Here is a 68,385-nt window from a genome sequence, read left to right as displayed (position 1 = left end):
TATTGTATAATATGTTTGTGAGATCATTATTTCATTAGCCCTGTTGCAGATAGGAAAGGCTGTATGAGTCATAAGACAAGAAGGGTGTCTTCTTGAGATGGAGAAAGATAAATAGAATATTGTATGCAGAGTCACAGAATGGAGAATTTGACAAAATCCTCAACAGGAGGCATATCAGTGATAGTTCCTGTGTCTTTCTGAACTAATTCTGGATCCTGTTTAGGTCCTAAAAATGGGGCAAAGGGAAGCAATCTCAGTGTTAATTGTCTCCGTTCTGGAGTTGCTTCATGAAAAGTTAAACTCTTTAGACTACCTCCTCCCTCTCTACCCCCTCCTCCACCCCCTTACCCCCAGATTATACACTTCGTTGCCCGGTAATTAAGTAGTAATGTACAGTGAAATGGCTATCACCAGGACTCATTCATGAAAATGAACCATTTTTATATTTATCTTGATACATTGAGGGAAAAAAAACCAGAAATATTTTTAAAGGACTTTCTAAGTGAAGAGGAATTGGTCTCTAAACAGTTGTAGATTTTATGACTCATCAAATCTGCCAGTATTCAATCACCATCATTCACATACCTCTTTTCATATGTGCTTAGAAAGTCTATATGTCCATTATGTTCAATTCATTTATTTTAATCACACAACTGAACTAATTCCACATGAAGATTTCCTCCTCTCTCCTCCGCTCCCCCTTTACCTTCCATCAACCATTGCCACACTTTATGTGGGTACCAGATAAAAAGCCTCCTGCTGCCTTTCCTTGGCTTCCCTTTCCCAAATTTAATTAGCCTTTCAATGATAGACAAGGGGCCCGGGCTGCTGTGTTTTCTCCAGCTCTATAAATGCCAGCAGCAATGTAGGCATGCTCTATCAAAAGGAAACACATTCCACGGACCACATGTTGTTTTCATGGCTGTGAACTTCAGCAAGAGTTTTTTCAGGCAAACTCTCCCTAGATTGGAGAAAATTAGCAATGAAGAGGTAACCAGGTCAACTATCCTGGGTTAGTGTCTTTGACTAGGAGGATTTGTAAACAAATAAGAATCAGAATGTCACCCTTATGCTTCCTTTTCACGGAGGGAAAAGCTAAGTTTAGGCTTCCAGAGATGGAGCAAACGAGTTCATTATGGTAGACACTGCAGAAATCACTTAGCCTTGTTTGCTTTGTATTTCTTTAAGGCCAAAATAATTGTTTGAAAATGGGGGGGAAGAAGAATAATAGAGAGAAGGGCAGATTGGGAAAGGGGGTAATCAGAAGCAAACACTTCTGAGGAGGGACAGGGTCAAAAGAAAGAATAGAATAAATGGGGGGCAGAGTAGGATTAAGGGAAATATACTTAGTTTTTCACAACATGACTACTATGGAAGTGTTTTGCGTAACTGTACGTGTATAGCCTATTGAGTTGCTTGCCTTTTCAATGAGGGTGAGTGGGGAGGGAGGAAGGGAGAAAATTTGGAACCCAAAGTTTTAAAAACACATATGTAAAAAAATGTTTTCACATGCAGCTGGGAAATAAGAAATACAGGAAATGGGGTACAGAAATCTATCCTGCCCTACAGGAAAGTAGAAGGAGAAGGGGATAAGAGAAGGGGAGGAGACATAGAAGGGAGGGCAGACTAGGGGAAGGGCTATTCAGAATGCATGCCATCTTGGGGTGGGGGGAGGGGTGAGATGAGGTGAAAATTTGGAACTCAAAATCTTGTGGAAGTAAATGTTGAAAACTAAAAATAAATTAAAAAAAAAACATTGGCTGATATAAACTGATTTTCAATGATAAGGAATCCACTAGCTGTGGAGACAGCCCATCCCACCTTTAGCTCTAATTGTTAGAATGTTTTTTTTTTCTTACATCGAATATAAATTGACTTATCTGCACCTTCCACCCATTTCTTCTAGTTCTCTCTGGGGCTAAGCAGAATAAAGTGAATCCCTCTTAACGTGGCAGCCTTTCTAATATTTGAAGATAGCTGTCATATCCTCCAAAATTTTCTTTTCTTTAGACTAAACATCTTCAATTCCTTCAATCCATCCTCAGATACTTATATGGAACATTGTGTATTGTTAATAAATGGTTGTGAATGGATTTGAGTTGCATATGGTATCTAGTTTTCTCTCCATCATGGTCTCACAGTGATTTAGAGACCTGGGGTTTTTTTTTTTGAAAAATGCTTTAAAACTCCCGAATAAGTAAATAGTAAATAAGTAAAATAAGTAAATAGTAAATAAGTAAAAAGTCTCATTATTACAGCATATTTCAAGCATTTGCAATGTTGGTTTTTTAAAATCCTCGGGTTTGTAAGGCTAATTAATGACTGTCATTAACATTCAGGTGTCATCCTTTAGTGAAACTGTCCTCACTTCTACAGAAAAGGTGAACTATATTCATTAATCATAAAAATGGGTACTTAAGAGATTTACTTGGAGTTGGAAAAGATAAAATCTTAACTTTTTTGTCATTTATTTTTATGTACTTTATTTCCATTTTGTGGGAATTATATTCTGTGTCATGCTAGATACCACATATTCCTTCAATAAATAGATTGCCAAAAATATTTTTTTCTAGACGTATCTCTTTTTGTTAAGTCCTTCATAAAATTTAGGGAGAAAGTGGCCAGTTGCTCATTAGTTGGTCTGATTTTCAGCCTGATTCATAGACAATGAATGCACCTCCCAGGCCTAGACTTGGTAACTCATTGGCATAGTCTTCACAATGCCAGTTTTTGCTGTCCTGGATTTAGTTTGGGCGTGCAAACCCTGACTGGATATAGCAAAAGTAATAGCTGATGTCTCCTTAGTTTTATTTGACCTAGAGTTTTTCCTTGTTATATCTGATTTGTGTTATGCTCAACTTGTACCACATATCTGTCTCAATGATGACAGGAGCCCTCTTATTCACATGGCGATGCAGAGCTTCTCCCAGGCACATCTCATTTTGAATTGCCCTGAATGTGTTCTCCCCCTCCTGCCCGGCCCCCATGACTCAACCCTAGGCATCTGCTGTATGTCACAGATTTTGTCCAAAGATTTATCAGCATTCTTGAGTAGGCTCTGAGACTCCCCTGTGGGGCTTTTTTTTTTCTTGGATACCCCAAGATTTGTTTATTCTTGTTTCTCCACCTTTTCAAAGCTCAGAGAAAAATGTAATAAGATTGTCATTCCCAGTGACAGCTGGTTGTGAAAAAAAGTCCTGAGGTCTGTCCAAAATGGCAGCAGTTCCTGCTGCAGCCAGATTCCAGCTGTGGCTAGTGCCTAATAAGATGCTTTAAATATCAGGCCCAAAGAGGAAGGACTTTCCCACAAGCTTCTTTCCCTCTTTTGGAGTCTATAATCACAGAATCCAGCCTTTTCCCATGGAGTCCCTGAGAACAAATTTTCTTTCCAGTCCCATCCTTACCTACTTTGCTAATCATGAGATCATAGATCCAGAGCTGAAAGGGCCCTTAGAGGCCATCTGGACATTTCCCCCCATTATACAGATGATGAAACTAAGGCCTAGAGAGGTTAGTTGCATTTTTCAAGGTTGTACAGGTAGTTACTGTAAGTAGCAGAGCTGGGATTTTAATCTGGGTCCTTTGACTTCAGATCTAGAGCCCTTGTTACCTCATCAACTTCTATCTAGACCATCCTTTAGCCCTTGGAAGCCTCTGTGTTGACTTCTGGAGGAGTTTTGCTTACTGCTAGGACTCTTCCAACTCAGGGCCCAGGAGATTTGCTCCAAATCTCCGGAGTCAGTAGTAGCAAAGACAGGACTAAGAAATCAGACTCTCTTACTTTACACAGTCAATATGCTTCTGAAAGTTGTGTGCAGGCACTATTTTTGTAAATACAATCCTATTTTAAATGCACTAGGGGAGCTCTTTGTTTAAAGGAATTCTATACTCAATCCTTTTTCAAAGTGAAGGATCCTTTTGTAAACAGAATAATTTATCTGTTTTGTAAATATGGATTTTCCTAGATTGGGCTTGTTTGCAGGAAGGGACACCTATATTGACTTAGATACAATCTAGGAGCAAAAGGCTGTCTGTAGTTTGGGGGTCTGGTGACCTTTGAAAGACACACACTCATACACACAGATACACAAACACACATACACACACAGACATTTTAATAGAAGGCATTTCCTAGCTATTGGGTTGGGTTTCAGTGCCTGGGAGACTGAGATTAAAAGACTGGCAGGAAAACGGAGTGAAGTTTGAATTGAGGCCCCCGGGGTGACAGAGAACCACCAGCCATGCACACATATTTATGGTGTCCCTAAGGACCACGTTCCACTGCAAAAGATTAACATCCCTACTGCACAAATTAAAAATGCTCCATGATTTGCAGCATGGAGCAGGCTCACTGAAGAGCAGCATCTTTCCTTTGAACAACATAACTGAATGTCTCTCAGTCTGAAACACTCGCTGTATCGATTTGAATTAATTATTTGTACATTTGTAATCTTTGTGCTTTCTGAAGGCCTGGCGTGCCCCAAACCGCAATGCTGCTAATCCTTTTCCCATCGAGTAGACAGCCTCCTTCCCAGTGCTCCTTCTGAACCCTCCCCCCACCCCTACGCAGAGTCCTGGACCATTTGACAGCTTCTGAGGACAATCCATCAAACCCAGCAGACCAGTTTTTGTTGATGAAGGAGAGGTTTTCTTTTTAAAAACTGACTGAAAATTCTACTTAGAATGAATTAACAGTTTCGAAACATGAAGTTACTTCAGCTTGTCTTAGTTAAAAGCATCAATTCATTAGAACTTGGAGGAAAAGACAAACCTTAAAACTGATGGGATTAAAGCCTGTAAAATATAAGGAGAAATTGAATAGCAAGAAACTGGAATTCCTGAAGTTTGGGGAGCCATTATTCCACTTAGGTTTTCTGAATGAGCTGGGAATTAAATATGTATAGTAGATAGGGGAGTCTGGGGGTTCTAGAAAGGTGAGTAGTCTGTGGTGTAGATATAATACATACATTACCCTAAAGGAAAGGAGAAATTCGGAAATTTTATTTATACAAAGTGAACTATAAAACATCAGCCCTTTCAGGGGAAAAGAATAAACAGAACTCAAGATGTCTGCCATCTAATATAACCTATTTGCAATACTTTCCTTTCGTCTTAAGTAGGGTATGTGATATAGAGAAATCCATGTGAACTGGAATGCCCGGGGAATGATTGTTTTGGTTAATTGTAGATTCTAGTTAACCTCTAAGCTCTATTTCATGGATCACTTTTTGAGCATTTTATCTAAAATGTTGCTTTTCTGATCCCATAAGTTCAGTCCTAAAGTCTCATAGCTCCAGGATGGCTTGCAGATTTGGGTGCAAACCTTTTTGACTCTAAGTCTGGCTTTTTATATATCCTACATATCTGGCCCTAAATAACCTCAGTTGATCCTCTAAGACTGCATGTTGCAGAGTAAATACATATTTGCCTTGAAAGGTATATTATCATTAGGAATTTCCTGTACCCATGAAATCACAGGTCCGGTCTCTCTCCCACTTCTCCACTGCTCCCCCCAATGTTAAGGCTGTTGATGATGATGGAATCTGTATTTGTTGATAAAGGATCTCACAGAGCAGCCTTAGGTAGTTATTCTAAACATCAGCTAGATATGGAAAAGGTATGGAAAATTGAGCTGGATATGACACGGATCTAAGGTGTCCCTTGGAAGATTGTTTGAGTTTGTGTATGTGTGTGTTTTTAAGCTTTTATTTTACTGAATCTTCTATATGAACTTTTTTTTTCTTATTTGCCTCCTTCCTAAAGGTAAAGTATAAAACAAAAATCTAGGGTCCTAGTGGATAGAGAGTTGGCCTCAGAGTCAGGAAGAGCTGGATTTAGGTCCTTCCTTTAACACATCCTAGCTTTGTGGTCCTGGACAACTCACCTAGCCTCTCAGTGCTGTAGACAGTTTCTATGATATAGTTTGATTTGATTTTTACCCTGCTGAATACCTTTCTAAGACTTTAAATTGCAGAGAAGTGCTGACCTGCACTTTTTTTTTTGGTAGAGGAAGTTTTCTCCCCTGAGCATTCCCTAGGCCAGTGAAATCGTGGATCCCATCTCTACTTCCTATCCCCACTAGTTGAGTTCTATATAAATATTGGTAAAATATACATTGGATTTATATTGCCTTTGCAGGTTTTGGGTGTAATGTAGCTCCCTAAGAAAGTTCTTTATTTTCCCCATTCATTTCAGGCAGTTAGAAATTTGACCAAAGACTTGCAGGGTCAAGGCTGCAGTGCTGCTACAAGGAGCCTCATCCTTGTTCCCCTGAAGGATGAAATACTTTTGTTTTTCTTAAGCTACAAAGGCAGAGGGACAGCTTCACCAAAAACTATGGGGAGACCAGGACATTAGGCAGGCTCAGGCTCTCAATAAGGCTTATATCCCTGGATGGAAAGCAAAATCTGTCTAATAGAGAAATAAAAAGGTCCTTCCTGTGGTGCTCTGCATCCACATGGTGCCATAGCCTTCCTTTTGGAGCTAGAGGACTCTGTACCAGAAGTTTCAGACCCTTGCCTTCCAAACTCCTCTCCTATTATCATAATCAAAATTTTGCCAACTCTACTGTCTCCAGAATATGCCTTGTTCAGTCCTACTATTCATGCTATAATCAAAGAATTTCAAAGCTGGAACAGACCCAGAGGTCATCTATTCTAACATGAGCAGCATTCCCATCACTAATATCCCTAAGGACTAGTCATCTAATCTCTGCTTGAAGATTCTATTGAGGGAGAACTCACTACCTCATAAAGCAGCCTGTTCCATGTTAGGATAACTCTTATTGTTAGGGAGTTTTTCCACGTATTGAGCCGAACTCTGCTTATGTAATTTCAGCCTCTTGTTCCTAATTCTTCCCACTGGCGACAAGCAAAACAAATCTAATCTCTTTTCTATGACAGTTTTTCAAATAGTCAAGGCAGAAATTATGTCTTTCTAAAGTCTCTAGACTAAATATTATATTCATAATTCATCAAAGAGCATCATTGGATATTTACTTTTGCTAGTTTTAACATCAGTGCCTCATCTGTCCAACACTGAACAATTAACCAGATCCTCATCTACAAGCAACATTTTTCATATGCAGAAATAAACTGTCAACCCTACATCTTTGCTTCTCTAAGTTCTGTTCATCCTTTAAGGCCCAACAACTCCAGTCCAACACTATGCCTTTCCTAATCATTCCAGACCATGCTACTGTCTTCCTCTTCTGTATCTGTATGGTCTATATTTTGACATCTACTCACATACTACCTTATTTGTTATTTTGTGTATTTGTGTACTGACTTGTCAACTAGATTGTAAGGCTCCCAGTGACACAGACACTGTCGTTGTGTAGGGCTTGACACATAGTAGGCATTCAGGAAAGATCTGTTGAATTTAATTGAAAACAGTTTTTGTAGCATAAATACACCTTTCCACATACCCCTTCCACTCTCACTCTAAAACTATAGGAAACATTCCAAAGGAAAGGCAGTTTCCATAGCTCATTTAATTCTCCATGGATCTGAGAGTTGTGGGCAATTTGTCCTTTGTGAATTTGGATCAGTCTTAAGTTTTGTGCGGTTCCCTCAGTTTTTTGCATTTTTGAAAAGAGGGACCATGAAGAGAACAGAGTCAGGTCTTCATCTGTCTTTGCATATGGAAATGAAAAGAAGACAAACTTCATTTCTCCTGAAGGTTCCGATATGACTCAGCAGGTCTCCAGATATAACAGGTGTGATGGACATGATTCCATATGTTCCCAGGGTATTCTGGACAAATGATTTCAATACAAACCAGCAGTCTAGCCATTAGCATAAGGTATCTCCTTATATTAATCCACTTTTTCTCATTTGGCCACTATGTCTGCATCCCTGGAACAGAAGGCAGGCTATGGAGTTCCTTAACTTTAGGACCTTGCTCCTGAAAGTTGCTCATACTTCCCTTCTACAAAGGAGTTTGAGAAAGATGGTTAGTCTCCTGGGATAAGGCTCAGCTGGTTTATTTCTGTGTCTTGTGCACAGGACTGCCACTTGTGACTAATCACTGTGCAAAGTTGGAAATCTGCCTTGGCCCAAACTGTAAGCATGAAAACTCTTCCAGACCAGCCCACCACTGTCGCTTCTGCTTTTCTCTCCAGCTAACCAAACTCAGACATCCTTGGTATTTGCACTTTGCCAGCATTTCTGAGGGGAAAGAGGCCAAACTACTGCTGTTGTAATGAAGAGCCTGGCATTGATCGTAATGGAAAAATTGCATTACTGTTCTTGGGTTTTCGACTTTTGTTGTACATGGTGTATAGAGTGTCTATATTTAACTCAGCACCTGTACTCTTCCTTACTCTTTTCAAGCACAGTGGGCAGCTGTTTAACATGACAGTGCCCTACTGCAGTATCAAGTTAACTATAAAAAGATCCTTCTGGACAGATTCACTTTATCAACAAGACAAGATGATTAAATTTATAGCTGGGCTGTTACTGATCAATATGGATGAAATGTGAAATAACTTAATCTATTAACCAGAAATGGGGAGCCCTGTTTACGGGCACCTTACTTCATCAGTAGCTTGTGGATATTTCTGGTTTACTTAAAATCCTGCTGGCTCATTTTTGCATTCCCTTTCCCTTCCCAGTTACTGCAATTTGGGTGTATCTTTGTTTACATAATAGAAGCTATACAAATATCTAAAATCTAAATGTATCAGGAGATTTAGATTTTTAAAGGAATCCACAGTAGATCCTTTGGTAATCTGAATAATAATTGACTTCCTGATATATGATTTCCAATTTTTCAGATTTTCTTAAAGGGAAAAATCTTATACTCCTAAAATCTATTCATTTCAAGGATTTTGGAAATTTCAAAGTTTTTCATTTCCAGATCCATAGATAATACAGGTATAGAATCAGCCGGACCATCTTTTCAAATTGCTTCTCTGAGTCAAGAGGAAAGCAAGCAGAATCTGTGAATCAAGCTTGACAAAGAATATCTAAGTGGGGCTAAAAATCAGTTTGTTTAACTATAGCAGGGAGGAGCTTGTTCTTAATTTTCATTAGTCTTCTCAGGAGTCCCATTTTCTTCAGACCCATGATTTTGTGCTCATTTTCACTCCCTTTTCGTAGGAAGACACTCGGCTAAAAGACCCAGGATAGACAACCTCCAGGAGGCCCTTTTTAAAGGCAAGTGGTGACTACTGGTTTCACCTGGCTCCTGGCCTGAGTCCTGTGCTCACAGCTTCCAGGAGAGCAGGCATCTCCATGTAGAGTCCAGGTGATATGGGAATTCTGACCTGCAGAGGCGAAGAGCTTTGAAAATGCATACATTGCTGTAGAAATGTTATTTCAAAGTCTTTTTTTATTCAACTGTTATTCAGCAATATACAATACAGTTTATAAACAAATGTCTTACCTTGTTTCCAATCTTTATTTAAAAATAAATATTATTGACAGTGAATATTAATTATGATAAGATGTGCCTTTTTTTAATCAAAATGTCTCCAAAGAAATAATTTACTTGAATCCAAAAAGAAAAATCTTAACAGAAAGGGGAAGTAAAAAAAACCAAACCCAAAACAAAACAAAAAAACAACAAAAAACAAACCCAGAACAAAACACAGTTGTCTACTAAAAATAGTCCCCTTCATCCGAAAGGCTTGGACCCCACATTTTTACATATTGTCATAAAGATAACTGCTCAACAGTTCGTGCAAAATGAAGAATCGGAGGAAGAGTTTAGAAAAGAAAGTGACATTGAAGTAGAGAAATCATTGAAGCCGTGCATAGAGCAGGCTTGCACATCATCTTATTTGGAAACTAGATGTATTTATTTTAGGTGGTCTACTTTGTGTAACTTCCCCAAAAATATGATTTTTTTTCCATGTAGAATTTTTCATGCTTCTCTCAGTCTTTCTTTTTCTGTCTGTGGGACATATGAGTTCTTACCAAGGACTGAAATAGGTTCATTTTGTGTTTGGCTGAGGAGTGTTGGATACTGAGGTCCATCAGTGGTTTACTAACAAGTGTATAAGCTTATGCAGTGCTAACAGGAACATGTACAGGAATGGGTCTGTAGCATAAATAGGTCCCGTACCTGCAAAAGAGAGAAATGAGCAAAGTTAATGCCTTATTCCAGAAGTAAGCTACTCACCCAGGGCCGATGCGGAAACAAAAGTAGGTTAAAGGGGTTTTATGCTATCAGGAACAAATCTGTCTTCCTTGATAGTACTAATAATAAGGGTTTAGCTTGAGTAAGGGTATAGAGCATGAGGTCACAAGCTTAATTTTATTTTGTTTTTAAATATAAAACATTATCGATAACAAAAACTTCGTTTTTACATTTCAATCAGTCAATAAATATTTATTAAGTACCTACTATGTGCCAGGCATTGTGCTAAGTGCTGAAGCACAAAAGGAGGCAAATTCCTGCCCTCAAGGAGCTCACATATCCCTCCTCCTTGTCCTCCTTCTGAACCAGCCCTTATAAGTAATGAGAATAAAAAAAAAGGAGCAAAACATGTGCAGCACAACTAAACACCCTATCTACCAACACAGATACTATGTCACATTCATTGTCTTCCACCTCTGCCAAGAGAGATGGGGGCACAAGCTTGATCTAGTAACTAGTATCATGGCACTTCTAGGAATTTGGTGGTGAAATTATTAATACTAGTGTTTTATAGGGTGGTGGAAAGAGCACTGGATCTAGAGTCTGAGGACCTGGGTTCAAATCCCAGGTCTTTCCCTTGCTACCTGGATGACTTTTGGGAAGTCCCTTCTTCTCATTGGTTTTCTCATCAATAAAGTGATAGAGGTTGAACAGCATAGCCTCCAAGTCCCCTCCAGCTTTCAATCTATGATCCTATGAATGGGGGTTTAGAGAGATTAAGTAATTTGCCTAAATTCCACAGCTAGTAAGTCTAGAAATCAGTCAGTCAGTCAGTCAATAAGCATTTATTCAGCTCTATGTACCAAGTACTGTGCTATGCACTTGGGGATACAAAGAAAAGCAAAAATAAAACAACAAAAACAACCCCCAAAAGTTCTCTGGTCTTGTGCATAAATGGGGAATATAACACATAAATATCTTTTGTTGTCATTTCAGTCGAGTATGACTCTTTGTGACCCCATTTGGGGCTTTCTTGGCAGAGATACTGGAGTGGTTTGCCATTTCCTTCTCCAGCTCATTTTACAGATGAGGAAACTGGGGCAAATGGAGTTAAATGACTCGCCCACCCTCACACAGATAGTAGGGATCTGATATCGGATTTGAACTCAGGTCCTCCTGACTTTGGGGCTGGCACTTTGTCCACTGAACCACTTAGCTTCCCCTAAGAACATAAATAAGTACATAAAGTACATCAAATATCTAGGTATATACAGTATGTAGAGGGTGCCACTAGGTAGTACAGTGTATAGATTGGCAGACCTGGAGTCATAAAGATTCATCTTTCAGAGTTCAAATCTAGCCTCAGACACTTACTAGCTGTGTGACCCTAGACAAATCATTTAATCATATATATATATACTTCCAGTAAACAATCTCTCACATTTTTCTGGCTCTCACTTTTCAAAGCTCTTTTATATCTGTCATCTCATTTGATCCTCAGGTAGGCAGGGCAGGGATTATGTGACCCATTTTGTAAATGAGAGAGGTATTGGTTAGGGTGTACTGTGCGATGTCATTGGCAGTTATTGGCAGATGTGGGATGAGCACCCAGGACTCCGGAGTCCTTGGTTAGTGTTCTTTCTTACTAGGATACTTCACTATTTCAATTTAGGGGGTGGTAGAAAAGCAAAGTTTCGGTTTTTCTTTTTCCATGCAAGGGTCATTGTAACAGGGTTACTAGAAGACAATCTGGAAGGGGATGGGAGAGCTAGGGGTAGGATAATGCTAATTAATAAAAATGTAGCTAGCACTGATATAGTGCTTTAAGGTTTGTAAAGATATTTATATATATATATATATTATATATATATATATATACATATATATATATATATATATATATATATATAAAATCTCTTTTGATCCTCAAAACTCTGAGAAGTAGGTGTTATTATCTCCATTTTACAGAAAAGGAAGCTGAGGCAGATTGAGGTTAAGTGACCTTCCCACAGTCACACAGGTAGTGAATGTCTGAGATCAGATCTGGACTTCAGTCTTCCGATTCCATGTCCAGCAGTCTATCCGCTATACCTTCCAGTGGCTCCCACTAATTTAATAATAGCTGGTATTTATAATATGCTTTAAGTTTTGTGAAACACTTTACATTTGTTATTTCACTTGCTCCTCACGACAGCCTGTGAAGAAGGTGCTATTATCCTTATTTTACAGGTGAGGAAACTGAGCTAAAGTGACTTGCCTAGAGAAAATGTCTGAGGTGGGATTTGAATTCAGGTCTTCTTGATTGCAAGTCCAGAGCTACCTACAGTGGAGCTGTCGACATCCTTCCACGGATGCTTTTGGGGAAACGACAGTCATAACTTGGCTTCTCCATCAGAAGAAGGGCCTTCTATGGCTGGCTATTTCCAGACCAGTGGCCTCCAGCTAAGCCAACAGAAATAGGCCTTTATTAGGAAAACAGAATAAATCCAAACTTGCAAAGTTGATAAACTAAGGGAGTTGTTATTCACTTTTGGTGCCTCTCTCCAAGTCAACTGGCCCACCTAGATCACCTAATTATCTTACTTGACATTCCTTTCACTGTCATACTGTAGCCTACCCCGGACTACTTGCATAAACTGACCATTCCTTAATCCCATCTGGTCACCTACTTGATAGTCCTTTCACTGCTGCAGCTGGTCCACCCCTGGACTCCCATTCAGATCCCTTCACTGTCTCCCTCTCTCTCTTTTTTTTTTTTTAGGCAATTGGGGTTAAGTGACTTGCCCAAGGTCACACAGCTAGTAAGTGTCAAGTGTTTGGTTTGAGGCCAGATTTATTTGAACGGAGGTCCTCCTGACTTCAGGGCTGGTGCTTTATCCACTGCTCCACCTAGCTGCCCCCACTGTCTCTTTTGTATATAAGCATCAGTGTCATTCACATTTAAGTTGCAGATTCACTAGGAATCTCCCTGCTCCTATTGGCAACAATAAACCTTGCTACTTTGACTGAAAGAAGGCTCTAGTGCTTGAATTCTTTCCAGGCTGATTCTCCCCTGTACCCTTATATTTTGGGGTTCCCAGAAACCTTAAACCACATTGTTGGGGTTCCCAGCACCCCAAACTGCAATACCTTTAAGGTTTCTTGTAGTATGCCATGTGGTAGCTGAAAGAGCATTGAGCCCCTAGTTCAAGACCCAGCTTTGCTTCCACTTTACCATGTGATCTATGCCTCAGTTTCCCCATCTGAGGATAAAACCTCCTGCCTCACTGAACCCCCAAAGTTTTTGGGGCTGAGGGGATGAAATGAGATGCTCTGTGTGAAAAAGCTTTGTCAAATTTAAAGCCAAAGAAACACAGAACATTATCATTATTTGTTTGCAGTTTCCCTGGTGCATTTTAAATTCGATTTGATTTATACCAATTCACTTTGCATGCAAGTTCTCAGGAACACAGTCTTACTGCATAGTTCTGTGTAGCTGTGTGGTTTGGGGGGATTCTTTCTCAGCCCACACTTAGTTGGAGGCCCAAAGCCACTAGGAGAGAGGGGCTCCCATCAACATCTCAGAACCAGATGGAAAAGATGGAAATGAGCTACCTAGTGCATCCTGCTGTCAGTACAGGGCTGTTCTTTCTAGTGGAGCTCCTAATGCTTGGCTGAGTCTATTTTTAAATGCTTCAATCAATGTGGATTCACCATTTCCCTTAAAAGACTGAGGCTGAAGCTAAGCCTGACACAAGCTCAAATTGCATTCAGTTCAGTGATGCAGTGGGGAAAAAATAAAGCAACTCCCCCCTACTCCCAACCAAAACAAACAGAGTGATATTTAATTGTAATGACCAGCTTGGCCCCAGAGAAGAGAGGAGAAAATGTGCCTCTCCTTGTCTTTGCAAAGGCAGAGTGACTAGGAATGTAGAACATTGAAGACTCTTGATTGGAGCACTGATTAGTTTTGCTGAACTCACCTTCAAAATAGGGTACTCTTTTTATTTATTTATTTTTTTATTCTTTGTCACAAGGAGTGTCTTTTTGGGTAGGGAAATATTCAGAAATGCAGAGGATCTAAAACCAAAACAGAATATCGATTGGACCTATGATTTAATTGGTATAGGGAACTATTTGACCTGGAGGAGCAAGTCACTTAACCTCTCATTTCACTAATTAGTCTTAAACTAAAGTTTCTAAGACTAAGTTGAGGAGAATGTGCTGGCCTTCATTGATAGAGGGAGTTTTTTCTGTTGGGAGTTCCTTACACTAAAGAAAACCAAAAGATATTGCTAAATTTTTAAAGAGCATTCTGCTCAGAGTCAGATGACCTGGATTTGAATACAGGGCTTGTTTGACCCTGGGCAAATCATTTACTTCAGTGTTCTTACTTAAGCAGACCTCTAAGACTGAGAGCTTCAAAGGGAAGGTGCTGACTTAAATATATGTACAGCATTTTTGCAAATCTTAAAGCACTATGTAAATACTAGCTATCATTATTATTAAAATAATAATTTAGTGGAAAGAATTTCCTCACCTGGGAGTTCCTTATAATAATGAAATTTCTCTCTCTCTCTCTCTCTCTCTCTCTCTCTCTCTCTCTCTCTCTCTCTCTCTCTCTCTCTCTCTCTCTGTCTTTCTGTCTGTCTCTGTCACTGGGTTTGGTGTCAGATGACCAGGGTTTTAATACTGGGTTTGTGTGACCCTGAACATATTATGTGACCTTTTTGGGTCTCAGCCTCCTCCTTTGTAAAATGAAGGTGTTCGATTCTACAATCACTAGGGTTCCCTTTAGCTCTAGAGTCTTATGCTCCCATGTGCCACACTGAGTCATAAATGAGCAGGTTTTGCTCTCTGCTCCTGCTATGACCTCTACGCTCAGCATTGGCTTCACAGTAACTGTGAAAAATTGCCTTTCTTTCCATGTAAGTTTCAATTTTTGACTCTGACAGGGATATCTCTCCTTATCACTGGCCTCTTTTTCACTAAGAATCAGAGAGCTCCATCTTACTGTTTGTATGCCTCAGGTGCCTATCACTTCTGACTCTGGGGGTAGCAGTGTGGGTATAAAATCTGACCCCTTCTACCAGGCTCTCACTCCTTGCATGACTTGGATTTTGTCTCATCCACTGCAGTGTGTGCTCAGCAAATATTTGATGACTAGTAAGTATAAGGAACTTGGATAAGTCTTCTTGTCCATCCTTTTGCCTTCATGCAGGAACATTCAAGAGTCATGTGTTTATCTTCTTTGTAAAGGCTGGCAGAGAAAGCAATTGCCTTTTCCCACCTATTGTTTTTGTTCAGTCATTTCAGTCATGTGTGACTCTTTGTGACCTTGGGGTTTTCTTGGCAAAGGTACTCGAGTGGTTTGCCATTTCACTTCTCCAGCTCATTTTACAGATGAGGAAATTGAGGCAAACAGGGCTAAGTGACTTGTCCAGGGTCACACATCTAGTAGGTGTCTGAGGCCATATTTGAACTCATGAAGATGAGTCTTTCTGACTCCAGGTTTGGAACTCTATCCACTGTGCCACTTTTTTTACTTAAGCCCTCAGGATTCTTCATATCTAACCCAAAAGAATCACAGAATTATAGAATCTCTGAAGTGAAAGGGGCCTCACAGGCCATCTAATCCAACTTATACCTGAACAAGAATCCCCTCCACCATATTCTTAACAAGTGGTCCTTTGGCCTTTACTTGAAGACTTAGAATGATGCGGGACCTACTACGTTCTACTTTTAGAGAACTTCATCAAATCTAGAAACACTTGTTGATACCTTCAACCTACTGCTGCTTGTTTTGCTCAGAGGTGGGGGTGGGGCAGGCAGAGCAAGTCTCCCCTTTTATACCTAACAGCAATTCCAGTACTTGAAGACAGCTACTTTATTTTAGTCATTCCACCAAGGGAGACTCATGGGGCAGGAGCTCAGAGGCCTGTCACCAGCTAGTAGAGGCTCTCCAGATCATCAGTGTCCTTCCCAAAGTGTGGCCCCAGGTAACTGAGTACAATTCACTCGGGTCTATTCCTCAGCCTCTGGGATAATTCAGTTCAATTCAGCATTCATTAAGTGCCTACTATGTGAGAGGCAACCTATTGTAGTGGATAGAGGGGCCAGCCTTTGAGGAAGAAAGACTTGGGTTCAGCTCTAGCCTTTGACCCATACTAACTGCCTAATCTCAAGCAAGTTACTTAGCCTCTCAGTACCCCAGGCAACTAACACTCTAAGTTACAGATGAGTTGCCTGTCTCACTCTTGGAGAAAGTTTCCAAATAGCAATTCCTTACATCAATAAATTCACAGATCCAAACAAAACACAGGAGATAAATAAAAAGAAGATTTTCAAGGCACTATGGTAGGTACTGGGGATACAAAGACATCAACCAAACAGTCCCTGTCCTCAAGGAACTTCTACTGTATTGAACTTGATGCCATAATTAAACTGCAACCTCAATTTCCCCTACAGGCTAAACCATTCCCTTTCTTATAGAATATCTCTTCTGGGTTTATTGTCTCATCCCTAAGCATTCCAGCTCTGCCATTAACTAGCTATAGGACCTTGGGCAAGACTACTTCTCAGAGGCTCAATTTCCCATCTTTAAAATAAAGCCCTTAGACTAGCTATTTCTTCTTTTTTGTCTAGGCAATAGGGTTAAGTGACTTGCCCAGGGTCACACAGCTAGTAAGTCATGTGTCTGAGGCCGGATTTGAACTCAGGGTCTCCTGAATCTACAGCCAATGCTCTATCCACTGCGCCACCTAGCTGCCCCAATTAGCTGCTTCTTTAACTAACTCTAAGTAATATGAAGACATTGGTCTCTAAGGGCCCTTCCTCAGTGTAAAATAACAGGGAATTGTGTCTAAGGAGCCGCAGTCCCATCCAGGTCTGATAGTCTATGATTCGGTGTGATCCCATCCTTCCTAAGGCAATGTTTGTGTCTATACAGTGACAAAGCACTTCAATGAGAAGGGGGAAAAATTAGCCACTTTCCCATATGTTTTGTCCTCTTTTGGATGTTTTTAGGCCTGTTCACAAAGCAGATGGCAAGGACAAGACAAATCCAAATATGTGCACTTTCCTCTTAAGATATTAATTTTTATTTTTAGACAGTCATTATTCTTGAGCCTTCTTCTGATTTGGCTGTCCTTACTAGTCTTCCAACTGCTTCCAGGAGTGTGTCATTGTGGACTATTGTTATTTCAAAGGCCTTTTGATAATACTAGACTGAATTTCGATAGCACTTTATAATTCACTAACAACCCCAGAAGGTGGAAGAGTTGGACTTTCTAAAGACTGCCCACAGTCCTTGGGAGAGAGGTGGTGGTTGGCCAGGCCCTCAGGACACAGAGTTCTTTGTGCACCTGGGATGAAGATACTGTCTTTAAGGGAGGGGTCCAGTCAGAAATAAGCCAAGACTTGTTACCCCTCCCAGTATCTTTTTGAAGTCTCTAAGCCATAGCATTGTAGATCTAGACCTAGAAGGCATCTCCAAGACCATTTACTCCAACCTTCATTTTACAGATTAGGAAACTGAGGCCCAGGGAAGTTAAATGACTGGTCCAAGGACACCTTGGTAATAAGCACCAGAGACTGGATTTGAACCAAGGCCCTTTGGATCTGGAGCCTGCATTCTTTCTCTCGGGTCATGCTATATACTTTTCTATTCGAGTAGTGAGAACAGAAAGATTCTGTGACCAGAATTGAGAGGCAAATATATTCACATTCAGGATAACAGCATTCCCCAGCAGTGCACAGCATATTTTTATTTAAGCTCCGGTGACAAATGAAAAATGGCCCCTCTAGATGAGAAGGCAATCTGTCCTGTGGCTGAAAGAGCTGAAGGCCATATCTGCTGGGAGAACCTTCGCTTGGGCCTTTAAGCACTGTTTGCAGACGACTTGAATCGTACCTGCCTCAGTGATTCCAGATTTTTAAAAAATGTTCAAAGACTTCCAAAAGACCCGGTATAAATAGCCAACAAACACAGCAGTCTACTCAGGTCAGGAATGAAAGGCATTAAAAAGCTGTCACCTTGTAGGAGATAAGAGGCCAGGGCATGTGATACCTCAGAGGATGAAATGCAGGGTGAAGAGCAGGTATTTTCTGCTTGGGATTTGGGATCAGCAAAGCTAAGGATGACAACACCTTAACTCTGATCAACCATCCACAGCACTAAGCTTGTGACTATTTACATTCATATTAATTATTTTCAATGCTTACTAGATCAGAGAAATCAAAATGTCACTAAACTTTCAGTTCCTCCATCTAAGTCCTTATGAGAATTCATTGTCCATTCTTATTTACAGTGGGGTGGCACAGGAAGACAAAATCTGAGTTCAAATAGTGAATAGGCACTTACTACCTATGTGACCCCGGCCGAGTCAATTAACCCTCAGTTTCCATATCTGTAAAGTAGGAATAATAATAACATGTACCTCCAAGGGCTATCACAGAGATCAAATGAGATAACATTTGGAAGGCACTTTGCAGATCTTAAAGCATTATACAAATGTTAACTATGATTATTATTATCATTTAAGTTTATGTGAATAGCTCATTCTTGTTTCAGTTGTGCTGACCCTTCATGACCCCGTTTGGGGTTTTCTTGGCAAAGATACTGGAGTGGTTTGCTGTTTCCTTCTCCAGCTCATTTTACAGATGAGGAAACTGAGGCAAATAGGGTTGAGTGACTTGCTCAGGATCACACAGGTTGTAAGTGTTTGAGGCCAGATTTGAACTCAGGAAGATGAGCTCATTCTTTACCTAGTAAAATTTTATGTAGAGAATAGAATACTTAGTACAGTAGAAAAAACTGGGCTGATATTCAGGAGACTATGAGAGTTAAGTTCTGTGTTGTAGAACTGACCAGTTGTGTGACTTTTGGTAAATTAATAAATCTTTCTGGGTCTCTGATTCCTTGTTTATAAAATGAGAATAATAATTATACTCCTCCTTCAGGGCTGTTGTTAGGATCAAATGAGGTAAGGTATGTGAAAGAGCTTTCCATAGTTGGTGCTTAGAAAATGTTGAATTTGAAATATATACAGTATGATACAGATATAATGTATATACACAATTTTCATCTATACATTGTGTACACATATGCATTGTGATTCATATATTATACGCATACACATATATATTTCATAGGATTATGGATTTAGAGCTAGAAGGGACCTTAGACTCCAACTCCCTCTTTTACAAAGACAGATACATGAAAGTTAAGTAACTTGCCCAGGGTCATGTATCTGATAAATATCTGAGGTTCACATCCCCAAGTGTTACTGACTCCAAGGCCATCTGCCTCTGACTCTGTAACTACCTCCCTCCCACCCCTAGATCCCAATCTCTCCTTTCCTCCTTTCCCGAAAAATAATTTATTTTCTGGGTGTTTGTCTCCCAAGACAAACATTTTCAAGGTAGAACGGTTAGAGAAAATAGGGTGCTTTCTGCCTTAAAAACATTTCCCTACAGGTAAACCCCACAGGTCTCAGGCAAATGGAAGGAAGCTGCAGCAATATCTTGCTGAGTCACCCAGCAGGAGTGTGTAGGCGCTGGACAGTTCCCCACTGATAACTTTCCTTTTGCTTCCCCAGATTCAAATAGCTAGGTGCTGGAGATTAGCCATTCCAAGGAAATCTGAATTCTAACACTGCAGCAATTCAGAATCGCCAGAGGTCATAGCATCCTAGGATTACAGAGTTAAGAGTCTTCCTGATTCTGTATCCTATCCACTCCTCCATAATGCCTCTTTGCCAATCAATGAATTAATCAATGAACAAGCCCTTATTAAGCAATTCCTCTGTGCCAGGTGATATGCAAAGCACTGGAGATAAATATACAAAGAGTAACAATAATCCCTGCTCTCAAAGAGCTTACATTCTAATGGAACTGGAGGCTCTAGACTCTAGATTCCTAATGGATCTAAGCCTCTGAGCATTGTGCAGACTACATTCGCAGAATATTTTCAGTCTCTGTGTATTTATTTATGTAGATGCCTAAATCAATATCTGTTCCTTGAGGGGATGACCTTCATTATCACAGGAGCCTTAAGATTGAAAATCCCAGTCAAAAAATACTTTCCAGTCCTATGCCTGCAAAGTCCCACTGCCTCCTTCCTTAAATCCTGGGTTTCAGAGACACTGCCTCCTTCATCACTATCTCTCATTACGCATAAGAGGATAAGACATATTCTGTTCTCCTCACTGTCACTTGCAGACTCTTCCTCTGCCATCATAGCATCATCACTACTATTCCTTTGAGGTTCACCCTACCAGTATATATCAATTGGTCTAAATCCTTCTTGTAAGCAGTTAGCTACTCCCTGTGGTTGACATCAAGTCATCTTCACCCTTTCTCAAAGTGTTCAGTACCTGACTATGTCTGTATCTCCATATAAACCTTTGCCCTCTTACCTGGTTACCTACCTGATATGCATATTGACTAAAACCCCTCTTCCAGTTCATATGTACCCTCCACTTCCATGACCTATACATAATTCTACTCCATCTCAGCCATACATAACTCTTCTACCTTCATGACCTAGACCTCTGACAATCTTCTGACTATAATTTCTTATCCTTCCATCTCTCCCTATTCTCTGTTCAGTCACTCCATCATGCCCTGCTTTCCTAGCCCATCAACCCTGCTCTGGCCTCACTGTTCTCCCTTTAAAATCATCACATTACTGTTTGTTAGTTCAGATATATATGATCTTCTACCCTTGAATCCCTTCCTTCCTTCCTTACCCTGTTACCACTTATGCCTCAGGCAAATGGAAGAACCAGGCTGTACAAATGTCTTTTTGAGTGGCCCACCCTACTATCTTCTCCCTGAGGTGTGTGTGGCAGCTGGATAGTTCCCCACAAGTACTTTTTTTGTTTGGTTTATCCCCACCAAGTTCCTCTCTGCTTTTGCTCCTGTGCTGCTGAATGATGCAGGAAGAAGTCAGTCAACTGTGCCAACTAGGTCAGCTACAAGTTTATGTTATCTAATCTCAATTGAGCTGTCACTGCACATACAACAATCTCTTTATTATCCGCTGATTGATTTGACTGCACTCCCCACAGTAGATATCTTCAAGTCTCCTACACCCAGGGGGTGTGCTGGTAAAGCTTTAACAACCGACTCCCCTCTTACCCCGTAAAATAAAAGTACCCATGACACACTTTTAAGTTTGATCTGTATTGTTAATATTTTCCCTACCATTTTCTTAAACTAGATAGTCAACAAAATAATAAGCCAAGCCACCATTTGTAGCACTTGCCAATTTTTAAGGTGTAACTGCTCATGATGAATATTTTAAAATATCTCCCAAGCTGGTAGTAGCTGGCTCCAGTACATCCCCTCAACAGAGATTGTTATTATCTGCTTTACTGAGGAAATGGAGGCCAGTTCCCTTCTCTCCCCAGTAGAACCCTGGAATACTCCTCCCACTCCCATTTTCTCTCCTTTGCTTCAGATTCTTTAGAATAGATAATTCTTCTTTCTACTAAGGAAAAGCATTCCTTCTCTCAAATTGTCAATCTCTCCTCATACACTGGCTTCCTTCCTTTTGCCTACGAATATGCCGAAATCTCTCTATCCTTAGAAAACCAAAACCAAAACTTCACTTAACCTCGCTATCCCCTCAAGCTAGCATCCTGTTGTCTCTTCTTCCTTCTGCATCCAAACTCCTCGAAATAGCTCCTGCTGTCTTCTGAACCACATTAATAGGCTGAAATGACTCCCTCCAATGATTGTTGTATTGCTAAATCTGATGGCCATTTTCCAGACTTTATACTTCTTAACCTCCATGCTACTTCTGACATGGTTAACTTTATGACCCCCTCATCCTGGGTACTCTCTCCTCCTTTGCTTTGTGAGACTGCTGTCTCTTGGTTCTCTCTATACCTGTTTGATAGTTCCTTCTTAGTCTTCTTTGTTTGCTCACCCTCCAAGACTTGCCTTTTAACTTTCAATGTTCCCTGAGGCTCCATCCTGAGCCTTCTCCTCTCTTCTCTCTATGCCTCTCAATAATCTTGTCAGTACCTTTGGGTTCAATTATCATTTCTGTGTATATAATTCGCAAATCAATATTTTCAGCCCTAATCTATGAGCTCTAGCCCTTCTCCACTACCTGCCAATTATACATTTACCACTGGATTTGAGATCTCATAGACATCTCAAATTCAACATTTACATGACAAAATTCATTATCTTTCTTCCTAAATCCACCTCTTTTCCTAATTTCCCTATCTCTATTGACAGTAACACCATCCTTTCAGTCACTCATGTTCACAACCTTGGAGTAATGCTCTACTCCTTCCTCCCTCTCACCATCCCACATCCAGTCAGTCATCAAGTCTTGTCAATTTTACCTCCATGATATCACTCCAATCCCTTCCCTTCTTTCCAATCACATGGCCATTACCCTACTTTTGCCATCTTCACTTCTCTGGATGCTTGCAGTAGCCATGTAACTGGATGACCCCCTACCTAAAATCTTTCCCTTAGCAATCCATCTTCTGCACAGCCGCAGTGATATATTGAAAGCATAGGTTTAACCATGCCATTCCCTGATGCTTCTAGGATAAAAACATAAGCTCATTTTCTTGTCATTTAAAGCTCTTCACAATTGGGCTGCAGTTCATCTTTCCAGATTCATTATATATTCTTTCCCTTCATGTGGTTCAGCCAAATTGGCCTACTTGTTCCTCACGTATGACACTGCTTCTCCTGTCTTTGCCCAGACTTTCCCCTATGCTTGGGATGCACTCTCTTTTCACTTCTACCTCACAGAAACTCTTGCTTTAGCTTCTAATCCCCTAATTCCCAAATTACTCTATCTTTACTTTGTATATATTTTCTACTTATTTGTGTGTGTGTGTGTGTGTGTGTGTGTGTGTGTGTGTGTGTATGGGTAGTTTCTCCCAATAAATGTAAGTTCTCTGAGGGCAGGGAGTGTTTCATTTTTGTCTTTGTATCCATAGTGCCTAGTACAGTGCTAGACCCAGAGCAGCACTTCATAAATATTTGTTGATTGCTTTGCCTAAACCCACTTTTTCCAAACTTCTCTATTTCTATTGATGGTAACACCATTTCTCAAGGGGGAGGGGAGGACCTCCTGTCATCCTGATCTATATCTGGCCACTGGACCCAGATGGCCCTGGAGGAGAAAGTGAGGCTGGCAACTTTGCACAGCCCTTCCTCACTTAAATCCAATTCACTTGCAAGTCATGGCATCACCTCCCTGATGTTATGGTCCTCTTTGAGAACAAAGGACAAACAGTAATACCAATACCACCACCAACAACACCATTCTTCTAGTCATCCAGATTTGCCACCTTGTATTCACCCATTTCTCTTCATTCTCCCTCCCCTCCCTCCCCCATATCTAATCCTTTGCTAAGTCTACCACTATAATATCATTCACATCCATCCCTTTTTCTCAACTCACCCGGTCACCATCGTAGTTCAGATCCTCATCATTTCTACCTTGACCTATTACAATTGACTCTTAACTTGTCAGTGGGCTTCTAGTCCCTTCTGGTCCGAGTTCATCTTCCACACAGCTGCCAAAATAATGTTCTTAAGCATGGGGCTGACCTGTCTTCCCCAGCTACTGACACTCAAGATGCCATAATCATTAATACCATGCTCATGCCATTTACTGAAGCTAACCTGAATGTCAGTTATGGATATCTTGAGTTCCCTTAGGTCTTTATTACCCATGATTTTCTATGGTGGCTTTTCTAGGCAGCCAGGTAGTACAAGTGGGTAGAATGTTGGACTTAGATTCAGGAAGACCTGAGTTCGAATACTGGCTTATCCAACTACACAACTCTAGGTAAGTCACGTAAATGCTCTCAGCCTCAGTTTTCTCATCTGTAAAATGGGGATAATAATAGCACTTAACACTGGGTTGTTGGGAGGCTCAGATGAAAATAACATATGTAAAATGCTTTGCAAACCATAAAATGTAAATGCTAATTATTATTAAGTGATTTTGCCTCTTAACAAACAAGAAGAAAGAGGAGGAAAAAGGAAAGGAGGAGAGGGAGAAGAAGGGAGAGAAAAGAGGGTGTAGGGTGAGGGGAGCTGGCTGGAAAAGCTTGACTTTTCCAATTTCAGGGATGAACAGTGAAGTCTCACTACTCAGCTTTTCTTAGAACCGGGCACAGAGACATTTTGTACTTCCTAGAGCATCAAACATGGCAGAATGGTTGAGACAGGTGCTGTCGTATGAACATGTTCACTTAAAATGCTTTCACTGGACTTTATTTGTTGTTGAAACTATTTCATCTTTCCTTCAGTGGGTCTTGGATGCCACTGGAGTGTGCAGGAGGTTTATTTGTCATTATTAAGCTGGAAAATTAGACTGTGAATAGTGAGGGCCAGTCTTCTGAAGGCTCATTATCTGATTAATTTTATTATATTAAACAAGTACTACGATTTCACTAATGATTGTTAAAGAAATCAAAGCCTCCTCTGTTCAAATCGTATTAATTTTATCACTTACTCTCCAAGATGATAAAACACAGACTGAAACATAGAAGCTTTTGCAAGTTGAAACAGCTCCCAAAGGGCGAAAAGTGGGGCAGCCACAGCCCTGACCTGGGGTCCACAAAAATATAACACTTGAAGCAGCCTCTGCCTGGGAGCTTCCTTTTGAAAGCTGCCCAGCAACAGCTAAATTCAAATAGCTCTATCAGGAAGTCTTCTAAGAGTGATAACTTCTCTTGATGAACATAAAATGGAACTTATATTCCTGGTCAGCATTGACCCACAGACAGGAGAATAAGCACTTTTGAATTATTGTTTTCAGTGGTGTAGTTGGATTTGTGCTGGGCCAGTCATCCAAACTCCCTCACTCACTATCCCAAGAAATCAAGGGCATGCATTTGAAATATTCCTGGCTGCGTTGGGGGCCTAGTTTATAGCCAAGAAACAGAGTTAAAGGTAGCTCAGCCTCATTATCATCATGCTGTAATTAACAGTTGCCTAGGTGGTCTCCTTTATAAGGTAGATGCTCCCTTCTTACCTCCACTGCTTCGTATCCCCACCATCTCTCAAAGCTCAGCTGAGGGTGACATATTCTGCATGAAAACCTTTCTTGATCCCCACACTCAGGAGTTCTCTCTCTCTCCTTTTCCTCTGTCTCCTTTTTCTCTCTTTCTGTCTCTTTTTTCTCTGTCTCTGTCTGACTCCTCTTTGTCTCTGTCTCTCCCTCTCTGTTGTTTTGTATGTATTTTGTACTCATCTATATGCACACTGGGTAGCTAGGTAATGCGGTAGATACAGCATTGGGCCTGGAGTTGGGAAGACCTGAGTAAAATCTTGCTTCAGACATTTACTAGCTGTGTGACCCTGGGCAAGTGACTTAACCCTGGTTGCCTCAGTTTCCTCATCTGCAAAATAAGCTGGAGAAGGAAATGGCAAACCACTACAGTATCTTTGCCAAGAAAACCCCAAATGGGGTCATGGAGAGTTGGACACAACTAAACAACAACACCACACACACACACACACACACACACACACACACACACTCTGCATTTTCCTAGTGTATTGTAAGTATGTTGAGGGTAGGGAGTAGTAGTGTTAAGAGAGGACAAGGCCTAGATTAAGTGATCTCCCTGCTTTATCCAAGCACCAAGAATGATGATTTTAACTGAAGCACATCTAATGATGAATGGTTTTATTTCTGGAGAGGATCAGAGGCATAACTTATTCAAAATGGCAGATAATCCAAGCATAATGATATTATCTTTAAGAATATGAGTATTTTTTAAATTTTAAAATGTGAGGACTGTAATGTACCTCCAACAAAACAAGGGAGCTAACTTAGAAGATCTGAGAAAGAGCTTGGTATCCTTCTTTTTTGGATACTTTAGTATCCAAAGGTATATCCTTTGGAATAATTTTGTTCTGTAGTCCACTCCTATCCAGGAATAGAAAGCATTACTTCTCTGATTGATATGAAGCACCAAGGTGAGCAGAGCTGAAGCCTCTCAAACGTCCCATAGGGTAGGAGACATTTGTTACCTATTTGAGATTCAAAGGGCTTTTCTGGTGGGCTATAGGCTTTAGGTAGAGTGAGATAAAAAGTGGAAATTCTAGTGACTGTAACAAATAACAAAGGCCAAGGTGAAGAAATTTGAAAGCAACATTTTTTTTCAAAGTTCAATTTGGATAAGTCCTTATAGATTATGAAATGTCAACTATATACAATGGAAATAAAGTACAAAGTAAAGCTTTTAGTTAAGTTATTTGACAAAGTCTCCCATGTTATACTTGTGGACAAAATAAAGAGCTATGGACTGGTAGAGAGGAAGTTAGGTGAACTCAGAATTGAGCCCAAGAGTAGTCATAAGTAGATTGATGTTGACCATCCCTTTTGATGTTGACATTCCCACAGAAAGTAGCCCCAGGGATCTGTCCTGGACCGTGTGCTCAATATGTTTTATCAGTGACTTGGGTGAAAGCACACACTGCATGCCCTGTCAGATTTGCAGATGGAACACGTGGGAGGGATGGCTAACCCACTGGAATACAGAGTTGGGACCTAAAAAAATGCTGACAAGCAAGAATGATGAGAAAATTAGGACTAGGATTAAGCTAAATAGGGATAAATGTAAAATTTCACACTTGGGTTGAAGAAATCAGCATCACAAGGACAAGATAGAGGCATTGGTTAGACAATAGTTTGTGTGAGAAAGATCTGGAGTCTTAGCATAAAAAAAGCTCAAAATGAGTGCAACAGTGCAGCTATATAAAGGCTCATTTTATAGTAGGCCACACAAAGAAAGGCAGAGTTTCCAAATTAAGGGAGGTAATAACTCTCCTGTGGCAAAATATGGGGTCCTGTTCCAGACCACATCTGGAGTATTGTTTTTAGTTCTGGGCACCAGATTTTAAGGAGAGGGTCCAAAGGAGAGTGACCAGGATAGTAAGGGGACTAGACAGCATGCCATATAAAGACAGGTGGAATGCGTAGAGAAAGGAGGACTGGGCAAGATTGGCTGGGTGGGGGAACAGTAGATGAGAGGAGGTGAAGACAGGATAGCTATCTTTAAGCATTTGGAGTATGTCTGTTGTTTTATGGAAGAAGAACTAGACTAATTTTGCTGGGCCCAGAAGGCAGAACCAATTGTAGCAGAAAGGTAGATTTTTGACTTTACATAAAGAAAAACTTTTAATGATCAAGGCTGTCAAAAAGTGAGGTGTACTGCTTCCAAGATAGTGAGCTGCCCCTCACTGGAGATGGACGGATGCTTAGTTGTCAGCAGTGTTGTAGAAGTGATCCTATGCAGGTACAGATTGCCCTAGATGGCCTCTGAAGTCCTTTCCAATGTTGACATTCTGTGATCCAGTGACCTTTCAGAAGCCTTTAATACGACATGGATTTCCTACTGCTCAGATCCTCAGACTAGCCTGCTACATTCACTGTTTGCTGAAGGCAAAGGGAACCCTTGTTTTCTGACTCAGGGAGAGACTAGGAAAGAAAGGAGAGGGACATAGATGAGAAGAGGAGTCAGTCTAGGGGCCTGGTTATGAGTCTTTAAAACAGTAGCAATTGGGGATTTGGCAGTGGAAGGAGAGAGAGCAATGTAGGTATTTCTGCTGAGCTGAAGGAATCTCTTTCCTGTGGCTGCTTTATTCTGGAGCTGCTAAATGGCCCAGAGAGCAAAGGTGGAAAGCATATAGGAAGAAGGCCAAGTGATTAGAAACCATTCTCTTTTCAGAGTGGACAGCTTTTCGGAAGATGAGCCTAGGTGCACTTAACAAAGCAGCTCAGGACACTGGGAGGTGGGTCCAGCTGGACATTTTGTCTCTCACTAAGTCCTCAAGCCAGTCCAATGATCTTCTCTTTTTCCCTCACTCCCACTCCTTCATATACTGCCCTCCTTCATCTAGAAACTGCCCGGAAATGCAGGACCACTTAACAACTGACCAGTTGTTAAGGGGAAGAAATTGAATGGAAATGAATATTCTTACTGAAGTGCCCTAGTCCCTGAACCTTGTGTCCCAAGTTCTGACCACTTGGACCTAAGAGCCTTTCCCAGTGGGAAGGGCTACTGTCGGTGAAGGCAGCCAACTGATGCTCCCCAGGTTTAGAAGGTGGGGCCTTCCAAGGATTCTCCTTCTGTCAGCCCTTGTTGATATTTTAATTAAGGCCTTTTCTTGTGTATTTGTACAAGGGAGTTCAGGGAAGGAACAAACGAGTGCTAACAGAATTTGGGCAGAATTAATTTCCACCACAGAATTAACATATGCCATTAACTAGGGCAAAAATTAGGAGCAATTAGTGCAATGGGTTTTTAAAGGAATTAGGGAAATATTTGGGAGAAAAGTAGAGCAGGGGAGAAAAGTGGGATTTCAGAGTTGGGGCTGAGCTCTTCATCTTCCCGCTGTGCTTTCCTGTGCCTGGATACAACGTCCTTCCTGTAAGCTGGTCAATGCTGCATTTTGAAGCCTCTGTTTTTCCATCAGTCACTGTTCTTTCCCCAGGCTGGGCAGTGGCAGAGGCTTCTTGGCTCTCAGGACGCACTGTCCTTTCCTAAGTCTGTGTGACATCACCTCAGTGGGACTCGGTGCTGATGATGTACCAGTGGGCGCCCCCCCCCCCCCGGTGCTGCTGTACTGTCCCCTGGTTTCTTCACTTAGGCAGAAAAATCAAAGTCTCATTGAGCACTGGACAGGGTCACATTTCCATGAGGGAGAGGAGAAGGAAATGCTCACCATTAGACATTCCACTTGTCTTGTGGCCCACCCCTTCTCCCCATAACCACAGTCCTCATCCCTTCTAGGCTCTTGTCACCTTCTATCTGGACAAAAGCAACTGTCTTATAACAGGTCTCTCCCATGGCAATCAGTCCTGAACAAGCTACCAGATTCATTTCCCCGACAAACTAAACAAATTACTCTAATTAAGCCAGTTCCTTGCTCAAAAGTATACCGTATCTCTACTACCCAAAGAGACTGTCAAGCTGACAGGGATTCAATCCAAATTTCTCAGCCTGGCATTCAAGGCCCTCCAAAATCTGGCCCCAAGCTACCTTTTGAAATGTGTAATTCCTCCTTTTCTCTTCCCCAGTTCCCATCCTGTAATTAGAGGATCATAGATCTGGATCTGAAAGGAGTCTTAGAGGACATCCGGTTCAACCTCTTCATTTTACAGACAGAGAAGGGTAGTTAAGTGATTTTCCCAGGGTCATATAGCTAGTGTCTGTGGCAGCATTTGAAAGGAGGTCTTCCCACTATGTCATATTTCCTCTCAAAGTAGACATCTATAGCCCCTGATATTCTTAGACAATCTCCCTTCCAAGAATTACCTGGGACCTACCCTGCTAAGGCAGCTAGGTGGATAGAGTGCCAGGCCTGAAGTCAGGAAGACTCATCTTCCTGAATCCAAGTCTGGTTTCAAACACTTACTAGCTATATGACCCTGGGCAAGCCACTTAACCTTGTTTGCCTCAGTTTCCTCACCTGTAAAAAAGAGCTAGAGAAGGTAATGGCAAACTATTCCAGTATCTTTGCCAAGAAAACCCCAAACGGGGTCACGAAGAGTTGGACGTGACTGAACAACAACAAAAACAACTCTGTTTCGCTTTGGAAATTAGGGATTCTACATGTCCAGGGTGGTATGGCTGTAGTGAAAGCCCTCTGCTGGCTCAGTTGGCTTATTCGGCTTATTCATGGTCCCCTGAACATGCCATGAACATTCTCACCTCAACACTTTTGTTCATGCTATTCCATCCACCTGAAATGTCCTTCCCATTCCCCTAGGCTTATCTAAGTCCTACCCATTCTCTTTTTTTTAATTTAAAAAAAATTTGTTTTTAGGCAATTGGGGTTAAGTGACTTGCCCAGGGTCACACAGCTAGTAAGTGTCAAGTGTTTGGTCTGAGGCCACATTTGAACTCAGGTACTCCTGACTCCAGGGCTGGTGCTCTATCCACTGCGCCACCTAGCTGCCCATGGTTCCTGCCCACTCTTGAAGACCAATATGAGGCCACACTTCCTCCAGATGGCCTTTTCTGTCCACGGCAGAGCTCAGTGATCTCGTCCTCTCATCTTCTGTGACACTTGGTTTGTATTTCTTGTTTTCCCCTTAGCATACACCTTTCATTATCTCTTTATGTATAGTTTCTTTTCCGAGATACACCCTGAGCCTCTTGAGGGCCAGAGACATGTTTGCTGTTGTATCCCCAACACCCTACTCCACTCCCACTCCCAACCCAGAACAAATACCCTGCACTTGGTAGGTGCTTACTAAAAGACCTTAGATGATGAAGTTGACTGCTATAGGGCAGATGAACCAGAAATGCTAAAGGAGTTGGACCATTCTTGGGAAGAGTCATGCCTGGTTAGATCCTGAGGGCTCTTACCCCCTTCCTCACCACCCCCAAATTCTCTAGGTCAGTTTAAGGGAAAGGATATAAAAAGATTGGTGAAATTTTTAGTATTTAACTTTTACAATAGCTTTTTAATGTGGCACACTTTGCCACTAATTCTCTTCACAATCCCTATTTCTTTCTTAATGAGCTCTTGCCCCATAATGATCTCTTAATGGCCTTGCTTAATGAAAATGGTAAACAGGCTGTTTTCTCAGCCCAAGCAAGTTGATTGCATCATCATCATCACCATCATCATTATCATCATCAGCGAATATTGATTAGGTCTCCCTGGGCATTGGGCCCTGTAGAAGGGACCATGGAAATAGGAGGACCCAGTGGCAGGTGTGAACTTGTAGTTCCTAAGACTGAGGGATGCCTGTCCTATCACCTGCATAAATTCACAATTAGGAAAGAACACAGAATGTGAGAACTGGGAGGAGCCTTAGACATCACCAACCTCAACTTACTCATTTTGCAGAGGAAGAAACTGCAACCTGGAGACAAGAAGGGACTTGCACAAGGTTGTGAAGGTCAAGACCAGGACCAGAACCCAGATCTCCTGTCTGCCAGTTGGGGCTCTTCAGCCCAATTATAACCCCTCTTTGTCTTGCCCTCGGGCTCTACTCTCAGAGGGTCTCATTACCAAAGTGTTTGTATTTTATTCCAAAGGTAATAGAGAACCACTGGAGTTTATTGAGTAGTGGAGTAACTGTGCTTTAAGAAAATTGTTCTGTAGCTATGTAGAGGCTGGATTGGAGAGAAACTGGCGACAGGGAAATCAATTAGGAGGTGATTGCAGCAGTTCAGGGGAATGGCAATAGGTACCTAAATTCCTCATGTCAACTCTTCTTCAAAATCTTCAGTAACTTCACGCTGTTTACTAAATAAAGTACAGACTTCTGACCCTGGCATTCAAAGCCATCTTCAGTCTGGCTTTAGAATACTCTTCCATCCTTATCTCCTACAATTCTCCAAATTAGCCAATGAGGCCAAATTAGCCTACTCTCCGTCTCTCCTTCCCCCTTTCTTTGGACCTTTGCTTATGCCATCATCCAGGCCTGAAATGGGCTGGCCTCATCTCTTCCTGAAGTCCCTTCATTCTAAGCCACCTCAGCTCCTGTTGCCTGAATCCTTCAACCCCACCCCCACAGGGAAGTGACCTCTCCCTCCCCACATTGTCCATAACATTTTTCCTGGACCTCTCCCTAGAAGCTGTCACATTCTCTCACGGATCATTTTTTTAATGTCTATGTTTAATCCCCCCAACTCCTTTTGATTATAAAACTCCTTGAGGACAGGGCCTGTGTTATAGCTGTATCTCTAGTTCCTAGCACATGGCTAGTGCTTGATAAACATTTGTTGAATTAATAATAATAATAGCTAACATTCACATGGTGCTTACTATGTTCCAGACACCGTGCTAAGCACTTTACAATTATTAGCTCCTTTGATCCTCACAACAACCCTGGGAGGTAGGTGCTATTATTATCTCCATTTTACAGATGAGGAAACTGAGACAAACAGAGGTTAAGTGACTTGCCCAGGGTCACACAGTAGTGTCTGAGGACAGATTTGAATTTGGGTCTTCCTGATTCCAGGCCCTCTATCCACTGAGCCACCTAGCTGTTGAATTTAACTAATTATTCGTGGAGGTACCAAGTAGTTGCAGAGATGGCCTTTTATCTTAACCCAGCATCTTTTATTTGATCGTTCTCCAGGGGAATTGGCCTTAAGAGATATGGGCAAAAATAACAGAATAGCAATGCAGGGAAAGCAAAGAGAATGTGGCAGTGACCTGAATACAGTGCAAGATTTTTTTCTGTTTCTGCTGTGGCCAAAGAACTTTTGTCAGTGCTCAAATGCCAACTGGTTTCTTTTTTAAGAGAGTGGGGGAGGAGCTCAAGGAATGACTGCCTACTCTCCAGATTATCAGGGAGAGGGAAGTGTTCCTTTAAACATGGTAGAAGGGCTTCCATGCAAAGACAAAGAAGAGAAAGCCTCTTTCAGGGGAGAAGAATCATGATCTGAGCCAGGGGGTCGGAGCATGGAACCACATGATACACAGGAGGAAGGGAAAAAGAACCACTGAACCTATGGAAGGAAGTAATATATAAGAGGCTCTTTTCTAAGACGAGTGAGCCGTGCCCTAAGAGGAGAAAGCAGCTGATTGTGCTCAGAGGAATGATGGAGCATCGCCTGTGTCACCAGGTGAAAGAGACCATACATCAGGGTCAGAGGAAGAAGGGGTGAGCAGAGGTACCCTACTGAGGACTGAGATGGCTATGTGTTGACTTGACATTGACAATAGTGAGCTTTGCTGTCTTTATTGGCCATAGATCTGGGAGATGATGGAGAAATTAAGAACCTGGCTGATGTATAAAAATTAAATTTATAGTTTTAATGCTATAATGCTACCACCCACTTCTGATGATTCCCATGGGTGCAAATGATACTGCCAGAAGAAATCTAGAAAGTATTTCTAAGGCTTATGAAAGCTTGGGTAAGAAGCTGAAAAATTTTGGAGTACAGGTGGGGTTTTCATCACCACTGCAGATGGAAGGCAAAGGCTTTGACAGAGAAAAGTAGATCTGCCAAGTGAACAGCTGCTTAAGAAGATGGTGTATGAGAATGAAATTTGGCTTTGTTAACCATGCTTAAAGTAGAGGGATGAGGAGTTTTTGGCCAGGGATGGGGTACACCAAATCAGGGGTAGTAAAAATGTTTCTGCCTGGAGTCTTGCAAATTTATCAAAAGGAATTTAAACTGTAAGGGAAGAGAAAAGGTACCCATGTTTATCCACTATATTAAATAACACAGAAAGTAGCTACAGCATGGAAAACTAGTAATACAGAAATTCAGTAAATCCAGTAAAACTCACAGTCTCAGATCCACAAATATAAAAGCAAAGTGAACCAGGATCCCTAATGCAAAGAGGAAAATCTGCATTAATTGACTAACAGATATATTTGAAAAGAATTGAACTCATCTTTCCCCCCAAACCCTCCCCTCTTATTAGCTTCCCTATTACTGTCAGGGAACCCCATTTCTCCCAGTCACTAAGGCTCACAACCCAGGAGTTACCCCTGACTCCTCACTTTCACCTTCCATAGCCAATCAGTAATCAAGTCCTGTTGTTTCTCTCTTCTTAACAGCTTGGGTGCATGCCAACTTCTCTCCTCTGTCATGCCACCAGCCTGGCGCAGGCCCCCATCACCTCATGCCTGCCTTGCTGCAACAGCCTGCTGAGGGGAGAGGTCTGCCTGCCTCTCTACACTCCCCTTCATCCTCCACTCAGAGCTGTCCTTTCATCTTCTCGAAATGTGAATCTGACCATATCACATACATTCTCTTCCATTCAATAAGCTCCCTATATTACCTCCAGGATCAAATATAAAATCCTTTGTTTGGCATTCAAAGCCCTTCATAATCTGGCCCCTTCCTACCTTTCCTGTCTTCTTACACCCTACTCCTCCTACCGTGATCTAGTGACACTGGCCTTCTTGCTGTCTGTTACATGACACTCTGTCTCCCAACTCAGAGCATTTTCACTGGCTACCCCTCCTACCTGGAATGTCCTTTCTCCTCATCTCTGCTTTCTCCAAAGCTGAGCTCATCGTCTTAAAGAAGCCTTTCCCCATTCTCCTTAATTTTAGTGCCTTTCTTCTTAGATTACCCCCAATTTATCAGCTATATACATATATATACACATAAATATATATATATATATACACATGTAGATCTCATATGCATGTATGTGTATATATGTGTACACACATGTATATACTTGCATGTTGTCTTCCCATTAAACTGTGAGCTCTTTGAAAGCAGGGACTGTTTATTTATGTATTTATTTTTGGTATTACCAGTACTTAGCACAGTGCCTGGCATAGAATAGGCCCTTAGTAAATGCTAGTTGACTCACTGGCTGATGTATGAAAGTTAAATTTATAGTTTTAATGCTATAACAATCAAACTATCAAAGGGACACTTTATAGAACTCAATAAAATAATAAAAATTCATTTGGAGGAATAAAAGTTCTAGGATATTGAGAGAAATAATAAAAAAGGGTAGGAATAAAAGAGGAATAGCACTTCCATATTTCAAACTCTATTACAAAGCAGCAATTTTCCAAATCTTTTGGTATGTGTTAAAAATACAAAACTAGATCAATAGAGCAAACTAAACTAGAGAGAATCAGAAATAATGGAACTCAACCCAGATTTTGATAAACCTGAAAACATGCATTCCTTAGGAAATAACTCCCTGATAAGATAAGAAATGCTGGGAAAACTGGAAAGCAGTCTGGCAGAAATTAGGTTTATACAACATCTTATACTACATATTCCAGTACAAATTAAAAAGAGAAATGCAACCTGAATATTAAAAGTCATATAGTAACAAATAAGAAAAGCAGTTCATATTCCTTTCACTGCTGTGGGCAGGAATATAATTCTTAATCAAACAAGGAACAGAGAAAGTATTGAAGATAAAATAGATAATTTTGACTATATGGGACTGAAAAGCTTTTACATAAATAAAATTAATACATCTAGGATAAGAAGGAAAGTGGTCCAAGTGAGAAAATATCTTTGTATCACAATTCTTGGATAAGTATTTGGCATCTAAGATATATAGACATCTAACAGAAATATACAAAAGATCAAAGGCCATTCTCCAACAGATAAATGGCTGAAGGATATGAAGAAGAGTTTTCAAAGGAGTGGAAAATTGTTAACGATAATGAAAGAATGCTCCAATTCACCGATAAGAAAAAATGCAAATCAAAATAACCCTGAGGATTCATATCTTACCTAGTGAATTGGCAAAGAGGACAAAATATGGGAATAATCAATATTAGAAGGGTTGTGGAAAGATATGCACACTAATTCATTGTTGGTGGAACTGTGAATTAGTACAACTATTCTGAAAAGCAATTTGGAATTATGCAGATAGAGTGACTAAAATTTCCTTATCCTTTGCCCCAGAGATTCCACTGCTGGGTATATACTCTAAGGAAGCACTGATAAGAAGTAAGGTTCTATAGACACAAAAATATTTTGACAATATTTTTTGTGGTAGTTGGAGAACTGGAAACAAAGTAGATGCCCATCAGTTGGGAAATGGCTAAACAAATTATGATATATGAATGTGATGAAATGTTACTATGAATATTATGAATACAGAGAAACATGGGAAGATTTATATGAATTGATGCAAAATGAAGTAAGCAGAGCCAAAGAAACAAGATATGCAATGACTACAATAATGTAAATGGAAAGAAACACCACAAAATGATTGAAAATGAACATTGCAAAATTATAAAGAACAAGTTTGGCCTCAAAGAAGAGATCTAATTAGCCACCTTCCCCCCTCTCCTTTGCACTGTGAGGGGTGGGGTTTCAGGGATGTAGAGCACTACATACAGTGTTCCACATGTATTGATCAATTTTGCTGATTTTTAAAAATCTTTTCCTCTTTATTTTTTTAATTCTTTGTTATAAGGGATGGCTTTCCCAGTGGGTGGTGGGAGAGAAAACAGGGGAAATTTAGGTTATGTAAAAACAAGACACTAATAACATTTTTTAGAAAAAAAGATATGCATAAAAGAGAAGCAATTTTACATAATAGAGCACTGCACGGTTCTTATGAGAATAATGGCAGAAGCATTAAAGCTTATATAACCTGTGGTTCAGGGCCTGCAAACTCTAGACTCATATGAATGAGGTCTAATCTTGGAGATTACATATTATATTTCTTTGATTTATATTATATATATCTTTCTTCCTCCCCACCCAATCCCTTCCTGCCAAGCTTACTGCATTCACTTTCTCTGTCTAGAAGAAAGGAAAATAGGAAAGAGACACCTTTAAACCATTGCAAAAGGGAAGCTCTCCCCAAAATCTAACATCCTATAACCATGAAATCCAGTCAACTGATTTGGGGTTCAGCCTCTCATTAGTTAAACTCTTTCTCCAGAAGGCATCAAGGTGCAAGTCCATATCCTTCATACGGAGATGCAATCAAAAGTTATACACAAAGTCTTACCTCCTGGTAAGTTCAGCAAATAGATCAGAAAACTCCCTTGATCAACCTCTATATCAGAATGAGATGAAATCGGTGAGGAATACTAAGGACAACAAAAAGGAGTTTTTAAAGCTACATCAAGAAAAAGAAGAGGTTCAAAAACAAGGAAGAAAGGGTCACAGCTTGGGGAAATGGGATGATAACTTACTATGATAGAAAAACTCAAGTCTTGTTTTACTTCTTATTTCTCTGCCAAAGAAATATTTATATTGGAAAGGCAGAATGAACATGACTAATAGGAAACTGATGCTCAAGATAAGTAGGGTGATAGTAAAATAGCATTCTGCTGCCTCTGAGTTCAATTCACCAAGCTCAGAGGAACTACATCCTGGAGTAATGACCAAACTGGTGGCTACAATTGTTGAGCCACTATCAACGATCTTTGAAAGGTGGGAGAGCATAGAAGCAGTACAGAATTGGGGAGGGGCAAATGTCTTATGTTTGAAAAGAGGAAAGAGAAAAGAGTCTGCAAACTATAGGACAGTGAACTGGACTTTGACTCCAGGCAAAATCCTAGAATGTATTGTTAAAGAATAGTAAGAGAATGTCTAGAAAAGGAAGCAGTAATCAGAAAGAACCAGTATGCCTTAATCATCAGCAGATTGTGCCAGATTAACCTAATTTCCTTTACTTGCACATCTTACTTTTATCTTTTGTGTTCAAGGCGTAGTAATTCCTTATCCTCCACTTCCAGATTGAACCCTCCCTTGTGACAAAGAAAATCAATTAAGCGAAAGCATCAGATTCAGATACCATGTCTGATAACATAAACAGCATTTTGAACTCATTATCCTACGTCTCTTTGCCCTGAAGAAGGAAGGATATATCATTCATTACCTTTTCTTTGAGATGCTCATTACTTTTTCTGATTGTTACTAGACTGGTAGCTTATAGAGAATGATATTGATATTATATACATAGATTTTGGCAAAGCATTTGAGCAAAATGTAGAGATGTGGGCTACAGTTAGGGGATGAATAACTGGTTGAATGGCCAATCAAAAGCTTACTCATGAATGGTTTGATATCAAGGAAGTCACTAGTGGAGTGAACCGTGGACATCATCAGTGCTCTTCCACTGAATCTTTGTATCAATGACTTGGAGAAGGGAATAGGTGAGATGTTTATCAAATCTTCAGGTGGCATAAAAACAGGAGGGATGGCTAATACGTTGGATGATAGAATCATAAACAAAAGTATCTTTAGGGTAGTGTATGGGGTTGAATCTACTAAGATTAATTTCACCAGGATAAATGTAAAGTTCTTAAGGTTGTTTTGTCCTCTTGACAACTATAAAGTGATTAGACAACAGTCTGTCTGAAGAAGATCTGGGATTTTTAATGGACTACAAGCTCAGTATATGTAAACAGTATGATACAACAGCCAAAAACCAAATGCAATCTTAAGTTGCATAAAATGGAACATGGTGTCTAGAATAAAGGAATTAAGGGGGCTGTATAGGGAGTTTCGGGGTCAGCAAGGACTAAGAAAGACATTTTCAAATGAGGGAGGTGAGATGCCTACTGTACTCTGCTCTATCAGACCACATATTCAGCTCTGGGTACCACGTTTTAGGAATCATACTCATAATTTGGGGAGCTTCCAGAAAAAGGTGACCTCCCTTCCAGGGATGCTGTGAGGGTCAAATGAAATAGTCATTATGTTACAATGTGCTTAGCACAGAGACTGGCACATGGTAGGTGCTATATACATATTAACTAGTTAGCTAACCTAGATGGTCCTAATGCCTCTAGGATAAAACAGAAAATCCTCAGTTTAGATTTCAAAGCCTCATACAATGTGGTCCAAATCTATTGTCCCAGCCTTATTCAACATTATTTCCCTTTCTGTAATCTGTGATCCAGCCAAACTGGTCTTCTCTCTGTTCCTCAGAATGGCACTCCATTTCCCATCTCCCACCCTTTGCACAGTTGATTGCATGTTCTTGGGACACAGCTCCTTCTTTACCAACACCTTATAGAGTCCCTCTTTCATTTGAGACACAGCTGAAGTACCACTTTCTCCATAAATCTTTTTCTGATTTCCCTCCATCAACTGCTACTGCCCACTCTCCAAAACTATCTTGTATTTAGCTACATTGTAATTGTATTTTTTCATATTTATTCTGCATACAATATACTTCTATATTTACTTTATATTAGATTGGAAATTCCTTGCAAGTAGGCATTATTTCATTCCTTGTACTTGTATTCTCAGCGCCTAGCACAGTGGTACTTAATAAATACTTGTTGATTTACTGATTGATGGTGAAGGGTCATAAGGTCATTCTGTGAGAGAGGACTGAAAGAAGAGAGGACGTGGAACTGGAGGAGAAAACTAAAAGGAAACACGATAGTTTTCTTCTAGTATTTATATCATGTGGAAGAGAGAATACACTTGTTCTCTTTTTCTCCAGGGGACAGAACTGATATCACTGGATCCTAGATTTGGAATTAGAAGAGACTGCAGTGGTCATTTTTAATCCACCCTCTTCATTTTACAGATCAGACACCTGAGGCCTAGATCAGTTAAGTTAGCAAGGGGTGGAAGCTGCTGAGAGGCAGATTTAAGTGCGATGAAAAGGAAAAGAAAAGCTTCCTACCAATCAGGGCTACAGTACAGGGCTCTGAATGTTTGACAGCCAGCTTTGGCCGGGGCAGGGCAGAATGTATATGCTTTTAAAAATGTGTATACTTTTTAAACTGTACACGCTTTTAAGCTTAATCTGCATTCACATTTTTTCATTACTTCCTTAAGCCTACGCAATCAACAAAACAATAAATTAAGCCCTGATTTGCAGCATTTGGTGATTTCCAAGATGTAGATGCTCACAATAAAAATTAAGCAGTGGGCTTGCTGTTTTGAGCTGGTTCCAGCATGCTACCTAGAGCTACCTCTAAGTGTAATGGGCTGCCTCAGAAGGTAATGGGTTCTCCTTCACTAGAGATTCTGAAGCAGAAGGTAAACTTCTAGGCAGCTAGGTGTCACAGCAGATAGATGGACTGCTAGACCTGGAGTTAGGAAGATCTGAGTTCAAATCCAGCCTCAGATACTTACTAGCTGTGCCACCCTGGGCAAGTCACTTAACCTGTGTCCTCACTATAAAATGGGGATAACACTAGCACCTATCTTCCAGGGCTGTTATGAAGATCAAATGTGATAACATTTTTAAAGCACTTAGCACTAGTAATTGCTTATTTTCTTCCAGGTACAAAGTAGATTATAAAACAGATGGTAAGATTATATGGACAAGTTGGAGGTCCCCTCCAACCCTGAGATTCTGTGATTCAGGATTTAATTTCTCTATGGAATGCTAAGTATTTCATTCTACACAAGTCATTTATGCCCTCTTAGCCTTCTCTATAGTGACGAGAGATAGCATCAGTTTTTACAGACAGGGAAACAGAGATACAGTGTCTTGCCCAAGTTCTCACTGGTGAAATGAAGCCTAATGTTGGATATGAGAAGGGGGGCTAATATTTCTGATGCCTAGTAAGCAAAAACCCTGTCCTCACAAAGACAAACTGGACTAGTGGTGGGACATCTGGACCGTAGTCTTGCCCCTGATATTACTTTGCTATGTTGCTTAGAACGAGTGGTTCTCTGGACCTCAGTTTCCTTTATTGTAGTGTGAGCAGGATGGTGTAGATGATATCTAATTTCCCTTCTACCACCAAAATTTCAACTCAATGAGGCAAGCTAGAAAAAGCAAGAAAAAAAGGGATGTGCAAAACCTGCTGGGGAGGACTGTGGCTGGGCAGGTCTGAGGAGGAATTGTTGGATTAATCTGGGACCAGAGGGCCAGAAGGTGAGGCATGGAGCAAAACACAGTCGCTCTTCTTGTTACAACCTGGCTTTCTATTGCAACTACAAGTCTGTATATGTCTTTCTATCTTACACCAGAGAGTTTCCTTTAGAAACACATTTTAACTGAAAAGGTTAACACATTTTAATTGCCCAGGGACATTGCTCTGAAAATTCTATAACATGTGCTCATTAAATAAAATTAGCACTGAGGAGCTGCCCAGGATATGTCATGCATTAAAATATGACTCTGTAGAATATAATGCATTATGAATTATTGCCTTGTGTACTTTTTCGTTACATTAGTCTCTAATGCAGATACAGTTATTCATCAACTCACCTGGGGAATTGATTTTTAAAATGTTTGAAATATTATATCCACGTTAACTTTTACGTAGCCAGCAATAAACAAAATCTAGCCCTGGATGCATCAACTGGAGGGCTTGTGGCAGCCTCTGTCCCAGGCACAGAGAGGGGCAGGGTCTGTCCCAGATGTTAGTTGAGGAGCTCTGTGATAACTAGAACCTTTTGTCTGCTTTGTGAGAAGAGAGAAGAGTAATGGAGGAGGCAAGGGGACCAGAAATCAGATGCTAGAGGTACTCTTGTTTTCTTTTGAGAAAAAATACATTTGCACTAAGATCTATGGTTTTTATATAGCTGAAATTTCCTCCTGCATCCCTCCACTCTCTCCCTCCCAGAGAGTCATCTGAGATTACTGCTTTCTTTTCCCTCTTCTCCTCTTTAAATCCCCACAATCATGGCTTTACTGATTTGGTGCAGGAGGCAGAACACACAAAGGCACATTTGGGCTTCTAAGTCACACTGCTCACCCTCCCTTTGTCAAGGCCAGGTTAGCTTACCCAGACCCTGATGTTAATGCCTCACCCGTAGGGTCAGATTGCCCTCTGAGTTCCCATCTGTAAAGGTCTCCTCCTTAGCTCCCCTATTCATGCTCTTCTTCTCACTCAGAATTCTCCTTGCCTTCTCATCCACTCTCTCTCCTTGTGCCCAACCTTTGAGTCTCACCTTTTCCAGCAAGCATTTCCCAGTGCTCCACCCTAACCTTCATCTTTCCCTTCTCTGAATTTCTGTAGCATTTCCAGTCAAGATCATTCTCTTGAGCGAGTACTTAATTATGATGTCATTTGTTGTTGTTGTTGAGTCATTTTCAGTCATGTCTGACTCTTCCTGACCCTGTTTGGGATTTTCTTGGCTAATATATTGGAGTGTTTGCCATTTCCTTCTCCAGCTCATTTTTTTTTTTTACAAATGAGGAAACCAAGGCAAACAGGGTTAAGTGACTTGCCCAGGGTCACATAACTAGGAAGTATCTGAGGCTTAGGAACTTAGGAACTTAGGAACATGAGTTTTCCTAACGCCAGGCCTGGCACTCTATCCATGGTGCCACATAGCTGCTCCTATTATATCATAGGATTATAGATTAGAGCTGGAAGGAGCCTTTGAGGTCATCTAATCCAACCCTTACTCATTTTATAAATGAAGAAACTGAGGCCCAGAAAAGTGGGAGTGAATTGAACCAAGATCATACAGGTAGTAGGAAAGGCAAGGATCTGAATACAGGTCATCTGTCCCCAAATTCATTACACCATACATGTGATAGTCATATTGCCTCAGCAAGGCACGGAACTGCCCTGAGGGCTGGGAGTGTACCTTACTCCACTCCATAACAGCACTAGCACCAAGCTGAGAAGTTCAATTCAATAAACCCTTTTATTAAGTACCTACGACATGCCCAAGTACTGGGCTAAGCACAGGGCACACAGCAGGTACTTAATAAATGATAACAAATCACATTTATGTAGCACTTTGAGGTTTTCAATATGTTGGCCTCACATCAATCCACTGAGGCAGATAGTGCAAGTATTATTCTACCCATGTTATAAAACTGGGTGTAATAATATACTCAGAAATCTGAGACTGAGGGGCTTAGAAGCTTGCCCATGATCACCCTCTAAGGTAGGATTCAAATTCCAGTTTCCTGCTCTTGTTTGAATTGAATTCCAGTCCAGCTCTTGAGCTACACCACCACACTACTTCTAATAAATATTGGTTGGTTGTAAAGAGGTCCCCTCCTATCTCTCGCAAAGACCCATGGCCCTCCGGGGGTAGATCAAGTTATTTCCTATTTCCATTTGTAAAGGTTTGTTTCAAATTCTGCTCAATTGGGATTTAGAACTTAAGGATCCTATGAGTGTGGTTCATCTTTTCCTCCAAAGAACTCCTCTTATCCTTTAATTTATTTCTGCACTTGCAGAAATAGCTATATCCAGGTCTGTTTGTTTTTTTAAGGTGTTGGTTGGTGCTGTTTCCTTTCACCAGAGCTTGCAAAACATCAGTCTGCCCCAAGATGACATTTTAGCCACTTTACTCTAACTCAGTTTCATTCCTACAAGTCCTTTTTCCCACGGTGACACAATTGTCCTGTGTACTAGAAACACACCAGCCTCTCCACAGAGTACAGGTCCCTTTCCTGCCAAACGGCTCTTCTTTCCAGCTAGGACAATTGCTTCCTGCAGATAACAGCCCTGCAATGCACATACGCACACACAAAAACCCCAAACAAAACAAAACAGAACCACTCGTTGGCTAACTGTTGTGACAAGTCAGGCAGCTTTTCTGGCAGCCCTTCTTTTCCCATCTGCACCCAATCTAGGCACCCAGAATAGAAGCGCACAATTGTCGGGATTTAATGTTGTTGGGGGAAAAAATTGCAGCAGTAAATAGCAGGATAGATCCTGCTGCAGCCATCAGAGCTGTGGCAAAGCACAATTAAAGCCTCTAATGAAGATGTTGTATAAAACTAGCACTCTGAATTTCCTACAGAGAGTAGGAATACCACCATCCCAACTGATGTGATCAATCTTTGAGAAGACAAAGATGAAATGGATCTCTCCCCCTTCTCTATGCCACTCACCCTTACTATCAATGGGCACAGTACAAAGGAAAGTACCAAGAGAGGCTCTACTTTGATCATGGCATACTGGAAATAGCACTGGATACAGAGTGAGCTGACAGTAACATTGAAAATATGTCCATGGAACTAATGGTCTGTCTATCTAATCTATGTATCTATCTGTTTATCTATCTATCTAGATATCTGTCTATCTATCTATCTATCTATCTATCTATCTATCTATCTATCTATCTATCTATCTATCTATACTGTCTACCTACCTTTGGACTGGACCTTTGATTTCATTGGTATGGGGAATTCCCAGTAAGGAAGTTCCCTTTACCAATTCAGATGGGCACATCTGTTCTTCAACTTACAATTTGTTGTTGTTGTTGTTGTTTTAGGCAATTCGGGTTAAGGGACTTGCCCAGGGTCACACAGCTAGTGTCAAGTGTCTGATCTGAGGCCAGATTTGAACTCAGGTCCTCCTGACTCCGGGGCTGGTACTCTATCCACTGCACCACCTAGCTGCCCCTTCAACTTACAATTTTAGAGAGTTGCTTGAGGGCCCTGGAAGTTAAATGACTCAGCTGAGTCACCAAGTCAGTATGTGTCAAAGGTAGGACTTGAATCCAGGTCTTCCTTACTTTTATGCTGGCTCTCTATCCTTGCTCCTTCATGTACTGTAATATAACTTCCAACAATGCCTTGCCTTGCCAATTAAAGTGTAAAAAGGACTCATGCTTTATTCATCTTTGTCTTCCCTCCAGCTCCAAGCATAAAATCCTACTCATTTAACTTGTAACAAGGAGGCTAGAATGTGAGACATGAGTTTTTGCATTTATTCTTATTTCCCAGACATTTGCAGTGTAGCCTTCCCTAACAGTCTACTAAAAGAGTCTATATAATAGTCGATAGTTGTGGGCACTTCTCAATTAAGTTCAGGCCTCATACTGTGCACTGTACTTTTGGGATCTCCATTCCCTCCACGAATGTAAGCTTCTTGAGGACACACTATTTTGTTTTATTTTTGTATTCTCAGTGTCTAGCACACAGTAGGTACTTATTCATTGAAAGAAAGAAAGAATGAATGAACAAGTGAATGAATGGATCTCTGACCAGGTGCTCTTCTGAACTTGAAGGAGCAGCTCTCGATCTTGGAAAGATCACTTTTGAACTCAAGAATGAGTTGGTGAACATGGCTGAAGGTATGCTGATATTGAAAAATATCTCCTATAATATGCTTCTGTCTTTTTTGACCTCCTCAACCTTGTTTTGTGCTGTCTAAAGACAGTATGTGCCAGCCCCTTTGAAGCTAAGTATATCTGAAGTAGCATCAATTTTTCAGCTCTGATAACAATTATGGTTGAAGCTGAACTCATAGTATGCTCCTTCTAGAGAACCTTATCCACCTGTGAGATCAGGCTGGATTAAAAGGCAATGGAACCACAGTTTCTTGGTCTTCATCTTGGGGAATTTGAGGAAGTGAAATTGAATCACTTTGGTCAGTAGTAGGCACTGGTAGCACTCTCTCTTAAGCATCATTATGCCTGTTTTGTCTTTTGCAAACTCCTTGTGACTTGATGGTGTGTCCGACGCTGAAGAAGAGGCAGCCCAACTTAACACATCTTGGTATTTCTGGCACATCTTCTTTCCCTGGGCAACTCCATCGTGACAGTGACAAGAGCACAGATTTCACCAGAAACACCAGGGCCCAGGAAGGCTGTTTACATTACACTTCATAATGAAGAGTTAGGGATTCTAAGTTCCAGGTGAAGGTAGACCCATTTGCTTATAATCTCTTTCATGTTGTCTTTTTCTTTGGCTTCTCCAGTCTGGTTACAGTTTGTCAGTAGCTTCTACTGTGTTTTTGGTGATGGCTAACAAGGACAAAAAGAGAACCAACCTATTCTATTCCATGAAACTCATCCTCTAAGGACCGGCATCCCTCAGAAAGCACAAGGTGGAGACTACAAGCCAAGTCCTTGCCACTGTCCACATGTAGGCTGGACTAATCAATATCATATCACAGAAAGCACCTGGCCTCGTTTATCCCTACTGATGCCTGGGGAATCCTTAATATATTGAGCATATCTCCTTCACTTTTGTGGGCCATGGGAGCTGACTGCTGTAGGAGGAATAGGAAGTGGATGAGCTCCTCCTTCCAAAGCAGAGTAGGGACAGTGCTCCTTCCACGTAGTTAGGAGGACGAGAGGGGAGAAGTAGGTGCATTGGAAGGACCAGATAAAAGTCAATCAATCCACAAGTATTTAATAAGTGCCTACTACGTATCTGGCACTGCCTTGACACTGGAGATACAAATACAAAAGAGACCCATGGTCCCTGCCCTAAAGGAGCTTACATTCTACTAGAAGGTTGCTGTGTGTTTCCAGTTAAACAGTTACTTGATATATGCAAAAAAAAAATACACAGTTATTGGAAGAGGTACTAACAAATGAGGGAATCAGAAAAAATCTCTTCAAGGAGATGATACTTAAGCTGAGCCTTAAAGAGAGCCCAGGGTTTCAGAGGGCAGAGTTTAGGAGGCAGAGAATACTAGCCATGAGCAAAGACATGGTGGCAGAGGAGGGAATTGAATGTATACGGGAACAGCAAGGAGTCCACTTTGCTTGGAGTGTAGAGTGTATGAGGGGGAGTAATGAGTAATCGGCCTAGAAATAGGTTATAGCTAGATTGCTAAATGTCAAAAAGAGGTAAAATCAGTCCTCATATCATATTCTCCCATAGAGCTAGCCACTTTGATAAAATTCTTGGAATTTTATGACAGTGATATTAAATAAGTAGTGACTAGATCAACTGCCCAGTGATTTCAACTAGCAGCTATTTGATTAGGAACCCCAAATATACTTTTTTTTAAAGGAGAGATATAAAAAGAGTTTGCACAAGAGGATCAGCAAGAGTTTATTAAGCAGGTCTCCTTGAGAGGCAATGTGATATTGCAGAGTATTGGCCTTGGAGTCAGGGAGACATTGCTTCAAATTCTGCTACAATTACTAGCTGTGTGACTTTGAGGGAGTCACAACCTCTCTGACTCTTAGTTTCCTTTTCTTTAAAATGAGGAGAATAATACTGCAGTGTCTACTTTACAGGGTTATTATGAGGCTTAAATGGCATATTATATGCACACTGCAAACTTTACTGGTCTATATAAATGCTTATGATTAGCAATAATTGCTGCTACTACTACTACTGATACTACTATTACTACCACTACCACCACCACCACTACCACTACTACTATCACTACTGCTACTATTATGACCACTGCCACTGTTACCACTACCACTACCACTACTATTACCACCACTTCTACCACTACTGCTACCACTACTATCACCACTACCACCATTACCACTACTACTACCACTATCACTACTACTGCCAATACTGCCTCTTCTTCTTCTTCTTCTTCTTCTTCTTCTTCTTCTTCTTCTTCTTCTTCTTCTTCTTCTTCTTCTTCTTCTTCTTCTTCTTCTTCTTCTTCTTCTTCTCCTCCTCCTCCTCCTCCTCCTCCTTTTTCTTCTCCTCCTCCTCTTCCTTTTCCTCCTTCTCCTCTTCCTCTTCCTTCTTCTCCTCTTCCTCTTCCTTCTTCTCCTCTTCCTCTTCCTTCTCTTCCTCCTCCTCATCATTATCATCATCATCATCCTAGAAGGTAAACTCTAGGGCAATCTCTAGGTAGATCTCAGCTAACAAGACTCTCCTCAGAATGAATTGTATTCACCAGTCCTTCAAGATCCAGTTCAAATGTTGATCCCCCATGCAGGCTTCCATGATTAGCCCAGTGAGTAATGGCTTCCACCACTAACAAAACCCCCCTAGAGTGTATTATTCAGACTTCTTCAGTGGCATTTATCCCATTTTGCCTTGATTCATGGTTCTTTGCATCCATGCCTTACCTCACCCACTAGATTAGAAGCTTCTTGAGGGCTGGTACTGTGTCTTATTCATCTTGGTGTCTCCACTGCCAACATGGCATCTTGCAGGTGGCAGGTCCTTAATAAATTTGTGCTGAGTGAATTAATATTTCCATTAGAATAAATGCTTCACGTGCCATAACACCACCATCCAATGATAATGAAATGGGCATGGCTGAGCTTGCTGGAGGGTTCTCTTCTGCATCCATCCTTGAATTTCCTCTGTGGAATTTTTCAGTATCTTGTCTCTAGGACATCTTGGTCATCAGGTTTTTCTTTCCATATCTTTGAGCCAAAATGCATCAGAACTCTAATGAAAGTGTGGGGATTTTTTTTAAGAAGTAGATTTCAGGCTGGGCATGGTGTCCATTTCTATAATCCCTCCTACTAGTGAGACTGAGGCTGGAGGATCACTTGAGTTCAGGAGTTTTGAGTTGTAGTAGGGCTACAGTTGGTGAGGTGTCCACACTAAGTCTGGCACCAATATGGTGAGCCTATGGGAGCTGGGGGGTCACTAAGTTGCTTTAAGGAGGGATGAACCAGCCCATGTTGGAAATGGAACAAGCTGAAACTTCTGTGCTGATCAGCGATGGGATTGGGCCCAGGAGAGGCCAGTACGCTTCTAGACTAGGTGAGATAGGGAGACCCAGTTTAAAAAAATATATTTTGATCTCTAAAATGTCCAGCATATACCTCTGGGCTGTCTATGATATGAGTGTAGAGCAAGAGTGGTTACAGAAACCTAAGCTGATTAGGCATCTGGGGGAAGCTTTGTGCCTGTACAATAGCTGTCCAAACAGCCTGGATATTCTTGATATTCTTTTTCCCATTCTGACAGTATGGCTGAGGTTGATCTTCCCTGAAGTTTTCCACATTTTCAGTCCTCTGAATTGGGCTACCAGTGAAGGACAAGGTCCTATGATGGTTTTTCTATATTGCCTTGGCACCTTCCCCAGTGGCCATGGCATCACCACTGGGCATTCTGCCCACTGAAGTGAGCCTTCACCTTGCCTACCATTTTCTTTCCAAGCTGTTTACAGCTCCCATGGCAACACACAGTCAACCTACCTTCATGGCAGGCAAGCAGTAACTATCTAAATCTATCACAGCCATGGTCTTGGCTGTCATTTTCCTATTATTAATTGAAATTGTGTAATTTTCCAGCTGAACTCCCAGTTTTGCAATATTCCATTGACAGACTGAAGTTCTTTAGTTCCTCATGGTATTGCTCTAAAGATGATCAGAAGCTCACACACTATGGATTTCTTTCCAGGATCCATATGGAGGGAAACCACTAGCCAACAGAAAGGGTTACTGAACTACACATTGCATTCTTTGAGCCCACACTTCATGTCACAGTGCTTTCCTCAGGTAGTTAAGTCTGCTGGAAAGGAATTCTGTGTATTTCTTTTAAAAAGAAAACAAATTACAAACAACAGATACACTTCAAGAGAAATAGTCATGCAAGTCCTATAATTCACTAAAAATCACACTTAAAAACAACAGACAGGAGATTTCTAATCCTCTACTGTAAAACCTTTACCAATTTCCTAATACAGCCCTTGTTTGTATTTTTAAGTGTAGATATTGCAATGTCTTTTGGCAAATGAGACATGAAGCACATGAATGTTTGCACATAAACTTTTAGCGCAAATATGTTTTTGGCTAAGCAGGGCCCAGATGAGGCACAGAAAATGCTTTCTTGCCTGGATGTTGCTGGATTTGTGAGATGAAAATTCTGTCAACCCGTTTCTTTCTCCTGCCTGCTTTACCACAGCATCTCGCTTAAGCCACAGAGGACCATGGGGTGTGTGTGTGTGTGTGTGTGTATGTGTGTGTGTGTGTGTGTGTGTGCGCGCGCGTGCACGCACACGCGTGCAGTTGTGTGGTTGTGCTTGTGTGTTTGGGGGTCATGTTCTCATAAGAACCCTGAAGAACACACTGTGCATCTATAGCTACTGGGTTGTGAAGTGCTCTGACCTGGCTGGTTGCCCAGGGAAGGAGCTCTCAAGAGAAAGTTAGTGCAGTAGCTGAAAGCTGTATACAACAGTCCAAACTCCTGCCCCTCTCAGTTTTTCCTTGTCTCTCTTGGCCTGAATTTCTCCTCTGGAGGAAGAAGTTGAGGAGAGTCAGTGTAAATCTTCTGGGAGCCTGTCCTGTACAGCCATCCTCTGAGGTCTTGGTCTAAAGATCCTCCTTAACAATTTCTATAATACCAGGGCCATTCTCAGAATGGCTACAGCTGGCCACACTTAAATCCAATTCATGCACAAATCAAGACATCACCCTCATGATATCCTTGGTCCTCTTTGAGAAAGAAGGCCGAACAACAACAGCTGGCCATACTTAGAGATGAGATGACCCAGCACGGCCATTTGTGAAGACACAGACACAGAAATCACATATTGCAAACATCTTTATCCAGTACAATTTCCACTTAATTAATCTTTTCTGTTGAATCCCTGCTTGAATACTTCTGGTGATGGTAAGTTCACTCCCTATCAAGGGAGCCCATTCCATTCTTGGATAGTAAGTTCTTCCTCAAAATGAGCCAAAACTCTTATTCCTTATAACTTCTATCCATCTAGTGATGGAAGTGAGGGTGTACAGGGCTTGAGGGAACCCAAGGGAATCCCAAGAACTAGGATAATTCCAGCTTCTCAGACTTTGTGCTCTGTAACTGGTGGAAATGGGCAGTCACTAATAGTGAAAATGCTTAGTAAATCTCTTTCTAGTTGAGGTCTCAATCTGATTGCAACTGGGGTCTAATGTTATTAATAAAGAAATTCTGCTGAGGGAACCAAGAAGAGGTTGTGAAGGTAAGTTGTATACTGTGATATTCATGCACAGGGAACACTGAACTAACAGGCAATGTATGACAGTGGCCTCAGACCTTGGATGTCTCCTGAGCTCCAGTCCTGCACCAGCAACTGCCATCTCCATCTGTATGTCCCAACGACATCTCAAAATCAAGATGTGCAAAAAAAGCCCCAAACAAACAAAAACAACCTCAACATCTCCCCCCTCCCCCGCAAACAAACCTCCTCTTCTAGGCTTCCTTGTTTCTACAGAGAACATCTTCCCAGTCACCCAGGTTTGGAACTTCAGTCATCCTTGTCTCTTCTCTCTCCATCACTCTTTAAACAGAATGGTAGCCAAGTTTTGTTAACTGAAGCTCCATAATATTCTTTCAAAATATCCCTTTCTCCCCATTCACAAAAGCTACCATCCCAGGCTAGGTACCTCTTTCCTTGACCTGGTTGAACTTCCTGCTTTAATCTCTCCTTTCTCCAATTCCATCCTATACACAGTGGCTAAAATCATCATTTAAGGCCCAATCATGTCACTTACCTCCTCAAAAATCTTCCTTATTTCTGTTGAGGACATGATATAGGATCAGAACCTCACTCCCACAGTCTCCCTATCTCTTCCAGGACAAAACCAAAATTTCTCAGTGTGACATCAAAGGTCATCTACAATCTGGCTGCCACCTACCTTTCCAGACTTATTTCACACCACATCCCCTTGACAGATTCTGTATTCCAGCCAAAATGATTTCTGTCTTTTCCATGAACTGGACATTTGGAGTCCCACTTTTATGTGGTCTCTCAGGCCATTCCCAGTGCTTGGAAGGCACTCTTTCCACCTCTCAGAATTCTTATCTTCTTTCAAAGCTCAGAGCAGGTACCACCTCTTTTATGAAACATTCCCTAACTTCCTGTTACTAATACTCTCTCTCTTTCTACCTCAAATTACCTTATATTTATTTATCTCTGTACAGGTAACTCATAGAATATAAGCTCTCTGAAGACAGGGACTGTTTCATTTTTGTCTTTGTACTTAAGCAGCTATTGTAGAGTATATTTCGCATAGTAGATGCTTGTTTGCTGAAATGAAATGAATTCCGCTTTCCAAAAATTTATTCCTCTCCAGGCTGCCCTCCTGATTCATCTCCATAGAACTTTCTGTACCATGATATAGAAACCTCTTCACTCTGGAAACTCACTCTACTCCTTGACTACTCACATTGGAAGTGCTGGTGCCTCCAGTACCTTATGGCCTTTCCATTTAATTATCTGGTTCCTTCTTGACTCTACATTTTAATGTCTTCATTCCTCTCCAGGGTGCAACCCTGACTCAGTTCTTCAGAACTTCTTTCTCCCATGCTATGCAGACCCTGGAAGCTCACTCCATCCCTGGCCTACTCACATTGTAAGCAATCTCTGCCCTTACAGCCTTTCTGTCTGATTGGCTAGTTCTTTCAGAACCTGTATTTAATGCCCAGGTCAACTATGTCTTTATTCCTCTTCAGACTACTTCTCACTCTCTGGAATTTCTCTACCACATCCCCAAGCCTGGTACCTCCATTTCTCCATCTCTCCTATTTTCAGCTTCCTTGTGTGAGTAGTCTTCACCCATTAGAACGCAAATTCCTTGAGGGCAGGGATTGCCTTTCTTTCTGCTTTTATTTGTATAACTAGCACTTAGCAGCACACCTGACACATAGTAAGTGCTTAATAAATGTTTGCTGACATAACTTGACTTGAATTCATAGGCAGCCTGTGGCAGGAGTAGATTGTGAAATAACAATTATAAGTACAATTTCTCATCTTAGAAAACAGGATTTCAGAGGTGGAAGAGCCCTTACAAAACTTCTAGCCCAGCTCCTCATTTTACATGTGAGGAAAGCCCAGAGAGAAGAGAATCGCCCAGGACACACAAGTAGTAAGTGACAAACACAAGACTCAAACCCAGTACTAAAAGCACAGCCCACTGTAGCTCCTCAGGAGAGACAGCGACATGGTTTCTCTTCCTATTGGTCTGCATCAGCCGTCACTGAGTCGGGGGAGCTAGGAAAGAGTACTGGCTATGAGCCTTTGGGGAGGCCCTCACAGACACATCTTGTTGCTAGTGACTACCTGGTTGGCTGCTGCCTTTGACTCTGGGCCCAATGACATGAATTCGATAGACAATGATTCCAAGGCCAGGTTGGGAATGGCCCTGGCACACTTCCCTGATCATTGGTGCAGGAGTACATTGGAAAAGACAACCACTAACCAGGCTCATCCTGAGGATCCTGCCCTCACCAAGACATTTAAGAAGCTCTCCTGGCAGCAGTCTCTTAGTAGTCAGGCCATTTCAGGCTGGATGGTGCTATGCCCATTGATATCGGGGTCAATTGTTTTCAATTTCACCAATAAATTTTTTGGGATAGTTCATAATAACCTGCTGCATTTCAAATATGAAGATGGTACTCCATTCTACCATCCGTGGGATGTGGACCCTGAGTTGTGCTTCTAGCAATGGGGATGGGGTACATTAAGAAAGCCATATACTCTTCCCCCATCCCTTTTGTGTCCAGTGTCACTTATTTCAGGGAGCGTTAATTAGGGGTAGGGTAAATAGAGATAATCTAGCCAGTCTAGGCAGAAGTAAAACCAGTGTCCTTGGCCTTATTAGGCATTGCTTCTCAACTTCTGCCAAATTAATCTTTCTAAAACATCATTTTTATCATATCACTCCTGGGCTCAAATCCTTTAGTACTTCCTCAAAGGTCATAACAAAAAGCACAAACCCCTTAAGTTGGCATCCAAAGCCTTCCACATGGGGCAGTTAGGTGGCACAGTGGATAGAGCACTGGCCCTGGATTCAGGAGGACCAGAGTTCAAATCTGGCCTCAGACACATAACACTTGCTGGCTGTGTGGCCCTGGGCAAGTCACTTAACCCCACTGCCTATCCAAAACAAAAACAGAAAAATCAAAGCCTTCCACAGCCTGGCCCCAACAGACCTCTCTGTCTTTATCTCCCACTACTCCTCAAGACAAACCTTCTGTTCCCCCAACCTGATGTCTTCTTTGTCCCCAGAACACACCTAATATATACCTCAAAGGTCAAAAGACTGAGAGCGAGAAAGAACTTTAGACATCAGCCACTTCAAATCTCTCATTTTAAAAATGAGGAAACTCCTGCCTTGATAGGGAAAGTGATGTGCCCGAGTCACACAAGTGCCAAGCAGCAGAGGCAGAATCTCAACTCTTCTCATTCTAGATCCATTGCCACATCTGTGCCTTTACCTACTGTGCTTAGAAAACCTTTCCTCGTTCTTCTTGATCACTTCCTGGCTAAATCCATCCACTAATATCCAATTTAAGTCTCATCTCCATTTTTTTTTCTCCCTAAGCATCCTAGTCTCACCTGAACTCAAGGCAGTATCCTGAACCAGGAGCACTCATCTGCCACATTACCTAAAGCCTGGTGACATCTTATCGGGGGCCTGATCATTTCACTTATCAAGTATGTATCTTGTTTCCTCAGCTAGACTGTGAGTTCCACAAATTGCCCTTCTCTTCTGTACAAGGAAAATTCTATAGCCCAGGGCTGGGTACCTGACAAGGTATTCTACATAGGCTTATTGAACAAACATGCCTTTTGTTTGTTCTATAATATAATATAACATAATGATAAGTTGCTGAGAGACAGAAAGGTGGGGGGGTTCAGTCTCTATCTAGCCATCTACCAATCAAGCCATCTGAAAGCACAACTTTATCACCCTCCCTCCACCTCCCTCCACATTATGTAACTACTCAGCCATTACTTCTCCCCCCCAAAAAAAAAAGATTGGGACCAAAGTAATCAGACATGTCACAATGCATCAAAGGATTGAAATCATTGGTTGGGAAATTAAGGACCTTAAGCCCCTACTTGAGTAAACTCAGTATCTGCAGGAGTCAAGGAATGAACAAATTAAGCTCTCTTGTGCTTCCTGTCAGTGTATGTTCTATCCTTTTCAAAGCACTTTCCTATCTAACAGGGTTAGGAGGCACTAAGTCTGGAGTCAGGAAGACCCTAGTTCAGATTTGATCTTGGACACTTACTAACTGTGTGACCCTGGGCAAGTCACTTAACCTTTGTCTACTTCAGTTTCCTCAGTTGTAAAATGGGGTTAATGATAGCACCTAACTCCCTGGGTTGTTGTGAGGATCAAATGAGATATTTGTAAAGCCCTTAGAACAAGGCCTGGCACACAGTAAGTACTTAATAAATCCCTTCTTCCATCTTCTCTCCATCCCTCTTATTTGATCCTCACAACAACCTGGCAAGATTGGTTGACTAGGTATCATTATCTCCATTTTGCAGATGAAGAAACTGAGGCCCAGAAAGGTTCAGTAACTTACCAAAGATGATCCAACTAAGTCTAGTGGCAGAGCTTGTCTAGAACCCAGATTTCCTAACCAGCTTCTTCATTTCTGTTTTCTTCCCACCAAGCTGCCTAAGTAAACGCAGTGGGAAATTTAAAAAAAAAAAGCCCTTCAAATTACATTTAAACCCCAAGACAAGGGAAGGTGGAAAAGATGCTTGTGGAGGTTTGGCTGAAGCATTATCTATCTTTTCCTGACCCAAGGAATTACCGAGAAATGCACTCAGTTTGATTGGCAAGAAGGTAGTGACAACGAAAGCCTCAAACTACCCCTGGGAAATAGAGCCTAATACTAGACATTATACACATTTTGCAGTTCAAAAGACATAATTGTTTTGTTTTGTTTTATAGGAAAGCACATTTGAACTTTTGAAAGACGCAGTTTGAGTCTCAAGTTTGTTCTAAATATGGTATCCAAGAGCCAGGATATTCATTGGCTCAACACAGTCAGCCTGGAAACCAAGGCTTAGAATTCCCTGTTGGCAATTGTGTGCCTTGAAGTGGTTTCCCAAACAGGTTCCTTTGCATTATCACCAGGACCTGCTGCAGTCTTATAACACCAAGCACTTGAACTTTAATTAGAGATGATAGGTTTGAATCAGACAGGTACTGATTGAATCCTTTTTTGTTTGTTGTTAAAATGCATCTGCACCTTCAACCAAAACTTTGTAGCAGAGAGTAGAATGGGAAGGGAGGGATCAATTAGCAATTCTTTAATTTCAGAATTGATCTAAATCATAAGTCTTAGAGCTTGAAGGAAACATAGATCACTTAAGCTAAGACAGCCTCATTTTGCAGAGGAAATCCATAGTAGGAAAAGTGACTTTTCCAATGTCACAAAGGTTGTGAGCTGTAGAGCTGGGGCTTTTTCATCCCAAGGAATTCTGAAAAAGACCTTTCTCTCCAGGTCAGCAGGTGGCGGGTGAGGAATATTTTGGAGAACCTTGCATTTCCTATCTGCCCCCACAAAGGAGCTAAAGCTTCAACTCAAAGGGCTCTGATCCAATGAATGTCAGGGAATCTGAGCAGTACTACTGTTAGATCAACCAGAGATTTATAATTAAGGGGTAGAAGGAAGACTGAAATTCAGGCCCAGGCAGGAAAGGGCTAGTTGTCCCTAACCAGTAGCACCAAATTCCTTGTCTGCAGAGACTGGCCTCTCTGTTGAATAATAATGAACCCAATAATCTCAAGAAGTACTAATAAAACAACCCTGCTTCATCTCACTAATGTGCAAACCCATAGGGGAGGAATGGGTTAGTGTCAGAATTGTAGAACTGGCAGATTGTAAAGGAAGTAGGATTTGAGTGTGTGTGGGGGGAAGGTTAGTCTATGTAGTGGCCCGAACTTGAAAGTCTGTTTTTAGCAAACCGACCCCTCTCTTCCGGGCCTGCATAATATAGTTCCTGAGCACAGAGCAACGTTCCCACCTCTGGGTGCCAAAGATCTCTTGTCCTTAATATGACTCTCTTCTGACCTTATCATCTTAGGTTTACAGCAGCAAAGCCCCCGACAGAACGCCGCCAGGGAATCCTGGAGATGTAGGCCAAACACCCAGACAGGAAAGCAATCCCCTTCCAGGCCAGTTCCAAATACCCCGACTAAAGAACAATACTGAATTACCCGTTCTCTCAGTCCCTCTCCTCGCCTTTCCCAGTCCCCAAAGGAGCAGGAACCAGGAGCAGAGGGCTTGTCCGGAGGAAGGAAGGGTCCTAACTGACCACCAGAACATAAAACCAGGAAGAATATAAATTGCAAAACCATCCAAAGGGAGGGAGGAGGTCAATCAGAAAAGAGCAGAGGACGGTAAGAAAAGGACAGAAAGTACGTTGGATAGAAAAGGAACATGGAAAAGGGAGGTAAAGATATACAAAGAAAAGCAGATGAAGGCGTGGAAATGTGGGTGTAAGTAAAAACCTACGCGTGGACACGAGAATAAAAGCATTTTCGAATAAGCATGGGGCAGAGAGTGTGAATGCAGTGTGGAGACGTTAATCCCCCCACAGATCTAGGGGTACACGTAGCAACCCTAGAGGCGTCTGCGCTGACAAGGCTGCCGGTGTTGCAAGCGGGTGGCTCCGCACCCTCGGGCTCGGCGTTGGCTAGGGTTCTACGCACGCGTCCCGCCCCCTCGGCCCCTTCCCACTCTGCCTCCCACCCCCGCGCAGGCGCCTTCGCGCTCTGTAACTGACAGCCCCGGCAACTGAGCTAGAGTCGGCTGAATGACCGTGACCGTGCTCGTGCGCCCCCGCGCCCGGCTGGGGGGTCGGGCTGACTCACCCGAGCCATGCCTCTGGCGGAGGATGACCGCCCTGCCCGGCGGAGGCGAGGCCGAGGAGGCGGCGGTGGCCGCGGCGGCGGCTGCAGCTGCGGTGGTGGCTGCGGCATTGGCTGCAGAGGCCGCGGCAGCCCCGCTCCCGGCGCCCGCGGCGGCGTCTGCTGCTGGGGCGGCGGCGGCGTTGGCGGCCCCGGCTCCGGCTGCCCCCGGCGGCCTCTTGTCGCGGCCAGGCTCGGAAGTGGCCCGGCCGGCGGCCCCGTGGCGGCGCGGGCCGCTGCTCTGGATGTGAGACACGGCCTCGGCGGCCTGCATGTCCGGCGGCGCGAAGCGCGACAGCACCCGCAGCAGCGCCTGGGCCTTGTGCTCCTGCGTCTCGTCGTCGCTGTAGTCCGACACCCGGCATTCGTACACGCCTTCGTCCTGCCGCCGCACGGCCGACAGCCGCAGCCGGTGCGAGATGTCATTGCCCTGGACCCGCACCGTCTGCAAGAGAGGCGACACGCGGGCTCAGGGTTAGCGGCCGCCTCCTCACCCCTGGATCCCGCGACCCCCATGGGCCACCTCTGGGAGCTGGCACAAGACTAGCCCCAACCCCTCCCTCCAGACCCCACCCAGTCACCCCCGCACTGGGTTTTCTTCAGGACCCGAACCGTATCCATCCCCCTCCAACCAGCCCCCTGCACCCACTCCGTGCTCTAGCTTCCTGCCTCTCTCCCATCCCCCACCGCCTACACTGATCCCCATCCAACCTCCCTCGCGAAGGCCTCTTGCACTTGTCCAGGCATCTCCTATTTGCATCAGCTCTACGGTGCGCCTTCCCTTCATTGGTGCCCTGATAGCTCCCCTACTGCACAGCCCCTGGGCAACATCTTCTGTAGTTAGTCTTTCTATCACCCGGCCCCTGCAAGTCTCCCCTTCGTATTATTCTCCCCGCCCTTCTGAATATTTCTTTTATATCTACTCCTTTCTTTGCCATTTCCCTCTCCCGTTAGCATCCTGCAGATCCTCTCTTGCTTCGTCTTCTTGCATTACTTCACTCTCACATCAGCCAGCCCATAGAATAAAATCAGTCCACTATTCATTAACTTCTCTGTGTCTACTGCAATCAGTCGCTCCACTCTTCTTATAATAGCCCCTCTCCCCCTCTGTTCACATTGGCCTTCCATTGCATTTCCAGAAAAGGCTGCAGTTTTCCTGGTGTATTTTCATGGGTTAAATTGCATATCTGTTCCCTCACCTTATCACTAGTTAATGCTCTTTCTAAATTCAAGATTGTCTGATCCTAGGCCCTTTCTCCTCTTCGATATAGTTCCACAGAAAAATGATCTCAACTCCCTCCTAAGGAGAACTGCAACTGTTTCTTCTCAAGACTTCAAAGGTTTCCTGATAATACTCCACAATCCCCAAGGAGAAATCAGATTATAGCTAGTGTGCCCCCCAACATTCTAATACTCACAAATAATCTGTTTTTCCAAATTTCCGTATTCCCCCAACAAAGCAAACCATTCCTCTCCTCTAGCCTTCAGAAGGAAATGTTCTGCCCCCTTCACTCAATGAATGATACTACCTCCAAACAATACAATTACACCTCTACAATTCCATTTCTAACTCCCATCCTTCCTCCCCCTGCAACAATATATTCCAGATCCATAACCTCCCTCAATCCCATGTCTTTCTTCAAAAATTGGCCAAATATAAAACTATCAAATTGTATTGTCTGCTACAGACACACTAAGGTGATGTGGTGAAAAGCTGTTCAGCAGCATAAGGAAGGACAATTCTGAGAACTGATAGGGGATATTGTGGGAAAATGATCTGAGTACACAAGTGGTTGCAAATAGTAGGGATTTAACATTTGCTGGGAGAAAATAAAGGCCAAGAAGTGGGCTAGCAAAATGAATAGCATTTAGCACATGATCTGGGATGGAGTGTTTTTACAGGTGAGAGCAAATCAGGGAGTGGAGACAAATGCCATGTTCTCTTGATTTACAAGAAATGAAACTTGACTGAACAAATAATAGCAGATGGAACCTTGACACTTGGAAGCAGCAGAAAAATGCAAAATTACAAGAGTTGCATGAAAGCAGTTGCTCTATTAGGTGAAATAGGCTAAGGTGAAAGGATGTTAGCTGTGGGAAGAAAATCCACCAAGAGGGGTCCCCCACACACCATAGCTGTTGCTCTACACTTACGCTGATTTTGGTTGCATCCTTATTTGTTACCTAAAATGCAAAGAGGGAGAGATGTTAGGCTACAATCTTCCAGTTTTTAGAACAGCATCTCTCAGATTAAAGGAGATCCTCATCCCAGCTGTTACACTCCCTTCAGAGCAATTTCCAAAACTTCAGATTTGGGGGACCTGAGGCAGGATCTAATTATTGTGTATGCTGATTGTAGATAGGGACTTCTGCATGGTAGGGCAGTATAGCATATTCCTAAGAGTAGATGGGACTTCAGGGTACCTATGTCCCTACCCTTGCAAGCAGGAATCCACTGGGAGTTGCTACCCTAGCTGGTGGGGGACGGAGGAGAAACTCAAACAACACTGCTGCAGAGCAGCCTTAGGGCTTCGGGGTGGGGAAAAAGGAAGAGGGGACATTCAGCTCATGCCTCAGGTTTGTACACAAAAAAAAACTGAATCAGCAGGCTTAAGGGAAATAGATGTATCCCTACAGTAGGAACTGGAGGGGGTTGCCACTACAAACTACCTTTGGGTCTACTCTCAATTGCAACTTGGTGATGGATCACCTGTATATTTTTCTTCTGTCTCTCCACCCCCAGTAGACTGGTGAGAGTCCCTGATTAAAGGATTATCAGCTGGATGGGGGTTCTTATATCTGGGGAGAATGTTGAGCATTCCCACAATACTGGTGACAACAAGGGTCTCAGAGCAAAGGGGACTGGACTCCAGTCAGTCCAGGAAGGTTGGAAAAAAACCAGGTTGGGGAAAGGGGCATTATAGGTGCCAGTGGAAGGCCTTAGTGGGTCTCTTCTGGTGGAAGGTGAGTAGGGGAAAAGATTGGTCATTTTTGCAGGTAGATTGATTTCAGCCTTAAGGGTGGGCCCTACCTCTGATTCTTAAAATTCTGGTTCTGGGAGGGGTTCAGCTTAGGATTGCTCCAGTTTGATGCTCCTCTCCTTGGTTGGAATCAGAGCTAGGCAGATTCTGTATTCTTTAATTGATCAAATGTGATAATAATGTAACATGTTTTGCACACGTTAAAGCTTCTACATACATGCTGTCATCCTTATCATTATCTTTGATCCTCAGAAACCCATAACAGAGACGCTTCAGGTTCATTCCCAAATGCAGCAACCATGCAGGGCAGGGCCTCTGCACTTAGTATTCGCTGGAGAAAAGGACTGAATACTGTTCTTAGGAAGCTTTTTAGGGGTGGGGGTGGGGGTGGAGAGTGCAGTGGAGGATGAAGTGGTGGAAAGAAGTCAGGGAGGGTGGAGGAGATGGTTACGACTTTCCTACCATCAAATGACTCCCTCATCCCACACTGGCCGGCTGACAGTATCCATCGCTTCTCAATACACAGCACACAACAAGAAGTGGGGATTTTACTCTCGCCTTTGTTGGATTTTGTAGCAGCCGGTGAAGGGTAAATCTGTCCTCTCCCCCCTCCCTTCTACTTTCCCCACCCCTTTCCCCGCAGGGGTTGTGGAAAGGACTTAATTCTTTTACCTTGTTTCTGCTGCCAGGGGCACTGAGCGCTAATTCGTGGGCCAGCTCCCGGGGCGGGTCTTTAAGATACCACCACTGGATCTCCAGTGAGTAGGAGGTTGATCCACTCGCCCGGAAAGCACAGGGCATCTCAATATCTTCTCCCCTCCCTAACAGTCACATCTTTGGGGACTTCGGTGAATGTAGCTGGGAGGGAAAAGACAGAAGTGACAGATTGGGGTTGGCTGAGCTGAGGCCCGTTGAGAAATTTGGGTTCGAACTGGATAAAGGGCGAGATGAAACCAAACAGCCCATCTCGGCAGTGGCCAAAACTAATCATTTCCCGGAAGATACTCGGAGAAGTCGGGCGCAGGTTCAGGTGGCTAGCTTTGGGAGAAGAGAAGGTAAAGAAATCAGGGTTCCCTCTTACAGTTTAGCCCTGGACTCCTATTACAGTACCATTCTGGGTAAGGAATCCGGGAGCAAAGTTTAGTCATGCATCTCTAGAGAAAAGAGCACTTGTAGGTAAACGTGGCCACAGTCCACGTTTATTCTTTTGTAGGATCTGGCAAGCTGTGGAGGGGGCCAGAATTGGGTGGGGAGGCATCTTGGGTCGTTGGCATCCGTTGGAGGTTTGACTGGAGGCATGTCTGCCCCCCCCTTTCCTCTGCAAGGCTCTACTGCCCTTATCCGCAACTGCGTTCCGCCCCCCCCACCCCAGTTTCACCTCACTCACCAGCCCCAAAGCAGCAGCAGAAAATCCCTTATAGCCCCTCACACTCTGCGCCAGACCCCTCCCCAATCTTCCCCAAGAACTGAAATCTCTTCCTCTGTTCGCACAGAGCCTGGCAGCCTGTAAGGCGCGGGGCACCCTCAGCTTCTGGATTCTGTTCTCAGCACCAACGGGAGCTGAAGGGATTGAGCGGCTGTGAAGACAGATATTGGTTGATGGAGCCCATCGGCGCTTGCACTATTTTTATATAGGGATATAAAAGCTGCCTTATGAACTGCTCCGTCCCTTCGCAGTGTCAGGTTGCTATTCACACCCCAATACTCAGGCCCTGAACAGGGTTCTCTAGGCTCGTGCGCCCGGGCACATTTCTCCCATATCTTTGCTTTCTGAAAGGGGTGGGTGGGGAGATCTTTAAAATTGCCCATCCATTCCCCATCTCCTGTGCCCCCCCCCCACGGCCGAATCAGGGAAAGTTTGGGACTCACCGTTGGCTATGAGGAGCAGCGGGGCATGCAGCAGCAGGTATCGGAGGGCGCTGATCGGTCCCCGCTGTTCCATTTCACGTGGGGAGAGTTTGGAGAGCGGGCCGAGGGGACAAGCGGATGTGGGCGCCGGGAGCGGCTAGGACATCTCCAAATCCATGGCCCCCCGACCGGCTCGGACCCTGGTCCAGTTTGGGCGAAGGAGACTCGTCCTTCCCTCCCCGCCGCCACCCAAAGCCACCAATCAACCCCTTCTGTTTTATTTTCGGGAGAGCGGGAGAGAGGGCGAAGCACGGGGGAGGGGCTGGTGCGCTAGGATGGGAGGAAGGATAAATTCCACAGGATGGGAGGCGCCGGTAGCCCGAGGGTGTGTGTGCGCGCCGGTGCGCTGCCAGTGCCGGTCCGTCTGTCCGCACGCCTGTCTGCCCTTCTGTCTGTTTCTGTAGCTCGATCCCCAAAGCGAGTTAGTCGGATGGGGAAACGGGTTTCACTCGGCTCCGGAAGATCCGCGATTCAGTATCCGCCAGCGAGGCAGGGGTCCCGGGCACCGCGCCAGGACCCATCCCCCAAAGCCTCTCGGCTCGGGCTAGCCGGGAGGAGGCGGGGTGAGTCGGCAGCAGCGCTGGGGTCTCGGGCTCAGCTTTATGAACTCTGGCCGCTGGGCTACCCCGCAGTAGGCGCTGAGAAACACAGGCACTAGAGTGCCACTCAAGAGTCGGGCTCTTCGCCTTCTCTTCCTCTCCTTTTTCTTTTTCGCCTCTCGCTTTTTCTGCCCGCCGCCGCCCCCCTCCCCCCAGCCTCTTTCGTGACTCCGCCAGCAAACACTGCTCAGCCTCAGAACGGAAATCTGACGTCCAAGCGTAACGCGTTTTTGGTGATAGCGGGTCCGGAGAAGCCGAAGGAGAGGGAGAGAAAGTGGTCACTGTTGGGGCTCTAGTATCCCTTCACACCCCGCGCCTGGGGTTAGATCCACCAGAGCGAGATTTTCACATACCCCCCCCACCCCAAGGTCTTCTTCCCTCCCTCCCCCTAGCCAGCACAGTTCCTCCAGATCTCCAGCGCAAAAATGGACCGCCCCTTGCATCCCAGAGGATGTCCTGCCTTGTGCTTCATTTTTGGGGGCCTCATCCCTGATCTAGACCTCCCCCACCCCATTAACACATTGCGCCAAAAGCGCCCCGCAGCGCCGCGCCCTCACCCGCTTGGTCGTGCAGACCACTTCCCACAGGGTGGGCACTTTCTTTCCAACACCTCGTTCCAAATTGCCTTAAAATTCTCCCCAGCACCCTCGGGACATTCCTGGGTGACGTCTGGGGGGAAGCGTCCCTCTTTCTTCCGCAGCCCCTCCCTTCCCTCTTCCCCCAGCTTCCCAGCTCCCAACTTCTTACCTCGGTTTCTTAAGCAGGCTGACCCAAGCAGCGATCAAGCCCCAGTCCATGGCTAGGAGAACAGGAGACCAGTTAGAAAAAGACAGCTAGGAGATGGGGGAGGGGAGGGGCGGAGGAGGCGCTGGGACCTTGGGGGTATGCTGGTGCGCCCAGACGCAGGGGGCGGTTGGCGGTGGGAACCAGAAGGGAAGACCAGGTTCCCAAGAGTGGAACGGGCACCAGAAGTCCGCAGTGGATCAACGAGAAGTGAGCACGGAGCAGGTGCCTCTGTTGGAGAGAGGGAGCTATGACCGTGGGAGATGGGAGGAGGAGGAGGAGGAGGAGGAGGAGGCGGCTCAGGAGAAGTAGGGAGGCCAGGAGGGAGGAGAAGACGGAAGGGAGGGAGAAGGAAAAGCGAGGAGAGGAGGGGTCGCGAAAGAGAAGGAGGATGGCAAGGACAATGTGGAGATAAACTAGTTGACTCAAGGTTGGGAGATTTCCGGGAGGGTTGCGAGTTCAAGCTGGTTCCTTCCTTCCTCTTAACCCCCCCTTCCTCCTTTTAGCTCCCTGAGCCCAAGCTGCACTAGAGGGAGTTCCCGAGGAGGGGGAATAGGAGTCACTTCCTCCAGGCCCATTCCTGACCTTGTTTTCAGTCTTCACCCCGCTCCGCCTCCCCCCAAGAACCCCACCCACAGCTGCTCTCTTCAGGAGACCACACATTTGAACCCCCTAACTAGTCCCGGCCCATATAACTGAATTTGGGAGCCAGAAGTACACCTGTTCCCATTATCTGCTAAGTGAAAAAAGGTTGTAAACTCTGAGAAAACCAGAGAGCAGGAACACACTAGGCTCCTTCGAGTTGCACTCAATAACTCTGCAAATGTAGGGCCTTCTTTTTCTCCATCTTCAACACTGAATGCCCTTTCTTGACGTGATCATTCTAGCTTATGGTCACCTATTCTCTGCACAGCAGGTATTTCATAAGTGTTTGTTGAATAAATTCACAAAAGTCCAGTAGAATGTAAGCATTTTGAGGGCAGGTCCCAGCTGGTTGTTTTGTTTTGTTTTTTCCATTTATCTCCCCATCCTTAAGTTCTAGCACAGTGCAATCCTTGCATCTGAAGGATATTAATGACCCCTTGTTGGATTGGACTGAATTGGTTAGGTGGTTTCTTGATACTGAATCACCATTGCCAAGTTCTTAGAAGGGAAGTCAACATCACTCCAAAGAAGTTGCCAGAGGCCTTTGGCCTGTCTGGGGAAAATTTCTTCCTTTCAGCTGAAGGTACATGTAAATTCTAATAGATGATGTTACCCGGTAGACTTAAGATGAGTTGCCTTAGAAGTTTTTCACTGAATCCCTGCTAACATACTTTCCATAGAAAGACCAAGGAATTGAGAATCAAGATAATGGAGTTTTTGGCTTTACTACTAACCATGAGACAGGAATACTAGCTATGTGACCCGTTACTCATTTCCTTCTTTGGACCTAAATTTCCCCATCTATAAAACGAAGGGGGGCATAATTATCTCTAAGGTCTCTAGCTCAAGGATTTTGAAAGGACACATTTTCTAATTTCTCAAGTAATAACACAAGAAATTTCACCCTGTATTAGATTTATAACCCATCTAGCCCAGAAATCTGATTCTGATCTGACAGAGGAAACTGTGGGTGATCGATTACAGATCCAGATAAATCTAACTTAATAGATCTGTGTGACTATTCTCAAAGTGCACTGGATTTGAAAGAACTATTTTTGAGTCCTCTCGCTGCCACTTACTACTTGTGTGACTCAGGATAAGTAATATTCTATCTCTGGACCTCACTTTCCTCATTTATAAAATGAGGAAGTCCCAGAACCTTTTAGCTTTTATTATTGTATGTGTGTGTACTCATATGTTCATGAAGGGTGAGAATAGGGTTGGTAATGAATTTTATAGATTTATCTTTGTTGTGGCAAATAGTTTTTCCTTTTATTTGTCCCAAAATTACCTCATGTAAGCTCCAAGGGACTTCTTAAGTTTTAATATTTGGGAGTTTGTGAACAAACCTATTCAGGATTACTCTGCCTTGCCCAGTGTCCTTTATAAGTTTATAGATTTGGGTCCTATCTCTTCTCAGTTTTCATCTTCCAGACTGGAGTCCCCTAATCAATTTAGTCTATCCTCATGTGAAGTCTGCTTCATCCTCTTGTCAATTAAGACATGAACTTTCGTCTCAGTGACTTTTCTTGGGTTTTGTTGTTGATCACTGCTGCATCTTGGGAGCCTCTTGGGCTGACCTTCCCTCTCCCTTAGAGACAGATGTCTCATACAACTCTCAAAGAGAGCTGATTTATGTCAGAGGCAATGCATGTGTGGTCACTTAGTTATAGACTTCATATTATATGTATATTTGTATCAGCTTATGTGTCACTGTTACTCTTTGTGTAGTCCTGGAACTTCCAACCCTCTTTTGGCAATGACCTGCTATAATTCTGATCATAGTGCTTGTGGACATTCTTAATCAAATTTCAGAGCAAAGTTGATTTTTATGCTCTTGAATTTAAAAAGTAAATACTGTAATAACTGACAACAACTCTTCGAAGTGCACAGGGTAGGTTTTGTTATCACCATTTTACAGATGGGAGAACTAAAGGGAGGTACCAAGAGATACGTTGATACACTCAAGGTAAAATGGTCAGTCAGTGTCAGAGCAAGGACCAGAACCATTCCTGAATTCCCAATCTAGGGTTCTTTCCCATATAGTGGGGTATAGAACTTAGTGTCTTTCTAGTCTTCACGCTGGTTCTCCTCCCCCTCCATCCCCCAATTCTCCTCTTAGATTGGAGACTCCTCAAGAGCAGGGACTAGCTCTTTCATAATGCTTACTTTCTCTTTCTTTTAATTGTTACTTTGATACATAAAATGAGCAATTTAATTCAATTAGACAAATTGTTAAAACCTCCATTGATGCTCATTCCCAGCTCCTGCACAGCCTTTCCCTGCTCAGGGATGTCCATTCTTAACTCTGAGATGTCAAGGAAGGGTGTGAGGGAATGAATGTGTTTAATAAGCATGTTTAATGCTTGTTCCTCCTAAAAAAGGAATGTATTTCAATGTACCCACACATTGTCAACCTCAAAATAGCCTTCTCTCACTTTCTGGTATACCTTGCTCTCTATAACACACATTTTCCTCAAAAACTGGGTTTCACAGAGATTTTTGTAAATGGAAAGAGCGCTAGATTTGGAGTTAGAGACTTGGGTTCAGATTCTGCTTCTGCCACTTACTACTTACTACCTGTGTGACCTTGGTCAAATCATTTAAATTCTCGGGCCTCAGTTTCCTCATCTGTATAATAAGGGAATTGGACCAGATGGTCTCTAGGTTCTCTGCCAACTTTAAATCTACAATTTGGATCTCTTGGAAATTATCTCCTTTGTGTAAATATTTCTGGCCCAGCACACTGTACGTAAGAACTGTGCAATAATGTGCAATTTGGTGAATTGGATTAAACTGAAATTGGGGACAGCGAGCTGCTCAGTGGATAAAGCCCTGGATTTTAGTCCCTGTCCTGACATTTAACATTGGTACAATCTTGAGCAGATCACTTACTTAAGTCCTCTTGGCCTCTGTTTCCTTATCTGTAAAATGGGGATAAAAATACCTGTACTACTTAATTCACAGCAGTGTGAAGATGCAAAGAAACATGTACATCAAGCACTTTGTAAGCATAAAGCATTATATAAATCCCAATTGTTTGTTATTGTAATTTGTGGATTCAGATTTTCTAATGGTTTTTTCTTCAAGTAGAGCTAACCTATATTTTATATGTCTTCCTGCTAGAAGGTTGTTTATGCAGTTGATGTCAATATTTCTGTATAGATGGATGCATTGGACTCTCAGAGGTACTTTAGAGTATGCTATTTTAAAATACTTTTAGCCTCTTAAGAAAGTAATCTTAAATTACAGATCAGAGTGAATATTTTTCCTGGAACTCACTTTTGAAAGTTATTTATTTTAATGTTAAGGCCCAATTGGAGGTTTGTTGTGGATCCTTCTTCCTTGTCTGACCTTTTCCATCATATCTGTACCATATACAGCAGCATTGATTTTGGTTAATGTATTTTGATTTTAAGATGCAGCCCATCAATAAACTTTTATATCAATAAACCCAATGCACTTTCTGTACTCGGCAGATTAAAGAAACAGTCCAGATTTATCTTGGCTCTTATTTTAGGCCCATTAATGCCGATGGGGAAAAGGAGACAGTTCCTTAGAGAGTGATTTCTCCAAAAAGACAACATTGGTTCCGCTCAAGCTACTTACACTAGCATGTTGCCCTCCTCAGCAGATGATTGGGCCTTATACCTCACTGAAAAAATGGGGGCTTTCTCTTCCAGCTCCCTCTTCTCCTCAATGTCAGTTCAAAGAAGTCTTTCCTCATTCTTTTTTTTTTTTTAGGCAATTGGAGTTAAATGACTTGCCCAGGGTCACACAGCTAGTAAGTGTCAAGTGTTTGGTCTGAGGCCAGATTTGAACTCAGGTCCCCTGACTTCAGGATCAGTGCTGTATCCACTATGCCACCCAGCTGCCCCCCTTTCCTCATTCTTGCCATGGTTAGTGCCCCCTCCCCTCCAACACTTCGTCTTTATTTTGTACATGTCCTGTATTTAATTAAAGAATTATCAACATGTTGGAATAGAGGCTGTCATGGTGTAGTACAGAGGCATCAGACCTGTGGCCTGTGGGTGGGTCCCAGGACCAGATTAAAATGTAATTGAGAAATGTTTAACAAAATAAATAAAAAATACGCTACAATATAGATATTGCTATTTTGTAGTTTTATAAGTCAATATGTAAGCTGGTTTCTATTTGAGTCTGATACCATTGGTATAGTTAATAAAGATCTGGCAGTGAAGTCAGGAAGACCTGAATTCAAATGTGACCTCTCACACATCCTGGCTGTGTGATCCTGGGCAAGTCACTTCACCTCTCAGTGCTTTAGGCAATTCTCTAACCCTCTAAGTTGCAAAGAAGGTGCCAGTCTTCATTGGTGGAGGACATTTCCTCACCTGGGAGTTTTCTATGTCAATGTAATCACAATCCCAGTTCTGGTACTTATGAACATATTGTTTAACTCCAGTAAAAATGTAAGCTCCGTGAGGCCAGGGACCGTCTCATTTTTGTATTTGTATCCTCTGCTCCTAGTGAAGTGTCTGGCACTTAGGAAATATCCAATTAACAAATGCTTGTTGATTGACTGATGAACAGTTTTGTCTTAAGAGTGAAGGGCTCAGAGTCAGGAAGACCTGAATTCAAATCCGTTCTCAGACATTTACTAGCTGTGTGACCCTGGGTGAGTCACTTAACCTCTCTCTGCCTCAGCTTTCTCATCTGTAAAATTGGTGTAATAATAATACCTCTCAGGGTTGTTGTGAGGATTGAATAGGAATATATGTAAAGCACTTTGCAATCCCCTACAACTCT

General features: G+C 42.5%; 1 protein-coding gene across 1 annotated transcript; it reads right to left on the bottom strand.

Moving 5' to 3' along the window:
- Positions 1–9,383: 9,383 nt before the first annotated feature.
- On the bottom strand, positions 9,384–63,265 carry VSTM2B (V-set and transmembrane domain containing 2B). The gene is given in 7 exon segments (XM_078150093.1): positions 9,384–10,068; positions 56,664–57,144; positions 58,854–58,883; positions 60,353–60,496; positions 60,498–60,538; positions 61,550–62,393; positions 62,935–63,265. Coding segments are annotated over 6 exon segments (858 nt in total). The 5' UTR covers positions 61,623–62,393; positions 62,935–63,265; the 3' UTR covers positions 9,384–9,979.
- Between the last annotated feature and the right edge of the window lie 5,120 nt (positions 63,266–68,385).

The sequence above is a fragment of the Phascolarctos cinereus genome, unplaced genomic scaffold (genome assembly GCF_003287225.1).
Source record: "Phascolarctos cinereus isolate Bilbo 61053 unplaced genomic scaffold, phaCin_HiC Scaffold_2;HRSCAF=192, whole genome shotgun sequence".
NCBI lineage: Eukaryota > Metazoa > Chordata > Mammalia > Diprotodontia > Phascolarctidae > Phascolarctos > Phascolarctos cinereus.
The sequence above is the reverse complement of the archived record's forward strand: the minus strand, read 5'-3'. Positions and strand labels throughout refer to the sequence as shown.